Source organism: Lycium barbarum, chromosome 3 (genome assembly GCF_019175385.1).
Source record: "Lycium barbarum isolate Lr01 chromosome 3, ASM1917538v2, whole genome shotgun sequence".
In the NCBI taxonomy this organism is placed as follows: domain Eukaryota; kingdom Viridiplantae; phylum Streptophyta; class Magnoliopsida; order Solanales; family Solanaceae; genus Lycium; species Lycium barbarum.
Window position 1 is genome coordinate 111,855,560 of NC_083339.1, and position 72,089 is coordinate 111,927,648.

General features: G+C 38.5%; 2 protein-coding genes, 1 long non-coding RNA gene and 1 pseudogene across 3 annotated transcripts; 2 read left to right on the forward strand and 2 right to left on the reverse strand.

The window, feature by feature from the left end:
- Positions 1–2,329: 2,329 nt before the first annotated feature.
- LOC132634009 (dehydration-responsive element-binding protein 1A-like) lies at positions 2,330–3,397 on the reverse strand. The gene has a single exon (XM_060350340.1). The coding sequence runs from the start codon at positions 3,317–3,319 to the stop codon at positions 2,666–2,668; it is 654 nt and encodes a 217-aa protein (XP_060206323.1). The 5' UTR covers positions 3,320–3,397; the 3' UTR covers positions 2,330–2,665.
- A 19,838-nt stretch (positions 3,398–23,235) lies between these two features.
- On the forward strand, positions 23,236–28,274 carry LOC132631827 (uncharacterized). The gene is made up of 2 exons (XR_009579078.1): positions 23,236–24,022; positions 27,558–28,274. It is a non-coding gene; the product is annotated as an uncharacterized LOC132631827 (long non-coding RNA).
- Positions 28,275–36,381: 8,107 nt separating this feature from the next.
- On the reverse strand, positions 36,382–37,182 carry LOC132631138 (uncharacterized). Its single transcript, XM_060346738.1, has 2 exons — positions 37,036–37,182; positions 36,382–36,897 (listed from the first exon to the last, which is right to left on the reverse strand). Exons 1-2 carry the CDS (start codon positions 37,180–37,182, stop codon positions 36,382–36,384), a joined length of 663 nt encoding a protein of 220 aa, XP_060202721.1.
- A 1,119-nt stretch (positions 37,183–38,301) lies between these two features.
- LOC132634409 (small nucleolar RNA R71) lies at positions 38,302–38,395 on the forward strand (annotated as a pseudogene).
- Positions 38,396–72,089: the final 33,694 nt, after the last annotated feature.

Below are 72,089 nucleotides of genomic sequence, written 5' to 3' on the forward strand. Positions count from 1 at the left end.
AATCTAATATATACTATATACTGAAAATGTATCAAAGGTATATTTGTTGAGAAAACAAGATTGTCTAGCTTTAAAATACAATTTTAAAGAAAACTAAAGTGCTCCGTAAAAAGAGACTCCTAATTTATTGTGATACAATATTTTTAAAATACTTATTATTAGTAATAAATGTAGTACATATTTTTTTTTATTTGAAGTGGGCCAGGCCGGTGCCCCGATGGGTCATCACCCGAGCTACTGGTGAGCCGGGCTGATGGGCTGTCCACCTTGTCCTGCCCAACTCCCTAATAAAACCCACCTAACTCAGCTCTTTACACCTCTTAGTGGGTCTGAGCCAGGCCGGTGGTGAGCCGGGTTCGGACTGGCCCGGCCCACTTGACACCTGAAACTATTTTTTTTTGGCTATTTTAGGTGAGACACAATCAACGAAAGGTTTGTGGGGTTCATTCTTTATTAAACAACAAGTGGAATTTGTAGGTCCCAACCAGTAGGGCAATAGATGCTATTTGACGTTTAAAAGTGCTTGTTTTGCAGAACGGCGTTGAGTAAGTTAATGCAAGAAATTGCCAGCCATAACCATAAAGAGAAATGGCCCACCGAAAGAAGCTCGGACCCGAATGAAAGTCTTTTAAAAGAACTACACGTTGATGATGATTCGGTAAGTGGGTCCAAATAATAGCTTGGATAAATATCCATTCTTGGGCCCTGCTGGTAGAGAGAGTAAAAAGTATTCTAGGATATTTCTAAAGGTAGAGGATTTTTCGTTATGATGATTGTGAGAGGTGGGCTCTACATATAGTGGATGTGTAGCTGATAAGTGAAGCAGTGAAGCTAAAGCATTTGATGACGCAAAAAACCACACGGTGTTTGAGGCTGAAAATGGACACGCTGGATTTTTTAATGGTTCAAAATATCCCAGCTGTTTGGGATCGGACCAGTGGATTGTTTTGAGAAAAGTAATTCCAAGTCTTTAAAAAGTGTGCCTCAAACTCGCGTCGATCTCAAACTGCTGATGTGGCAAATTGTGAATCTTTCTTAGTTTCTGTGTCGATCTCTTTCTTTCCTCATCCCTTTTTGGAGCAAAGATTTTATGGGGTGCCAATCAAGCACTACAAAATGATCTAGAAAATCTTTTTCCAGCTAGCTGAATACTATTGTTCATGGAAAGCATTTCCATGAGAACTACTTTCCTCCATGCCAAACTCACCCTGTTGGAATTTAATGGCACAACTTTTTCTCAGTCCGAATTGTACTAGGCATTCTTATTCGTTAATATCTCATATTGTCTTTATAGAGGAAAGCAATTGATCAAGTGACACGGATTGAGCAGGAAATGGAGGAATTGTATTTCCTTATAGCTTACCACAATACATTGAATATTACTAGTTCAGTGAAATTCAAAAATAAAGCTTGAGGATTATTTACAAAAACTAAATCATTGCATCATGATTATCCCCATCAGAGCAATCAGCTACAAGCCTACAACCATATATAGCTCCTTGCCAACAACCAGTAGAAATAGTCAAGCGGCCGGCTGCTGTTTAGATCCTTGCCAAACCAACAATTGCCACTGCTCTGTGTGATACGATCCACAATGGTTATAATGCAATGCCCAAGCTTAGGTATGGAAGCCCCTCTTTCTTTAAAGATCCTTATAGAAAATTCTTTTTTTTCCCTTCTGTTTTCCAGCCACTCTTTTCATCGGAAAATATACACCTTTTCATGACTTTGATTGAGGGTAAGAACCTTTCCATCTAGTAAAAATCCTCTTTGGACACTAGAAGGGAAAAGACTGGGACCTTATCGTGTATACGAGTACTTGCCTAAAGGAGATCTTGTTGGCTGTTCCAGAAAACAAATACATGAAGCTCAAAGAAGGTTTGAGAGATGTGAGGAGACATTTTGAACTAAACTGGAATGCTATGAAGTTTGATGTGATTGATATGATACTACACTCTGCAAACAGTAAGACAAATTTGTGTTGAACTTTTTTATTTTGGGTGAAAAGACACAACCCAAAAGAAGAAGAAGTTGTGGGGTTCACTCTTTGTTAGACAAGTAGAATGGGTAGGTTCCACCGAGTATATACTACGACTTGATATTAAGAAGTTATGTGAGTGAGGCTTACTCTGTGTTAGACAAGGAATTTGGAGGTCCCAGTAAATACTACTTGACGAGTAAAAGTGCTTGTCGTTTTGCAAATGGTGCTGGAATAAGTTATTATAAGATAAATTGTCAGCCACATCTTAAGAAGAAATGGCCCACACAGAAAGAATGCATGCTTTTAGGAATACACGTATATAAGCTAAGACTGAAGGAGCTGGGGCCACAAATGGAATTCTTTCAAAAGAACTAGTCCGTTGGTACCAATGATGAGAATGCATGCATGGCTCCGGTGGTGCACTCCGCAATACTTTTAGAGCTTGCATAATCTTCGCTAACATCGGCTCAAAACATTAAAATTTAGATACTCCAAAAGCTAAAAAAGTTAGAAATTTAAGTTCTTTTAATATATATCAAAATGACAACTTGTTTACATCCGTACCATCCAAATATTGAGTACGCTACTAGGAATAACTCTTAAATATTCCTTATTTAAGGAGCTTCACAACGAGCATTTCCAGTGCATATAAACTGTCAAAGAAGTATTAAAAGCCATAGTTATTTATAGAGAATAGCTCCATAAAGACATGTCAATCATTTCAGTATCAGCTTCCGCATGATCTTCGAATTCTAAACATTGAGGTGGAGGTAGCATTAGTCCTTCCGCCATATCCGCAAGTAATTCCGGCATGTTGAAGAACGCTTCCTCATCCAAGAAGAACTTACTCTCCAGCGTTTCAGGAGTGCCTGATTCTCCTGAAACTCTTTCTGACTCTAATGGCCGAAAAGCTTCGGCAGCATCAGCGGCCGCCTTCTGGATATCCTTAGTGTCAGAGGAAGCAGGGATAGGCAACCTCCAAGCAGAGTCGGCAAAGTTCAAGCAAGCAGAACGACCCCGTAATGCTAAAGCCGCCACGTCATGAGCTCTAGCCGCCATTTCTACTGTTGGATGAGTGCCAAGCCAAATTCTTGATTTTGAATTGGGTTCTCTGACTTCACAAACCCACTTGCCAGAGTCCCTCTTTCTGACTCCTCGGTATATTGAATGTCGGGTTTCGTGAAACTTCTTTCTCCCCGATGGCTTCTTGGGATTGTTTGAAGCTAACATAACTGACGAGTATTCAGTAAGGTTAGCTCTACTAGGGGACCTGCTGTTACCAGATGTTGATGATGAGTCAGTAAGTGGGTCCGAATAATAGCTTCGAAAAATATCCATTCTTGGTCAGTCACTGCTGGGTGAGAGAGTAAAAAGTAGTGTTTGATGTTTGTTCAAGTAGTTTTTTTTTTTTTTTTCTTTACGGTTTCTTTATGGTCAGTGTGAGAGGTGGGCTCTATTTATAGTGGAAGGGAAGCAGTAAAGTTAAAAAAAAAAAAAATCTATGACGCTAAAAAACACGTTTGTTTGAGGTGTGAAAAGGGGACAGGCTGGATTTTTGAGTTCCAAATATCTCAGCTGTTTTACGGGGCACAAGTGGATATGGTTAAGAAAAGTATATTCCAAATCTGAAGTTTATCCATAACTCGTGCGGGTTTTCTTTCTACTGATGTGGCAGTTTGTGAATCATCTTAGTGAGTAGTTCTGCCTCTCCTTACCTTCTCTTTTGGAGAGTGTGTTTTCTAGAGTACTTGACTTCTTAGGCTTACTGACCATCTTTGACCCAATTTAAATGCCTTAATTTAATTAGATACGAAATTTAAAAAATAAGAATAAAAATTTACATTTTATAGTTTTAAATTAAAAATGTGTATAATGTACAAAAAAATGTGTATAGTGTACAAAAATATTCTTTGAATCTTGTGCTTATATATTTGTCATGTATAGCGTTTGACTTGTTAACTTACTAAATATAGAAATAAACACTCTTTTTGAAACATACCAAAAAGGAAAATAAGATACTTAAATTGGAAATTTGTTTGTTTAAATTAATTAGATCTAATTTATATATATTGATAATATAAATTCTTTCTCAGTAAATTATTACATGTGATAGCCTGTTAGTTATTATATTTATATCTACATTAATGCTTATCATTACATTTGATCTATAATTACTTAATAAGTGAAATAATTATACATGTATTTTTACATTTTAGTGCATGGAATACACCAGTCTATATATAACATAAAGTTAGGCATAGATAAGGTGATGTGACACCTCTCTATGACTAGCATTTCTGTTTATCTTTTTTCTACTTTTTCTGAAGTTTTTCCTTCATTTCTTGACATAATAATCTACTAAATACCTCTTCTACATCTATTAACCTGCAATTAAAGAGGATAATGAAAAGTTGAAACATAAAGGATATCCTTATTGTTGTAACAGAGAATGAAAAGTTTGTAACAGTTGTCAAGAACTTATTGTAATCAGTCAACAAAAAAATATAAAAACTAAGCAGGAAAGCACATAATCTGTATGTCAATTTAACGAAATTGAAGAACATTGCCAGAGAAACATCATTGCCTCAGGTAAATTGAAAAATCGAAATCTTAATTTGTCTCTACAAATAAATCCAATAGAATATACCTGTGTAGATTTGACCATTTTATGTCAATAGGAATTGTTACAAGATCTAACAAAATAAGAACTAAATCTTATTTCTCCAAGGATCTCAATAAACCGAAGATCGAGAGTCATCAAGATCTCCTCTAAAACCCAATTGTGAATCATGAGGATGATTCCGGCGCCTAAAGGACATATTTTTTAAGCCAAAATTTCAAAAGGGGTTGTGAATTACACGATAAATCAAAAGGAGTTTATCGTGTACTAGTCCACAATTTGTGGCCTCCTTTAACGGCCTCCTCTGCCGTCCGTCTGTGAGTCCCCAATTTAAAATAAAAAAAATATTTTCTTGCAAAGCGTGTACCCTGCACGATTTGCAAAGCATTTTAATAATAATAATAATAATAATAATAGCAAAACGTGTAGGGGCACACGATTTGCCTCATGTTTTTTTGTTGGTTCAATAAACACATGATAAAAGAGAAAAATATGATAGTCCTTTTATTTGCAAACCATAATAAAAAGGAATTTTTTCATCAAAATTGAATATGGGTTAGATTTTTAATTGAATCATCAAATTTTAAGTTCTCAAATTGTTTGCTCAAACTGTTTAGACTTTAGATTATAATAATTTTGAGAAAAAGCTTAGATTACATTTTGAATTTGTTAGATGACTTCATTTTGGATAATAATAGATAAGAAAATTTCTTAGATTACATGTGATGTGGTAAGTAATTAACCCTAAGTGATAAATTTTATGCTTAATCTGATATTTGATTAAGTATATTTAATCCTTAATTAATTATAATGTGCATTTTTTGATACTTTTGTTAGTCATATTCACAAATTTACCATAATTATTGTTGTGTCATTACTTAATTACCCATATGTTATGATATACTTATAAGGTTACTTCATATTTGACGGTAATATCATTATAAAAATAGTCCATATATATATACACATCCTACATAAAAGGACTAATTAAATCACTTATTTCAAATGTAATAAATATGATAGTTATATATTACAAGGACAAAATTAATTCCTTTTTATTATGGTTTGCAAATAAAAGGACTAACTATCATATTTTTCTCTTTTATTAGTATGTGTTTTTTTGAAAAAAAAAAAAAACATAAGGCAAATCGCATACCCCTGCACGATTTGCAAGCAATTTTTTTTTTTTAAATTGGCGACTAACAGACGGACGGTAGAGGAGGCTGTTAAAGGAGGCTACAAATCATGGACTAGTACACGATAAATCCTTTTTGGTTTATCGTGTAGTCCACAACCCCTTTTGGAATTTTGACTTAAAAAATATTCCCTTTAAGCGCGGGACTCTCATGAGGATGGTGCCCACCATGAAGTATCAAATGTTCTTTCTTGGCTTAATGCATATGCAGCCTCTTAAACTTGTCCCTTTTTTCTATTTTGGCACCTCAACTAAGTGTTCTTCCTATTGAACCCCTGAACTTGGCCTCAAGTGTGTCAATCTGTAACACCTCGTACTCTCATACTAAACCATATCGGTAACATCCCGTAAGTTCGAGTTAGATCCTAATGAGTAATATTGGTATCATGATAGATAGTCGTTTTGAATTCAAACCAAAAAGTGAAGTCCTTAAGGCCTTCTAAATCCGTCTAAATCTGAGACAGTCTTCATTCATGGCCAGTTTTCGAGCATTTACGTTAGTAATTTGAGAAAAATTCTATCATGGAATTGTAGATAATTGAAATACATTTCCAACGATATATTATGAAGGTCAAACGGACATCTATACAAAGAGTTATGGCCATTTTACTGAAGGGTGGCAGAGCTGAATCTTCATTGGAAATTTCACCCAATGTACGCCCAAGGAGTGTTGGATGTCCTTCCAAGTACGGGTTGTACATCCTAGGACGCACATTGCCCGTGTTTGGCAGAAAACTCATTTAAAATGGGTATGGTCTTATTTTGTTCCCATTTTTCATTCTCCCAAACCCTAAGGACGAAATTATTCTCTCCCAAACTCAAGATACTCTAAGGTAAGCCATTCTAAGCCATTCCAAGTTAATTCTAACATGTACCTATGATTACTAATCAAGAATCATCATTCCTAACCTAGGGTTTTCAAGAAAACCCACATAAAGATCAAGATTCTAGCTTTTGGAGTTCTTCTTCAAAGTTCAAGTCTTTAATTCAAGTTTTTGAGTGATTAAGCTATGTGGGGTTACTATCTACGTGTGTGAACGTTCTTGTTCTTCCCCACGCCACTTCTTCCATAAAGTTAGAGGTTATACAAAAACTAGGGTTTTTAACCATGCTCATGATAACCCTAGGTCCATGTTCCATGTTATATTATGTATTGTAGTATTCAATAATCCATCATTGAATTCTTGATATTTCATTATGATTATTGAAAATCTGTCTGTAATCCATGAAAACCCATACTTTGCAATACATGACACATGTCTCCATGTTTTCTATGCAAGATATATTGTATAATGATACTCATGCTATTTTATACTTATACGCCATGTTTACAGGTCATGTTTATGAAAACCATGGGCAGCAAGTGCCACTATTTTCCATGTTATGTTTTGGGAGTTGCACAGATTACCGAGAAGGCTCAGACAGCCTAAAACTTCGTTTGCCACCATAGGATAAGGATCGCTCCACCCAGTTAGGAGGATTCCTTCATATTTTCTCCATTAAGGGATTTGGATTCATTCATGTCATGTTCATGTCTTGTACCCTGGCAAGCTACAAGGTGGCTTAGCTGATCGGGCAGAGATCAGACTCCACGTGAAAACGTGGTGGTTACAAATCGGTTATGTTAATGCTCTCCTATAGATATTTTATCATGTTATATTTATGTATATGTATCCATGTCCATGATCATGTTTCAGTTTCAGTTCCTATTATGTTATTTCCATGTCCCCCGTCATTTTATTCAGTTGCTTGACATACCAGTACATTCAATGTGCTGACGTCCCCTTTTATTGTCCGGGGGCCTGCATTTCACGATGCACGAACAGATTCACAGGACGACGCATCTGCTTTGTAGGACATCATTCGTATCAGCTTATTGGTGAGCGCTATCTTATTCGAGGTTTAGTCAACTCTTTATTTTATGATTAGCTATACATTTAAGGTATGCTGAGGACTTTTTCCCAGCAAGTATGTTTTTCAGTCAGACTCATGATAGAGGTTTCATAAACTAGATAAGTCAGTTATGTTATGTCAGACTTTCAGAGTCATATAGCCATTTTTGGCTCATTCATGTTATTTCCGCACTCATGTTTAAACAAGTATGTTTATTAAGTATTATGACTTATTACGTTTTATAAAGGCTCATCATGCATTCACATTATATTTTCGCTCATGTTATGCCTCATGATGATTTAGCAAGCCATGTGGTTCGCTCGGTCACATGCAGTAAGGCACCGAGTGTCGTGTTTCGCTCAGGCCATGGTTCGAGGTGTGACAAAGCTTGGTATCAGAGCCTAGGTTCAAGTGTGTTCGGAAGTCTATGAAACCGTGTCCAGTGGGGTCACTTTTATATGTGTGTACACGCCACACATATAAATAGTTGACCACCAAGACATCTAGGATTGTCTCCCTTCTTTCAACTTTAGATCGTGCAATAGAGTTATGTTCTAAGAAATCGCTCAAACTCTTGTGTTGTTTCCCATTCTACCGAATACGCCTCGTCTCAATGGATGATGAAGATTTAAAGATAATCATTATTGACTGTGTAAGCGGCGAGAAGAAAAATTCAAGACCTAAGACTTGCCAAATGGTGCATAGTGTGTTTATCAAGTGATAGTACCATTTTTAAATATAAATTCCGGTATGATAGTACACGTAGGTTATATACCTTACAGAATAAGTTTATTTGGATTCTTTAACCATGGATCTATAGTATAAGGTGTTCATATTTAAGACCCTACAAGGTAACATGTTATGAAGTTAACCACAACAGGCATAAATTGTCCACGGTAGTTTTGAGCAGGAAATAGCCTAAGAGTCAACCACTTGTAATATTAGAATGTCTTTTTTTTCTCAAGGATATATATATATATTGCCATATGACCCATGCACGTGACTAAGAAGGGACTGGGTACGATAAGAAAACCACGAGCAGACGATATTGAATTTCTGGGATAGTTTAAATTATTTAAGCTTATTCAGATCAGACCATAGAGAGTATGACATTAGTAAGTTACTACAAGGAGTAGATACTATTATAAGATGATAAGATGTGACAGTTCCTTCTAAGTTTAGGTGATTAAGTGTTTACCCCAGATATGTCTGGTATGATATGATTTTAAAGTGTATAGAAAGTTTGGGATTAAGTATTCCAATCTATCATTTAAGACTGACGAAAGTTTCCTAAGTGTGATCCATGTCTATAGGACAGAAAAGATAGTATATGACCACAGAATAGGGCCAGATGATGAGGGGAGTTACAAATAATCTATGTTTCACTTTATTATTCAGGAAAGAATCAGAAAACATGATGCTAAGTGGAGAATAGTAAGTAAGTTCAGGGTAGGATATTCATTTAAGACTGACAAAAGTTTCCTAAGTGTGATTCATGTCTATAGGACAGAAGAGATAGTATATGACCACATAATAGGGTCAGATGATGAGGGGAGTTACAAATAATCTATGTTGATAAGGGGAGTTACAAATAATCTATGTTTCACTTTATTATTCAGGAGAGAATCACAGAACATGATGCTAACAGGTGTTTAATGGAGAATAGTAAGTAAGTTCAGGGTAAGATATTTTAAATTTTTCCTTCGAGGATGTAGACCTACTTTAGTATGACTGTGTACTTAGCTAAAAGAGGGTAGCTTTCGACCGAAAGATATGATCAAATGATGTCGAGTCTCGTGGAATAGTTCTAACTTGTTTACATGGCTTAGGTCAAATTAGAGGGCATGGTATTAGTAAATTGCCAAGGGAATATTATTTTGATGGGTAATAGAGGAGGTAGGTAAAGAGATAAAAAGACAAGTTTATGGGATAGTCTTAGAGATAGAATAAAATTTAGAGAAAATCAGCGGGACGATTAGATGACCACTTATCACTAACTTAAGAGATCTGCAGGCTTCAAACGTCATCTTTTGAACTAAGGGGGAGATGTCACAATAAGGTACCAAGGTATATCATGTGTTCCTTATATCTATAAGTGTCGAGAAAGAAAAGTTTGGAGTAACATTACGTTTCCAATTCTGAAGTAATTCTTGTACCATGTGGTACTTATGCCCAGGCGTACTCTACTCATGCCTCTGTACTATTTCATGCCCAAGTTAGTGTTTTACACTCCATGCTTATGATTCAAGAACTAAGACTCCATAATGATAGTAATCCATGCAAAATAAATGTTCTTTCATGTTTTGCACATCAAGTTGTGCTTGTGTCTAAGAGTTAAAACTGTATCCATGTCTCACGTATCTATCATGCTTTTATACTTATTTCCATGTTCTAGCATCTAAGTGCTTTTCGAATCTGATGATGATCTTGACCCCTATGATTATGTTATCCATGTTACCACGTACTGGTGCCCCAGTCCCTTTCTTTATGCATCCCACTTATAGGGGTATCGTAACAATGATGTTGTTAGATAACAATGAAGGTGAATCAATATGGATGTCCTACCCATGATTCTATGTAATTCATGCTTATGTTTCTCTGGCTAATGTTTTAAACCATCTCATAGCTTGGCACAAAGGACACTCTTATCTTTTCCGAAGTACCTATGTCATTTTTATATTCAAAGTGACTTTCTACTCATGTCTTAGGTGTTTGATGAGTGAAGTATTCATGCTTATGATCTCTTCCTTCATGATCCTCATTTTAACGAGGGTGTCTACCCACATTGATAAGAGTAAACTATGTTGAACCATGTCCCATCATTTCAATATCTAAAGGTAATACTTTATCCATGCCTTACGTCTCTAAGTACCCAAGATTGAGCCTACAATTGTACTCCACGCATGTTATACTTATGCCTTATTATTAGCTCAATACTCATGAAATCAGGTCCAGACGCCATGATATGCATCCATGGTGTACTCATGTATATTTCAGGTTGCTCATGGTCCCATGCCCTATGGCATGCTGTTCACTTATTCACGTTTCATGCCATATGGATCACGTTCCCATGTATGCATGTTCCATGTCACGTACTCCATGTCTAATGCACCATGTCATGTCTATGCTCTAAAGCGAAGTATCTCATGTGATTAGTACCTATAATTCCTTTTCTCTCAATCCTCTATAATTCGCTAATGAGAATGAGCAAGATGATCCAAGGTATTCGTAATTATGATTAATAGCTAACAAATCATCCGAAGTAAGGTACGTTCCTATATTGAAATAGATATCTTTTCATTTACCCTGTGGTACTTATTTCAGAAGTATTCTACTCATATTCGATGTATTCATGTCATGCCTATACTAGAGCATTTTATTAGGATCATATTCATGTTCTTTGACTCATGTTTGTCTCATTCGCACCGAGTTGCACTTGTGTTCAAAGCCTAAGACGTACTCCTAAGTCCTACCTTTATCTTATATGTATAACAAGGTGACATGTGAACATCTATGATCGAATCTCTAAGTGTTCAGACCCCATCTGGGCTCAGCATACAAATCTGCTATTGCAGAATTCGTGTTTGCAGCACTTAGATTTCATGTTATGAAACCCATATTTTCACTCATTCAGATCTCATGACAGTTCGACACTCATGTATTCATGTCAATAAATATCCATGTATTTATGTCAATACAGTAATCATGTTCCATATCATACTACTCATGTTCCGATAATCATGCCAAGTCCATGCTCATGTTCCAGTACTAATGTCATTCGTGCTTACAAATTCCTCTCCAAATTCCATGTATATTATTCATGTATTCATTCGGTTCAATGTCCATATGTCTATATCAGACAAGTATTGATGACAGCTAGTATTCACATATTTATGCCAATTAGGTGTTCATGTCAGTCAAGATCATGTTTCAGTTACCCTACTATATCATGTTATATGTATTATGATGCCCTATGAGGCTTGTGTTGTGTGTTGGTTAGTTGAAAGGTGTTGGAGAAATGTTGGGATAGTCCTAATTACAAAAGAAACTCTATCAAAACTTCTGTGGAGTTCCAGGGTTAGTCCCCCATGATCACTATTCGAGAACAAATGATCCATGTCTCATAATTCATGCTCATGTATTCGGTACTTATGTCTTATGTCCCAGCGTTCATGTTTCCACAAAACCATGTCATGGTATTCCAGCCCCTATATTTCATGTCATGTCCCCTTACGTTCAGGTATTTAAGCCTAGTCTAACCACATTTTTAACCACGACCCGTTATTCGAGGACGAATGATCCCAAGGGGCAGATATTGCAACACCTCGTACTCTCATACTAAACCATATCGGTAACATCCCGTAAGTTTAAGTTAGGTCCTAATGGGTAATATTGGTACTATAATGACATGTTAGTTATATGAATCCCTTTGGGATGATTTCGGGATGATTTCGAGGGATAAATAGTTGTTTTGAAGTCAAACCAAAAAATGAAGTCCTTAAGGCCTTCTAAACCTATTTGCGTTAGTAATTTGAAAAAACTTCCATCTTGGAACTGTAGATAATTGAAATACCTTTCCAACGGTATATTATGGAAGTCAAACGGACATCCGTACAAAGAGTTATCGTCATTTTACTGAAGGGTGGCAGAGCTGAATCTTCACTGAAAATTTCACCCAATGTACGCCCAAGGAGTATTGGAAATACTTCCAAGTACGGGTCGTACATCCTAGGATGAACACTGCCCATTTTTGGCAGAAAAATGGGTATGGTCTTATTTTGTTCCCATTTTTCATTCTCCCAAACCCTAAGGATGAAATTATTCTCTCCCAAACTCAAGATACTCTAACATAAGCCATTCTAAGCCATTCCAAGTTAATTCTAACATGTACCCATGATTACTAATCAAGAATTCATCATTCCTAACTTAGGGTTTTCAAGAAAACCCACATAAAGATCAAGATTCTAGCTTTTGGAGATCTTCTTCAAAGTTCAAGTCTTTAATTCAAGTTTTAGAGCGATTAAGGTAGGTAGGTTACTTTCTACACGTGGGGAATATTCTTGTTCTTCCCCACGCCACTTCTTCCATAAAGTAAGAGGTTATACGAAAACTAGGGTTTTTAACCTAACTTATGATAACCCTAGGTCCATGTTCCATGTTATATTATGTATTGTAGTATTCAATAATCCATCATTGAATTCCTTATATTTTATTATGATTATTAAGAATCTGTTTGTAATCCATGAGAACCCATACTTTGCAATCCATGGGTTCTTACATGCAAATTATGAACTATTATGCTTATTTTCATGAAACTTCACATGTCTCCATGTTTTCTGTGCAAGATGTATTGTATAATGATACTCGTGCTATTTTGTAGTTGTACGCCATGTTTACAAGTCATGCTTATGAAAACCATGGGCAGCAAGTGCCACTATTTTCCATGTTATGTTTTGGGAGTTGCACAGATTACCGAGAAGACTCAGATAGCCTGAAACTACGTTTGTCACTGCAGTATAAGAATCGCTTCGCCCAGTTAGGATGATTCCTTCATGTTTTCCCCATTGAGGGATTTGGATCCATTCATGTCATGTTCATTCTTGTACCCCGGCAATCTATAAGATGGCTTAGCTGATGGGGCAGATATCAGACTCCATGTGAAAATGTGGTGGTTACAAGTCGGTTATGTTAATGCTCTCCCACAAATATTTTATCATGTTATATTTTTGTATATGTATCCATGTCCATGATCATGTTCCAGTTCCTATTATGTTATTTACATGTCCCAAGTCATTTCATTCAGTGGCTTTACATACTAGTACATTCAATGTGCTGACATCCCCTTTTATTGGCTGGGGGCCTGCATTTCACGATGCAGGTACAGATTCACAGGATGACGCATCTGCTTAGTAGAACAGCATTCGTATCAGCCTCTTGTGGAAATTGTTTGCACCTCTTGAAACCTACAATATTTTTTTCAATCATTCTCAGCATGATTATTATTCATGCCTATATTATTGGCCTGACGTTTGCCATCATAGTCATTGTCCAGACAGGCGACATCAAAGAGTTATATCCGCTCGCCGACAGCGGAAACTCTTTGATTCTCTACCAGAATCGTAGAAACTTTGATACCAATTTAAAAGGAAAATATTTTATTGATAAACTTTATGAATGCTTTCTACTACTTCCACAATCACTCTTGTTTTCTCTGGTTCTCTCTTGTTTTCTCTTATTATGAAAATAGCTATTAGCACCCCTATTTCTAATAGTAAGAAACTCACTTTAACTCAAAACATGAAAATCTATTCCTATACTAATTTGACTATAAATCATAACTGGACATGGATTACAATATCAAATTCTAACCTATTTTGATTTCTTACAATTTTGAATTATTATTTCCAACACGGATTATGGAGTACTCTTTTGATTTATACAAAGAATGAATTATGGAGTATTAAAATGATATGGAAAGTTATTAAAAAAGAAAAATTTATGAGTTTTTCCTTTTTGAAGTAGAGAATAAATTTAGTGTGATAATTGGAGAAGATTGAGGAGGCAAAGGCGGCAAATTGCAATACAAAAGGAAGAAGATACTGAATTGAGTGGAAAGAAATAAAGAGGAAAAGGAAAAAAGGATAAATCCAATACAACATAAATAATAGTAGTAAAACATGGAAAAGGAAATAAAATAAAACAAAAAAAATTATATCTCATAGTTTTAAGTTGTGTTACTTTTTGTTTAACCACTTCTCTCTCTTTTTAACATTTTTTTTTTTTACATTTAAAATAGTAAAAGGTCATAGAAGTACATAATTTTAACTTTCAACGAAAATGTACACATTCTTCAAACACTGTTAGAAGTTGGATAGATGATTCTAACCTAATTTTGTTTTATTACACCCTTACTCATAAGGTTTGCATCGTATTGGTTATGTGCTTTTTCAATATTTTTGTTTTTCAAATTCCCTACTTTGTATGATTTCATGTCTTCTAACTACCTACCATGTAGAGTTTTTAACATCTTTTAGGATGAAATTTTTCATGTAATTGTTTTTCATCAAGTTATTATAAATAGTTTCTCTCTCTTTTTCATTCCGTTATGAGAAACGTAACACCTCCTACAATATATTTAAATCTATGTTGTACATTGATCTTTTGCCTTTTCAAATTCGTTAACATCAATAAAACTTTGTTCATTCACCCTAACGATTGTTATTCAACTAAGAAATTATCTTGTTGTTTTAAATTATAGTTGTAATTAGTAACAACAAATTCACTCCTACAATGAATTATTTCACCTGTTATTAATTAAGTTTGCATTGCTTAAAATGTGACTTAAAAGTTTAAACTAGCTACTACAATATAAATAAATTATACTTAACCATATAGCTTATGTTGTTGTACTACATCTATAAATGTCATGACCCAAATTACATATCGCGCGGGCACCTACCGTACTATTACCTAGTAGGCGAGACCTTACCAACCAACCCATTATTGAAAACTCGTCTTTACAACTAAGTAACTGCTAACATAAGTAATAGGTAGAAAACATCATAATCCTTTTCATAAAATCAAGAGAAAACTTCCCATTTTCCGGGATCTAGTCTAGACATGTACAAGTGTCACAACCCATTTTAGCCTAGGTCATGCGGGCACCTACCATTCCTACCTCGATAGGCGAACCCTTAACTCAACGTCTACAATCAATAAACATAATAAAATAGCGGAAGAAGTAAATGACGTAAGTCTCACAATATGATATAATATAGATAAATGCGGAAGTAAATGAATCCACCACAGTATCTGGTCTTTTTATACAAAAGTATCTAAATCCGAATACTAAGGTCTGAATAATAATATATAAATGTCTCAAATCATGTCTTGAGTGAAAAGTAAGACATAAGCAAAGGATGAGTCTTCGAGGTCAGCGGACGCCATGCTCACCCTGGAAAACTCAAGTAGAAGCTGAGGAATCGATCAGCCATGAGTTAGAGAAGTAGATCCGGCCTGATACTCTGCATTCATAAAAGAAGGCAGCAAGTGCAGGTCAGTACAAACAACAGTACTGGTAGTCATCATAGGCCGACTAAGCATAGTTAACACAATTAAGAAAATAACGCAGATCAACCAGTAAAGCAATCACGCATGGAACAGTACAATCATAATCGAGTATCCATCAACACCTCTATACGTATCTAACCCCAATAAGATAAGTTTGAATATATCCAATCCTGGGACAATCAACACAATAGAATCAACACCACAATCGTCACAATACAATCATCACGACATCTCACTCAAGTCATAATGCAATGCAATGCAATAATGGTATGAATACGATGTCATGCCATGCTATGCGAATGAGATGTACACATATACTCCAGACGGAAATATCGACGTCTCGGCAGCACAACCCAGTGTGACTCGTGAAGTCTGAGTGCCACCTATCCCGGATCTTTGCCAAACAGACAGACGGGGCCCTGACTAATTGCTCACAGGGGGGGTCCCACCGGCACCACTCTGGGGGACCCGCGGAGCCCATGTACTATAATCGAATTCGGGATAACATCGGAAACGGTCATGCAATAACGATGCCCGAACATACCATCGGATATCGGCCTCCTCACAATCACTCGAAAGAGTTGTCAAATATTAGTTTCATAAATCAACGATTCCGGAATTGAACCTTGGATATCGGCCTCTTCACAATCACTCAAGTAAAAGGGTTTATTAAGTGTCAGTTTCATATAAACAACGATTCCGGAATGGATCTTCGGACATCGGCCTTTTCCATAATCACTCAAGTAAAAGAGTTTATTAAATATCAGTTTCACTCAATCAACGATACCATATCATCACCGAGTATTGGCCATGCATGATAATTATGAGAAGATGTGTGCAATGCATATATCAATCATCAACAAACAAGCTCAATATCATAAGTACCTCAACGGGCACGCCAATAATGCATCACATCACAATACCAACAGTGGGTATGCCAACATATATAATCAAGTACCAACAGCGGATACGCCAATAATATATCAATAATCTCAAGTACCAACAGCGGGTACACCAATAATATATGAAGTACAAATACCACCAACGGGTATGTCAACCCTATCCAAATCAGGACGATAAGCGACTTTCGTTATCTACCAACTAAACATGGCATCAAGCCAACACAATTTAACAATCAAATACACATAACGGGGTGGCTAGTCCCAACACACATCAGGGCCCAACCTAAATCAATGTCCATCCCAACTTCACACCCGACGGTTCACATGCTGTCTCCGACATCATAATCTAAATATGTGATTCACTATACTAAGTCTCACCAAAGGTAAACCATAACCTACCTGGACTGCCAACACCAACAAGTCACTCTATCGCCTTGCCCTTTTTCTGAAGTTCAGAACCAAAGTAGTCTAAGCATAATCTAATTCTAAGTTAGAAATCATGAATAATGATATTAATATTACTATGATATCAATTAGGTCCATTTTAACCCTAGAAATTGGAGAAACGGGCCCACAAGGGCGAAACGGGAAATTCACGGGTGAAATACCAAATTGAATCCTAGTTAATCATAACCCCATCATTAATTGTTGATTTAGCTCAAGAATTATCCCCAAATATGATTTTAGTAAAAAACCCCAAATTGGGTATGAACCCTAATTCTCCAAATCCGAAATTCAACCTTAAAAGTGAAAGATATATGATCACTAAGCTTAGATTCGTCATATTTTAGTATTACCATCATCAATTTTATCAATTATAATCCTAGGGATAAACCTTCCAAAACCCTTCTTCAAATTCTACTTCTAAGGGATTAAAAAAGGAAGGGATGATTCTAAGATGTTAATGATTAAAGAGAAGTAAGTGATTAGACCAAGCTTTATCTCCAAGAAATTCCTCAATTTATCCCCAAGAGCAGCCTTCCCAAGCTCCAATATCGAGTTATGACATAATGAGGGTCTAAGTCTTATTTTAAGACACATTTAATGAAATTCCCCAACCCCGTGACCGCCACGGTGAAGGAATTGCCGCTACAGCGGGGCCACTGCGGCGGCTGGGACACCGCTACAGCGGTGAGGCCCAATTACTCATGACAGTCCCAGCGGTCACTACACCGCGATAGCGGTACCGCTGGGGCGGCTCTGTTGCTGCCGTTGCGGGCACCAGACACCAGAAATCCCCATGTTTTTCTAAGTCTTCCATCGAATTTTCGGGTTATTCCCGAGGCCATCTGCTCATACCCCAACCACCTAAACTTATACATATGCTACGAACGCACTCGTGGTCTCGAAATTTCCAACGGAGGTCTCGTTGATCGAGTCAACCGTCGGAGCCTACTTGTTATTTCCCATCCAAAGTCCCGAGATGCACCAAAAATGCATTGGGAAACGAACCAATCATACATACCAGTTCTAAATAATCATCCGGACCTCTCGGAGTCGACGAACTCCGAAAGAGGTCTGTTTGCCCAAAAGTCAACCTCGGGTCAAAAATGAGTCAATCACTGCTCGGAAGTGGTGAAAGTGCGAAAAGAGCCCTAACGACCAAACAGGTCATTACAACAAGAGCTTCTATGATACAAGGAATAGACCGAAAATAAAATGATAACACAACTTCTGTCTGGAATGAGATACACAAAAGCTGCCGGAGGATATCTACCGCTGCAACATAAAGAGCCCTCCAACCAATTACCTGAAAACACACCTACACTCCGGAGGGAATGTTGCTGCAACATAAAGAGCCCTCCAAGAAATTATCTGAAAACATACCTACACTCCGAAGGGAATGTAGCAAGAGTAGTATCAGTACACCACACGTACTGAAAAGCATCATAAGCCGATCAAGATTAGTTCACGCAACATAATATGAAATTATGCAGAAGAAACATGTGTTAATTAACGATTACAATTATTTGCTATTCCCATTAAATAACAACGCATCATGAAATCACTCAGAGCCCCTCTATTAATATCACTTACTTAATCACATAATAAGGAATAACATAACCCAATGAGTCACCTATTTCGTAGACTCTCAGACATTCATAACTTGAAAATAAGAAATTGGGACAACTCGTCATACCGCTTTGTCCTATCGTAACTGATTACATTCCCCAATTATTCCCACAACACAACGAACTTATTAATTAACCTACAGAGGCAATAGTAATACGATTCTAGACAGCCCTCAGCTCTATCTACTTATAGATTATTCCTTCTAACAATTATCAACAACCCATGAACAACGGAACACCCAATTTAATGTATTCCATTTTTTTGGTCCTTCCTAACGTAAACATTAAATGCAAGAGAAGCCACAATTACTTTACTACGAAGGTATCCAACTCTTAAAATCTCAAAAGTGAGTCATACCTTAATATGATTTCATAAGACTCACGCACACTATCAAACATGATATATATATATATATGCAAAAAGGAAATAATCACGAAAGTGCAATGAAATAAATGTAGTCTCTCACCAACCATGTACACACATGCTAAATGGTAATTTTTTTCCCAAATAGCCATGACCTGCTGGGGACCCATGGTGTCCACGTACTACTCGTTCCGGAACGAACCTCTGACCACGAGTTCACAACAAGGCTACATCGTCACCTCCTGCCAAATGTGCCTTACGTAGATGCATATGGTCCATCTTCAATTATTATCAGTATTATCCATCACAACATATTATTAACAATTTCCATTACGAGCTAATATCCACAATGTCTTAGTCAAACATAATCAACACATAAAACACGAAGTGATTCCAGAATCAATGATGTACCAATCGAATTACCACAAGTCATACTAGAACTCAATATTAAGCATGCATACCCACAACAGAAATTACTATAGTAAAGTACGTGTCACCTAACATATCGTAATCCAACTTATACTAAGACCAATTTACAACCGCATCACACCCCACCCTTAGACCTTCCATGATTACACATGAACACTAATATCCCTCTTAGAACAATTAGCTAAGTTTCTAACTACTGCAGTCCTTTTTAATGCTAACAATGTCAACCTATCGTATGTCCAACCGAACCTCTTGTCCGATGATCTAATCATGCTTTATCCCGTCAATCCTACACCATATATACATTTCACTAATCAAAGTCTAACTCAAGTAAACCATAACCTACCTCGACGCCGAGAAGCTACCATGAAGGGTGTGATGACATGTTGGGCACAACCTTCATTTGAGGTGGGTTCGTTTAGTGGTGCAGCTGGCGCCGATGGGTTTGGCCCGGATGAAATTAAGAAGTACATGGCCACCTAGACCAAGATGCAGGATTTGGTGGATGTTCTCCAGAGTGTGTATAGTTCCTTGGCTGAGGCCTATGGGGAGCTCCGCATGGATCTTGATGCGGAGAAGAAGAAAAATAGGGCTCGGGATAAGCTATTTGCTCGGATATGGAAGGGCACCAAGAGGATATTGAAGACAGTGAAACCGCGGTCTAGGCTCCTTAAGGTGACCAAGGACGATGCCAAACAGTTCTCCTTCTTGAGCAAGTCTGGCCTAAACACTGACGTCTCTAGCAGCTCGAGTACCAGTAGCGGTGAGGTGTCCAGCAAACCGAGGAACCTATGATCCCCCATTTTAGCATGCTATCTCAGCCCGCGTAGGGCTTCCTTTCAGATATTATTTCCTTTCGTTTTGTGTTTGTGTTTTGGATGTTTGGACAACTTTCATTTCTATTATTTCTCATGATCTGTTGAATATTTGTGTTTGGATGGTTTTGTAAGACAATTTCCCTCGTAGGGATAGATGTTTTATGTAAGTTTATGTTTAGGATATTGATGTTTTGCTTGGTTTTTGGTCGAATTGCACAGGTTTGAAAAATGTGGGAGTAGGTCTTTTTGCTACTGGTTGGCCTTCACTGCAGCGGACGTTTTGTCGCTGCAGCGGTCTCGTCATAGCGAGACATGGTTCGTGCCAGTGAGGCAAAGAGAAACTATAGGTCTGCCACAGTAGATACTCATGTCGTGGAGATGAACTCGCTACAGCGGGACTTATACTGCTGCAGCGAAGAGACTGACACAGTGGGCCAGGGAATGCCCATTTAAAAATTTCGTAAAGTACGGGGAAAACTAGATATTTTACACACATTCTTCTACTCACGCACATACACGTTTGTAATCGGACACTATGGCTACTTACATTATATATCGGCAAATACCAATTTGACTCACCAAGATACCAATTGGAATCATCTAGATACCAATTTTACTCAACTTGAATTTCAAGAGACCGAGACAACACGATAGGAATGAAAGAAGAGAGAGTTCCTAGATGCCCTAATAGCCTCGCGTGGATGGGTATGGTCGTCGACATACCATTTCACGAGACTCTACTAGACACAACTCTTGTACATTGTGAGATCGGTAACCTAGGCTTTGATACCAACTGTCACGACCCAAATTACGGATTGCGTGGGTACCTACCACGAAAGTGCGTGCAACCTTCTCCAACCGCGTTGCTGGGCCGAAGTTTGGACCGAGAACTTTAAGAATTTTACGGACACAAAGACAAGGCTTACACCACAATCATACATGCTAGCTTTGAGTAACACGTTCATATACGGGAAGAATTTCTTTTTACGTATTGTAAACAAGAACGATATGTGGAGGCTTACCTTGGCGAAGTTTTTTGGGCGCCCTATCCAAGAACCCTCGCAGAAGTCGTCTTAGAATAAGATTTTGGAGAAAAGTGGGACAAAATCCCAAAAATAAGGCATTTATAGCAGTCTGGCCCATGCTCCTCCGCTACAGCGGTGTTTCTCTAAAACCTTATTCTAAGCCGACTTCTACGAGGGTTCTTGGATAGGGCGTCAAAAAAACTTCGCCAAGGTAAGCCTCCAAACATCGTTCTTGTTTACAATTCGTAAAATAAATTCTTCCTGTAGATGAACTTGTTCCTCAAAGCTAGAGTGTATGATTGTGGTGTAACCCTTGTCCTTGTGTCTGTAAAATTCCTAGAGTTCTCGGTCAAAGCTTTGGTCCAGCAACACGGTTGGAGAAGGTTGCATGCACTTTCGTGGTAGGTGCCTGCGCGATCCGTAATTTGAGTTGTGACAATAACCTACAAGTAAAACACTATAAAGGTCCACAATACTTTGAGTTATACATAAATCATCAAGAATTTAAGAGTTCAAATATAAATGAGAGACAGACAGAGAAATGTTCAAATTTAGAAGGAAAATTCATTAAGGTGTAGGTGATATAGTCATGGTTATAAAATATAAGAGATAAAAAAATAACAATTATACTCGCAAGAGAAGATCTAAGATCATTTGGATGTAAAAAACACTACTAGAAATTAAATTTAAAAGACAGTAGGTTCATTGCTCCCAGAGTCCTGGATAATGCATATCTATTAAAAAATTATTTATCAACCATATCTAAGATTGGTATGAACTCACGTTTTTAACTCTAAATTAAGATGAAATCATTTATATATGTAATTTAATCAATATATACAACAATTGTTTGTATATAATTTTTTTATCTCTTCTATCTCGAATAAAATTTCAAAAAGGTCATTGTTGACACCTAATTTTTGACCTCCCATAATTTATTTTAATTATTCAGGGTCCTTGAATGATAAATAAAATGAGCTATGACTCTTAAAGGGTTTTAATAATTTTTATATAAGTTTTCAGGTCAATATTTTACTCCTTTAAATTGATAAAGAGATTTTTATGACATCATAAATTATTTAGAAATTAATTGGTATCTTTGTGACATTTATGGAACATTTTATTAGAATTAATCAAGTGCAAAATAATTTTGAATAATTGTTTATTTAATTGTTAAATTGTCAAACGTCAAAATTAAATAATAATTTATTCCCTTAAACCCAAGGAACTTGAGTAATTGAAAGAATTGATGATTTTACCCTCTCAATCTTTAATCCTGTGTGTTCGCATAATTGTTTTGAAATTAATAAATTGTTTTTAGTATTAAATTAGGTTAATTAAATCAATTAGAGGGTCATCATTGCAAATTGGTTTTAATTACTAATTGTTTACATTATGGCCACAATTGAATCAACCAATTCATGGTTTAAAACAATTGAGGTCATTTTTGCAATTTTAGCCCCCTAGTGACTTTAATTAAAATGTCCAAATCCATTGGCTCAAATTAATTGAGGCTGTTAATGTAATTTGATATTAATTGGTTAATTAGGTTAAGTAGAGTTATAATCAATTAGAATTAAGTCAATTAAGCCTATTTGAAAAGTAAGCCCGTTTATATGATTAGCCGTATTTTTAAAATTAATTAGTAGGTTAATTACGTCTTAAATTGGTTATAATTAGAATATTATGGTCAGCTATCAATATTTTAATTTTCACCCATCTTTTATTTTACCCATTTTCCCCTTTATGTACGTTTATATGCTTAATGTACGTGTATATACGTATATAATATATAGGACCCCTTTCTTTTTCTTTAAATTACGGACCGAGCCCAGTCCATTAAATTGGACTAACCCAGCCCAACGCTCACATTAGGCTAAGAGGGGGTAACACCCCTCACCATTCTCATTTTTCCTCACACCAAACGACCCCTACGCTCTCCTCTCTTTCCTTTTCTGTGTAAAACCCTAGCGCCGTCTTGACTCTCTCTCTCTCTCATGCCAAGAATGGCAATGGTACAGAAAGTTCTTGCAGCTTTGGTACAACCAAAAGCATGAAAAAATTAATGTTTCAACATTTTTTCACTCGGATCCGTCCAAACACGTATAAATCTTCTCCTGTTTCACTTTTTCTTTTAGTTTTCTTGAATCATAACACGAATTTTGCATCTTTGTTGTTATAATGGGACTGTACGAACTCGATTACTATTGGTTCACTAGGGTTTGGTTTGGACCGACCTAGAATGGGTCAGATCCAACTGCACATGTTTATCTTTGTAAATCTTAGCCGTTAATTTCATAGTATTATGTTTTGCATCTAAAAAATCTCTTGGTACCGAATCGTTTGTTTGGATCTTTGAATGAACTTTGGCCCAACCCTCTCACAAGAGGGACAGAGACAGACGGGAAAAAAAGAGAGAGAAAGGAGGATAAAAATGAAAAAAAAAAGGTGGAAAAATCACGGAAAATGCTTGAGTTTTAAGTTAAACTTGAAATTTAAGCTTGTTAGTATAATTTTAGACTTAAACCCATAAAAGTTTGAGTCTCCCAGTTCTAAATTTTTTTGTTTTTACTTTTGTTTTTGTGGCTGAGTTCTGGGATTGGAAGCATTAAGGCTCCAAATTCAACTCTAGATCCGGCTGCACACAAAAAAGGTAACATTTTATCTTGTTATTCCTCTTCTTGTATTTTCTTTTGTTTAGCTTTAACTGATAGTGATCTGTCTAAGTTAGGAGACTTTGCTGATATGAGTTATGTTAATTAAAGGTTATCATGTTGTCATTTTCTTTCCTTGCTTAGTTTAACTATTAGTAATGGTTTGCTTAGTTTGGGAATGCTGTTAATAGGAATAGTGCTTAGTTGAATACATTTTGTGATCACTTTCCTGGAATCCTCTTTGTTTAGTTGAAAAAATGATTTGTTGGTGTTGCTAATGTGAATATGCTTAGCTTACTTAAGTTGATATCCTGGTATTGTTATGTTAGTCTGTTGTTATCTGTGATAAATATGTGACCATGATCAATCAGTAACATTTTACCAATTGAGTTTTAAATGTAATTCTGCTTGGTTTAACTCTATCAATGCAATAATTCATCCTTTGTCTTGATCACTTATTGGAGTAGATTAAATTTAGAGAATAGAGGGAAAAATTGCTAAATGAGCTTGAGTCTAGAAAGGGTCTGAACCAATTATGGGACTATAGGGTGGAAGGTGTGGACTAAATATAGGTCATTGATTATTAATGATGGCAATTCTTTTGAGTCATGATCGAGCCCAGTGAAGAAATGGAAGCTAATATATATTAAATGCATAGAAGGCCTAGCCACGGGTGAAAATGGCCAACTAGGGGTTTGGTACGCCCCCTAGCCTGTCCTCGTCTCTTTTATTTTTATTTCATGCTCTCTTTTATTTGTGAGTTTGTTGTATTTGTACTTGTAACAACTTGTAAAAATCTCATAATTTATTGGAATTCTTATTGTTTGAACTAGTGTCTTAGGACAACGGTTCCTGTGTCGTTTAGATTGACTTTAGGTCCCCATAAGGATTTTCAAAAAAAGAAAAAAAAAACGAACTTGGCAGAACTATTTTTCTCAAATAAAAACGAAAGGCACGAAGCTCATTTTTGGTACAAGTAAAAGGAAGCTCTAAGCGTTAAATATATTTTTTCAAACCGGCTTTAAGCCTTAAAACCAAAGGATGAAAGTAAATGTTTCGGATTAGATCCAAGTAACAAAGAGTTTTCTGTAAGTTTTGGACTAAATACCCACTCCTTTCTTTCAAAAAACGATTTAGGATGAGATGGTCTAAATCCAGTCTTCAAAAAATGATGACCAGCGGGTCTGGGTCAAGCCCAGAAAACATATTTATTTTACAAATTCTGATCTAATCTTTAAAAAACTTAGCATTAATATCTTGTATCCGGAATTTGATAATAAAACCGTTCTTTAAGCAGAGTGTTTATGAAACAATAAAAGCGTTCGTAATTATGGAGCTTTAGAATGAGGCATTCTACATGTGCTAAACGATTGACCTGAAGCCAAGTATGGATCGAGCATGAACTAAACTACACCCAACTTATAAAATCAAAACGATGCTTTGATATTTTTATAAACAAAAAATATGCTACCCTTATATGTAAAAGGAAACTATTTATATCTGGATATTATAAATCCCCACCTCAGTGCCCTACATATAGAGGGGATATACCAATTCTTTTCAAAAAAATCAAATGATATGTAATAAATGACAGATATTATAAATGCGGGAATAAGCACTAAATAAATGGTTCATGCAAATGCTCACATGTTGAAATACGAAGGTCAACCGTATAGTACGGATTCTTAATATTAGGGTGTCTAACACCTTCCCTAGGGGATCACTGGAATTCTTATCTAGAACTTTGAATTATGAAAGATTTTTTGCGATGTCTGAATAAATCCTTCAAAATTAGTTTTTCTAATTTCTTAAAAATTAGGTCGCGGTTCTTTTAAAACAAAGTCCAAAAGAGCACCAACGAGTTCGAAGTAGCTTTTCGAGCGCTAATTCTGCCGTTCGAAGTAGCTTTTCGAGCGCTAATTCTGCCTGCGAAATGCGAACCGTTACAGTCATCCCTATACCATTAATAATAATTAAAACTTGAAATTTAATATATTTGAATTTGAAAACTAAAAAGGATCTTTATTTTTATTTTATTTTTATATTAAGGTGTTAGAGAAGGTTTGTTTCAGATAATTATTACACTTTTAGCACCGCAAGAAACGAGGACAAATTCACTAATTTTTTTTATATCACCAAGGCTCCAACAATTAATTAACTGGTGTATACTTGGGAATTTAGTGAACCGGGTAACCGTCACGTCGAAGGTCAACATGAATACCGAATACAACTAATCTTCTTGCTTATTAGAGTGCTTAAGATTTTACAATTGATGTCTTAAGTGAATCTACTTGATCTTTTAGAGCATATTAATGGATACTCCTTTCGTTTCATTTTACTAGATTTAGTTTAGCTGGACTCATACTTTAAGAAAATTAGCTTGAATCTTGTGATCCTTATAACTTGGGCAAATAATGATTTTAGACCCTGTGTTATAGGTTTATTCAGTTTTGATCCTTATATAATTTGACTTAGCATAATTAACTTTTAATTTATATAAACATGCGATTTTGATCTTTAAAACTAATGGAAGTTAAATATTTAATGGAATCATCAATTTTAAAACTATAGAAAATTTAGAAAAAATTAGAAGTGAAGGTCAGTTTGTTCATAAGGTTAACTTGCATTGTCAAGCACGATAATGAGATTGTTTACCAACCCAAGTTTCTAGTTTCTTCACCATAACCGACCTCATCTTCATCATTTTGGTCTCCACCTCCAACACCTCTCCCTCAGTCGTCACCACTCGTCTTCACTCAGCGTAGTTTTCTTCCATTGATTCTTCCAATACCCATTTCGTACCAAAGTTTGATATTACTACCTACATAGAAGGGACAATTGAACTCCCAATTTAACTTTGATTAGGGGCATTTTAATTAGGATTTTCACTTTAGTGATTGCATCATCAGCTTGTACAGCTAGATTTAGGTGCTGCAATTTTCTTTGATAGTCAGAAAAACAATTTTTTTTTTCATAATTACTACACCGGTCCTTACAGTTAACCAGCTGTTATGAGGGCATTTCAGATATTTAACTTTTTTTTTTTTTGCATGCTGCAGATTGTACATCATGAATGAAATATAGAACACGTTGATTTAATTATATAAAGTGGGTCTGTTTTTGCAACTATTTCTCTTGGCCATTGGGTTGAGCAGTTAAAGTTCTCTGGGGCCACAACTCCCATGCCAGTTGTATTTGGAATTTTTACTCATTGTAGCTTCTTTTAAGACCTAATTATTAATATTAACTACCTTTTTATTTAATTATATTTAGTAGCTAATCAACTTTTCTAAATTACAATTGGTAGCTATATCAAAAATACATACCCAAATATATATATATATATATTTCTTTTTTTTCCAATCACTACCCATTTCATATTTTTCATTTTTCAAAACCCTAAAAAATCTCTCCCCTTCTCTCAACCACCACCACCACCACCACGGCCGCGCCGCCCCTCTCTCTCTCTTCTCCCTCTCCCTCTGTGCTCACCCCTTTTTTTTTTTTTTCACTCTATCCGGTGATCGGCGGCAGACGGCGATGGCACAGATCTGGCCGTGTGTATTTTTGGTGGCGGCAACGATTTTGAGATGGCGGTGGAGAAGATGACGTGGAGGTGGAGAGATTAGGGTTTTTTATGGCGGTGGAGATTTTTTAGGGGTTTTCCTCTTTCAAATTTGAGTTTCGTGGACGGGGTGAGGTGGTACTCGAGTTCTTGATTTTATCAATGCTGGGTTGTAAGGCATTGCTTAAGAAGTAGGTACTAGTGGCATTCTATCCTTCTGGTTCAGATGAAGCTTTTCCTTGATTTCTAGGCTTAGTTGCTTTTGCCTTGTGCTATTGTGGAATTGTTGAGTGATGACTTGAATATGCAGTACATTGTAACTGGAAAGAATTTTCATTTTGTAGGAGGTTTGTGAAATTGTTAGTGCAGATGAGAATTGCATTTCACTAAAGTGAATTCTGTACTTTTGCGTCATTGACCAAGTGCTGATTTAGCTGTTTGAAGTCACCCTTTAGTTTTGTCGGACGCTATAATCAGATACAAATACATTCAAAAAATTTACATCTCACAAATATACTGTTTTTGAATGTATTTATCTTTGTATTTTTTGAGAGTATTTTTGAGTGTATTTTGTTAATAGCCAAACACACTATTTTTGAATATATTTGTCATGTATTTGAATTTTTTTGTCTTGTATCTGAATGTATTTGTTGAAATCCATTCAAATACATGAAAATTTGAATGTATTTGGCTTCATATGTAGTTGGAATGTACACAATGTATTTGAAATACATCAAAGAAATACATATAAAAAGCCACTGAAAAACATCAAAAATAAAAAATAAAATCACTAAAATACATCCAAAAAAAAAAAAAAATCACTGAAATGCATAAAAAAAAAAGACACAGAAATACATTATAGCAAAAAAAAAAAAAAAACTGAAATATATCAAATAAAAAAAATCACTAAAATACATCAAAAAATAATATTAATATCTAATTTAATAGCTCCACCATTAAAGACTAAAATTGAGGATCCTATTTTTTTTTTTTTTTACCGTATTCTCATGTATTTGTTGGCAACAAATACACGAGAAAACATACACTATTTTGCCAAAATGTAGCTACAGGTGGTAATATTTAAAATAGTAGCTACAAATGGTAGGAAGCTACAATAAGATAGTAAAAAATGATACAAACATGGGTCCCACACAAAGTTGCTTTTTCTTGTTTTCTTTTTGCTGAAGGCAACACTCTCAATTGCCTTTTTTTTTTTCCAATTCATTTGGCTGCCTACTTTGATGAGTAAAGAAGATAAAGTAGTAGTATACTATTGGAACGTGTATACACTTTCTTTTTATTTTTATCTAAGCATTAATAATTAACTTAAATAAAAAACAAACAATTATTAAATGATGTTAATAATAATTACTAAATGAAAGTGTATATTGGTAAGGGCAAATTAGTCAAAATGTGATTTTTCTTACATTTAATGATAAATATTTTCAATAAGTTGTTACAAAGAAATCAGAATAAGGAAATTGGGTATAATATTATAAACCACAAGGGAGATTAGCGTTACAAAGTGCCGGTCCTTGAGATTATCCCTTATTTTCTTTTATTATCAATTTCTTGTAATATTTCTTTTTTCGATTGACAATACAACTAATTTACTTATTCTTTCGAGATACGATTCTTTCATCTTACTTAAAATTTTACTAATCTTAATTCTGAAATTCTTTGTTTAGTTGGCCTTAAACTTATCAGTATATTCATTGCCCTTTAAAGTAACGATCATGAGAAAAGTTGAATTTATAAGGACGCTAACACACATCAAGCTTATACACATAAAGCATTGCATGACAATAAAGTAAAATGATTATTTTGAATGTGTATTGGGTAGAAAATCGGCTCGGGTTCGTATATGAGATTGGGTGCTCGGGGTGGTCAGAGGATCCTCACAGCTGTAACCCACTCCTACCAACTCTAGTCACATCCATTGTTCTAGATCAGAGAGCCACTAACTATGCTAACGTTGGGGGAAACCTCATGTCACATCATATATATGTTAGGGTGGAAAAGCCTTGTTTTGGTTTTTCATATAGATAGATCATCATGTAGGCTAAGGCATCTTCACTTCCTCTTCTGTAACTGTAATGACTCGTTTAGTCGTTATTGAAATCCTCCTCAAACCCCGTACAAAAGTCAAGCTTCGTATTATAAAAGGCTAGGTTAATTAAAATGTCTCGCGTAAAATTAAAATGGGAGTCAAATTTGTAGAAGTCAAAACTGTGGGCCCAGGGTCAAGACCCTTCACCGCGGTAGCCCAGTTACTGCAGCAGCAGGTCCGTTGCAGCGGGAAGCCCACCGCTGTAGTGAAGGAGTGTGGGCCAGATCCCTATAAATGTCTTATTTCAGGATTTTGTCCCACTTTTCTCGAAAACCTTAATCTAAGACGATTTCTGTGAGGGTTCTTGGATAGGGCACCCCAAAAACATCACCAAGGTAAGCCTCCAAACATCATTCCTGATTACAATTCATAAAAGAAATACTTCTCATAGATAAAACTTTTCCCTCAAAGTTAGTAAAAGAGAAATACGTGATGCATGTATGATTGTTGTGTAACTCTTGTACTCATATTCGTAAATTCCTAGGGTTCTGGATCAAGCTTCAGTTCAGCAACCCGGTAGGAGAAGGTTGCACGCACGTTCGTGGTAGCTGCTCGGCATCGAGGTAGGTTACAGTTTACTTGAGTTAGACTTTGATTAGTGAAACCTATATATGACGTAAAATTGACGGGAGAAAGCATGATTAGGTTTTCGGAGAAGGAGTTTGGTTGGACATACGATAGGTTGATATTGTTGCATTAAAAAGGGTTGTAGCAGTGAGAAACTTAGCTAATTCTTCTAAGAGAGATATTAGTGTTGCATGTATTATCATGGAAGGTCTAGAAGAGTTGGGCTTGATGCAATGATAAATTGGTCTTTGTATAGGATGGAAAAACTATAAAAAATGTTGTTACAAGGGACGTATTTTCTACCCCACACTTAAATCATGCTTTGCCCTCGAAGCATATAGATGAAAAAAATTTAAAAACCAAAGGCAAGAAATACTCCCTGTGGCCCTTTAGGGCCTAGTCGTCATCCTCATCAGACTTAGCCTCGCCATCAGAAGGCTCGACATCTTCTTCTTCCTCATCGTTAGCATCCTGTGCTTGAGATTCGTCTTTACTACCGTCCTCCATCTCGGCTGTTATGAGGTCAGCGGAGTAAAAATCCTCATCAGCTGGCAGCCTGCCCTTTTCCCCAACGAGAACTCGTGAGTAAGTAGTGTGAGGGCACTCCGCAAACACACTAAAGAGGTTTAATTCAAATTGCTCACTAGCAATCATCACAATCTTGTAGATTTGTGCCAACACAGTAGACTGAGCCGATCTTTCTTGGGTTGGAGTCAAATTGAGCATAGTGCACTGTTCGGGGGACTTGACATTAGAGATGTCGATCATATTATCCGGGCACTCAAGCACTCTGTTATGCGGACTCTCCAAGTGAGGTGCCAACTTCCTTAAGTAGGCAGTGAGGGTATTCCCAAACTCAGCCTGAGGGACTTGCCTTCTCTAATGTGCTGCATTTCCCTTAGCATCCAATAGCCAATGTTGACAGGTTGCCCCATCAAGAAGAAGTATACAATGGCTACTCTCTCCTTTAGCACAGTCGTGAAATGGTCAAGTGGCATGATACGGTAGTTGAGTAACCTGAGCCACACTCGGGCCTCCTTCAGAAAATCACCCATCAGCATTGTCTTGTGCAACCTGGGGTTCTCTCTATATCTGGCCCACTTGGCCTTGGAATCTTTCCCACATAAAGTCTCCCGAATGGCCTTGTAGTCAAGCCTTTTAATGAATTCCAGCAATGGTCCAATGGGGAATTCAGGGACCCCTAAATGTGCACACAAGGTGGAGGCTGTTAGCGGCACATACTCACCCCTTACTTTGACCGATGGCTGCATCTCACTGTTCTCTGTTCTGGCCAACTCTAGATTTGCATACATCTCCAACACCATGTCAATGTTCACGGGCCCCGAATTCTCAAAGACACCCTGCCAGCCCATTATCATTATTTGATTGTAGATCCCTCGAAATTTTTTCTTCAAGGCCACTTTGTTAACGGGCCTTTCATGAATGTACCCATCCTTCAAAGGGAACTCTTTGTACCATTTTTCCGCATCCCCAAACATTATAAGATAGGGACGAGGCCTCAGAGGAGACGCCCGAGGAACGGGGACTACCGGTTGCTTGCTATTGCGGGTTGTTGCCCCTTTCTTGGTGGCAATGGCCTTGCCCCCTCTGGGTCTCTTTGATCCTTGTGAGGAGCCCACCTCATCAACCTTGCCTTTTCCTTTGGTCACCATTTTACCTGTAGATATTCAAAATACAACCATCCAATGTCGTTAGCAAATTTAGCCCTTCACGACCCCACACATATTGTACACTAACACTTCACCTTATCGTCCGCAAGTTAAGCCCAAGTGTGGGATCACCCCACACTTACTATAAACTATGGTGCAAAAAATATGAAACAAAGAAGTTAATTAATCTTGAGACTAAAGCGAGCAAAATTAATGAAACCAAAGAAAAAAAACAAAAAAACACTATCTTACAAAACAAGAAAAATCATGTTTGAGGACCTAGGGTGGTGGTTCACCCTTCGCTTTTAGTGCCTTTTCGACCTGTGGGTGTTCACGGAAATTCCCTATGATTTTTGATGTTGTTTCAAGTTTATTTGCTACTCAAGACTTCACAAAAATCACAAGAAACTTGATTGAGGAGTTTTATCAAACAACTTGTGGGCATCGAACTATCCCTTGAAGTTTTGCAACAATGTAGGGTTAAAAACCATCCCTTATGTTTGGGAATCATTGTTCTAGCATCCAACACCCATTGCAAACACAACAATATCAAACCTCCACCCAAATTCACCCAACCCTATAAACCTTAGTTTAACAATCTCCCACATCAACACAAAGGGGAAAAAGGGAATGGGATTTCATTAGTGAAGGCACACGAAATCTTACCTTGTGTTGTGATGTGAGATGATTTACACCACCTTCCTTAGAGTTGAAAGGGATTGGGAGAGGGGTTTTAGAATTTGGGTTCGAGTGAGAGTGTTTTGTAGAGAGAGGGTGAAAGTTTGTGAGAAGTGGGGGTTATTGGGGGGTCATCCGTGTTTTATTCTTTTAAAAGAATTTGAATCGGGTCGACCTATGCGTTGGCCATGCGTCGCATGACTAGCGCACAACACCTCCCCTCCCTTTTGAACTTTATGCTTAGAAAATTTTTGCTCTGAGTACCAATCATGCGCTGGCCATGCGACGCATGACCAGCGCACAAAACACCCATTTCTGAATCTTTTACTTAGCCAATTTTTTGGCTCTGAGTGCAGACCATGAAACGCATGACTAGCGCACATAACACCCCTTTCTGAATTTTTTACTTTGCCAAATTTTTGGCTTGCTTACCTGTTGTGCGATGCCCATGCGACGCATAGGGGGAACACACACAAACCTGGATCTCGATTCTTACTGTTTTGCATTCGTTTTGAGTTCCCGTGCCTTCGTTCGCCCTGCAACATGAACAAACATGACATATATGCTACAAAAGTTGGGTTTCTCCCAACCAGCGCCTTAGTTAAGGTCGTGGCACGACACTTTTTGTACTATTCTTTTATTTTGAATTGTTACATTACAAACTCGGGTTGCCTCCTGAGAAGCGCTTGAGTTAACATCGCGACACGATGCAGATCCTTTTCTACTCATCATTAAGGAGCACTTCCTTCTTCTCCTTGTTAAAGTTACCACCCAAATATCGCTTGAGACTCTGCCCATTCACCAAGAACTTGCGCACCCCATCCATGGTTTGTATCTCAACTGCACCATGGGGTGTGATTCTAGTCACTACAAATGGTCCAGACCAACGGGACTTAAGCTTTTCCGGAAACAACCTCAGCCTCGAGTTAAAGTGTAGTACCTGCTGCTCTGGCACGAACTCACGATGTTGGATATGCTTGTCTTTCCATCTCTTAGTCTTCTCTTTGTATAACTTTGCATTCTCATACGCCCCCAGTCTGAATTCATCAAGCTCGTGTAATTGGAGCAACCTCTTCTCTCCCGCCAGATTCATATCAAGATTGAGCTTTTTGATTGCCCAATATGCTTTATGTTCTAATTCAACCGGCAGATGGCACGCTTTCCCATAAACTAACCTGTAAGAGACGCTCCGATGGGAGTTTTATATGCTGTGCGATACGCCCACAAGGTGTCATCCAACTTCATTGATCAGTCCTTCCTCTGAGCATTCACAGTTTTCTCTAAGATTTGCTTCACTTCTCTATTCGAGACCTCTACTTGTCCGCTTGTCTTTGGGTAGTAAGTTGTAGAGACTTTATGCTTCACCCTATACTTTGCTAGAAGGTTCTTCAACAAACTGTTTTAGAAGTGAGCACCACCGTCACTAATCATCGCTCGTGGGTTCCAAACCTTGCGATATGTTCTTTCGCACAAAATTCACCACCACCTTCGTATCATTGGTTGGAAGAGGGACTGCCTCTACCCATTTTGAAACATAGTCGACAACAAGTAGAATGTACTTGTTACCGAAGGATGGTCGGAAGGGACCCATGAAATTGATGCCCCAGACGTCAAATATCTCTACTTCCAATATGTTTGTCAAAGGCATCTCGTGCCTTTTCGAGATGTTTCCCGTTCGTTGACATCTGTCGCAACTTCTAGCAAATGCATGAGCATCTTTGAAAAGAGGGGGCCAATAGAAGCCAGATTGTAATACCTTAGCCGCCGTACGATCACCCTGAAAGTGCCCCCCGTATGAGGAAGAATGACAACTCTCCAACACTTGACTCACCTCGGTCTATGGAATGCATCTCCGCATAACTGATCGGTCCCTTGCTTGAATAAATACGGCTCATCCCATATGTAAAACCGGGAGTCATGATACAACTTCTTTCTCTGCTGTGAGGTGGCTTCTAGGGGGTACACCCCACTTACTATCAAGTTCACAATATCAGCATACCATGGGACTTTGGCAGCAGGAATGACAAATAGCTGCTCATTAGGGAACGACTCTCGAATTTGGACATCCTCCATAAAATGATTATGGTTGTCCAATCTAGACAAGTGGTCTGCGACTTGGTTCTCAGCTCCCTTACGATCCTTAATCTCAATATCAAATTCCTACAAAAAGAGAATCCACTGAATCATCCTGGGTTTAACGTCCTTCTTGCTGAACAAGTAGCGAATGGCTGCGTGGTCTATATAGACAATAACATGCGTCTCAACAAGATAGGACCGAAACTTATAAAACGCATAAACCAAAGCTAGCAGCTCCTTCTCTGTTACAGTGTAATTCATTTGGGCAGCATCTAACATCTTGCTAGCATAGTAGATAGAATGAAAAACTTTCTGTCGTCGCTGTCCCAACACAACCCCCACAACATTGTCATTTGCATCACACATCAACTCGAATGGAAAGTTCCAGTCAGGTGCAATGATTATTGGTGCAGTTACTCTTTAGACCTTCAAAGGCCTTAATACAAGCATCATCAAATAGGAATTTCACCTCTTTTTCAAGTAACCTGCACATCGGACTCGAGATCTTCGAGAAATCCTTTATGAAGCGTCTGTAAATCCTGCATGCCCGAGGAAACTGAGCACACCCTTGACTGATACGGGGGGTGGCAACTTCTCAATGACTTCCACTTTAGCACGATCAACCTCCTGCCCTCTCTTTGAAATTTTGTGCCCAAGGACGATGCCTTCTCGGACCATAAAGTGACATTTTTCCCAATTTAAGACCAGGTTAGTCTCTTCACATCTTGCAAGTACTCGGTCTAGATTCTTCAAGCAAACCTCAAAAGAGTTCCCGAATACCAAAAAATCATCCATGAACACTTTTACGAAGTCCTTAACCATCTCTGAAAAGATAGCCATCATACACCTTTAGAAAGTTGCGGGTGCGTTACACAACCCAAATGACATGCGTTTGAAAGCATATGTACCATATGGGCATGTAATGTGGTCTTCTCCTGATCCTCCGGAGCAATAGCTATCTGATTGTAGCCAGAAAAGCCATCTAGAAAACAATAAAACTCTTGCTCGGCTAACCTATCTAGCATTTGATCAATGAAGAGGATGGGATAGTGATTCTTTCTGGTTGCCTCGTTCAATTTGCGATAATCCATGCAAATTCTCCATCCAGTGATTGTTCTAGTAGGAATGAGCTCATTTTTGTCATTTGTCACAACTGTCATCCCTCCTTTCTTCGGGACACATTGCACCGGGCTCACCCACCTGCTATCCGAAATGGGAAAAATAATGCCAGAATCTAACCACTTGATTACCTCTTTATTGAAAACCTCCTTCATCGCAGGATTCAGACTCCGTTGATGTTGTGCGCTAGGCTTATGATCATCCTCCATGAGTATCTTATGCATACATAGCGCGGGGGCTAATCCCCTGAATATCAAATATCTGCCACCCTAATGCCCTTTTGTGAGACTTCAATACTTCCAGACAAATATTAACCTCTTCGGTGGTTAACTCTGCTGCCAATATCACTGGCAAGGTATCACCCTCGCCTAAGAATGCATATTTTAGATGGGCGGGCAAGGGCTTCAATTCTAACTTCGAAGGCTCTTTAATTGATAACTTTGGAGTTACTCCCATTTTTCTGTCTAAAGGCTCAAACTCGCCTGCACGAATATAAATACTCGCCATATCCAGAATCTGCACCATCTCAAACGCCGCCAAGTCACCAAAAGTATAATCACCCACCAAGGCTCTTTATAATGGATCATGAGAAGTGATGAGTGGCCTTCGTGTATCATCATTTAGAACAGTAATGGCGGACAACTCCTCATAGATTGCATGCATTTTCAGAGCTTGGTATACATTGAAGACTTCAACTTTATCATGCACTCTCATGGTGAGCTGCCCAACAGCTACATCAATAAGTGCTCTCCCTGTGGTCAAGAATGGACGCCCCAAAATAAACGGGATGTCCTGGTCTGGCTCGAAGTCCAAAATCACGAAGTCTGTAGGAATTATCAACGACCCCACTTGCACTAATACATCTTCAATAATGCCTTCGGGTCTTGCTAACGATCTGTCAGCCAGCTGAAGAATTATAGTGGTTGGTCTTGGTACTCCCAAACCTAGCTTCCTGAAGATAGATGAAGGCATCAAATTTATACTTGCACCAAGATCACATAGTGCTCGAGCAACAACCTGCTTCCCAATAGAAATCTCAATCGTGAAACTTCTGGGATCTTTCAATTTAGTTGGTAACCTGTTTTGAATCTGCGAAGTGCACTCCTCAGTAAGTGCAACAGTGGCATACTATGTGAATCGGCTCTTGTTTGCAACAATATCTTTGATGTACTTTGCGTACTTTGGAATACCCTGCAGCATATCAACCAATAGGACATTCACGTATACCTGCTTAAGCAAATCAAGAAACTTCTTGTAAGTAGCCTCTTCTTTCTGTCTTGACAGACTTTGAGGGAATAGAGGTGGTGGCTTTGCAACCACGGGTTGTGGCTGCTTTGCCACTGGTGTCTTGACTACCCTCTCTTCTTCAATCATCTCCTCGGTAATCTTCTCTTTTTCAGCTTCTACTCGATTGGTTTTTTTCGGAGCCACTTCCTCTAATTCTCTCCCATTTCGAAGAGTCACATCATTACAAGGCTTGTTATTCACATCCGTATCACTTGGCAGTCCTCCATGTGGTCTAGTATTTTATGCACCAGCTATCTGTCCCATCTGCCTCTCTAAATTTCGCACAGCCAAATTGCGATTCTGATTATCTGCTATCAACTTCTGCTGGTCTATCATCATGTTCTGCATATCACCCATCATCTTTTTCATCATCTCTTCCATACTGTTCGTGGATGCTTGAGGAGCAGGTGCTGGTTGATAGTTCTGTTTTTGATTTCTTGGGTTGTCACTCCACCTGAAATTCGGGTGATTCCTCCAATTTGGGTTGTAGGAATTTCCGTATTGATTGTTGTGTCCTTTCCCCTTGCTTGCATTACCCACAAAGTATAAGGATGCAAGATTTGCAGGGCATTCATCACCAAAGAGGAGAGAGAAAGGACCAATTGAAGTCTCCGGTGACCAACCATAGTCCCTAGATGCGTTTAGACACTTTCTTTACCTGCTCCCAAAGACATCTCCTCTCAAATATCAGGTTTGAGGCCTTGGACGAGATAAAAGGCCTCAAACATTTCTTTATTACTAAAAGGGATCTGAAGAATTGGTTATTTCCAATTACGTAAATCAATAGTTCAAACCGCACTCAAAGGTAGGGCATTTCCCATTTTTATAGGAACTTTTGTATTAGAAACACTGTCGTGACCTTCTCCACAGACTTCACAAAAAACGATGGCTTGTTGCACTGCATGCACCTGTGGTTGAGCCTGCGCGGCGGTTAACTTCTTGATTTCAGTGGGCATGAAATCAAGTTGTGCTGATGGTGTTGTAAAATTATCTACTTTAAAAATACTCGGTGCCTTCCTAACTGAACTGCTAGCTGCATCATCCTGCCAGTCTGGAGTGCTTTGAGTAAATCTGTTCAATAGTGTGAATAGTTCTTCATAACTTAGATCAAGAGTCTGCCCTCTTCCAGTAGTGTCTAGTGATGACTTATGTTGGGCATCCAGACTCTCAATAAATGTATGTGCCAGAACTTCATTCGTCTGATGGTGGTGAGGACAATCTCTGAGAAGACCCTTAAACCTCTCCCACGCTTGACATAGATTTTCTCCATTTTTCTGCCTGAATGACGTGATCTCCCTTCGGAGGCGAGCTGTCTTTACTGGTGGAAAGAACCTTGTCAAGAATTTCGTCGCCAAGTCATCCCACATAGTGATAGAATTGGCGGGCTCTGCTAATAACCAGTTACTTGCATTCCCCAATAGGGAGAAGGGGAACAGTGTCAGCCGCACATATTCTTTAGTGACCCTTCCAGTAGCAAAGGTATCGACAATCTGCAGAAAAGTATGGATGTGACGCTGAGGATCCTCGCGTGACATTCCTGTGAATTGCCCACTAGAGTGAAGTAGTTGAATCATAGGATGCTTCAGCTCAAAGTGCCCTTCGATGGTGGGCTTGACAATGCTTGAAGTGACATCCGCCACACGAGGCACTGCAACCTCTCTCACTTTCGCTGGTTGATCATCAGCCATGACCACAGGTAACTCTGCTACAGCCTGCGGGTTCTGCAATAAATTCAAATTTCTCCTGTGCCGATTGAAAGTACGTTCAGTCTCAGGATCGAATTCCTCAAGATTGTTTTGACTCGCAGTCCTTCGCATTCGAGTAAAGTACCTGCAATCAAGTAGCAACTAAGATCAAGATGTTAATACTTGGATAAATAAAGCAATACAATTTATTATGGCAAAAATAATTGATTTCTAGGTCCCCGACAACGACGCCAAAAACTTGTTGCGTCCAAATGCATACGCAAGTGTACGTGATCGTACAAGTAATCTAGTGATTATATAAAATCGGATGTCGAACTACAGAGACTTATGACCAATACTTTCAACATTAGCGTAACATTAGCGTAACAAAAATCCTACAATCAACATTAGCGTAACAAAAATCCAACCAAACCATGCCCATAATAACATCAAAATCTAGCATTTCCAACTCGATTAAATCAACTACGGTATGTCGACCACACACCACAATCATACAATTTTTATACACTTGTCTAGCTATAATGGGGTCACCAACTGGAGTAGACACTTTAAAAGATTTGATTTGTTCGGGTTTCACCCCAATACGACCAGCAACATAAGGAGTGATATATGACAAGGTAGAGCCCGAATCAACTAGTGCATAAACATCATAAGAAGATACTGTCAATATACCTGTAACAACGTCAAGAGAGGACTCAACATCCTGTCGTCCGGCCAATGCATAAATACGGGGTTGAGGGCCACTCAAACTAGATACTCCCCCTCTACCCCTACCACGATCTGCTGAAGTCTGGGGAGTCTGCCCTACAGGGCGCACGGACGAAGAAGACCTGGCTACTGATCCTGTGGGCTGAACCCCCCTCCATCGTGCATCGAGGGACAATCATGCATCATATGCCTAGTCTGTCCGCAAGCATAACAAACATCTGAGCCTTGGCGACACGGACCCGAAAGTTAACTTCTGCACTGGCTACACCGTGGGACCGGTAGTCTCCGATAACTAGGATCTCCTCCAAACTGGGAACTCAAAACGCTCGAGTTCTGACCCTGTCCTGAATAAATTGGGCGTTCAAATATCCTACCCGCAAACTGAGGGGGTGCACTAATAGCCGACTGGCCTGAATATCTAGAATATGACTGCCTCTGACCCCCTCTATACTCGCTACTAGCACTAACAGATCTAACCCTCTTACTCTGCCCTCTGTCAACATTACGCTCATCTTGGTGCAGTCGCTGCTGCTCTTCTAAATTCTGGGCATGGGCCTGTATGCGGGAAATGTCCGCCCCTTCCTGAAGTGAGGCTGTCAAACAATCTTTGAACAAATGTGGCCCTAAGCCACTTACAAATTGATGCACTCTGTCTCCCATATCGGCTACCATAGTCGGAGTATATCTAGCCAATGAATTAAAGTGAAAGTTGTACTCTCAAGCACTCATATTCCCTTGTTTTAGATTCAAGAATTGATCAGCTCTGGCCCGACGAACCTCGGGTGGCAAATAATGACGAAAGAAAGCATTCACAACTCTTGCCAAACCGGAAGAGATGCATTTTCCCCTCTTCAAGAAATCCAATTATTGTACCAAAGAACCGCCCCATCACGGAGCCTATAGGATGCCAACTCTACGGACTCAGTATCTGAAGCATGGATGATCCTCACCATTCTCAACATCTTATCTATAAAGCATTGCGAGTTTTCATCCGGCTTTGACCCGAAAAATGCCGGAGGATTCAAGCTCATCAAATCTCGGGCTCTTATACTAACCGCTCTATCACTTGGGCCCGTACTCTGTCGATGAGCCTGAGCGGCAACCAACTGAGTCAATAACTGAATGGCCTCGGTCATCTGTTGACCCAAAGCACCCGGTGGAGGGACTGGAGATATAGGAGCTGCAGCAGAGACCCCTTCTCCCTCTTCTAGAATAAGCGGAGTGTGAGAAGTATGTGATAGAGCCTCATTATGGGATTCACATTCTTCTATATTCATTGATGGCTCCATTTCAATCTGCCTTTCTGTCATAGCCTTTCCCTTTTGCGTAGCGGTTGCCTTCCTCTTTACCAGCATCGCTGAAATCATAACGCACAATTAGAAAGGGGAGAGATCTTATATTATAGCTCTGTCGCACGATCTATTAAAGAAGAAACATGGTCATTATTCCTAAATGCCCCGCAACCTCTTGTTTATAAGTGGCGCGTTTCACACCCGTAAACAAAACTATACTGGACACGGCTCGTAGACATACCCTAGGACGGAACTGCTCTGATACCACTTTTGTCACGACCCGACTACGGGGCCAGGACGGGTGCCCCGAGCTAACCACCGAGCACCGCTTATCATGCTAGCCATCATACTCAATTTAACCAAACACAGCTCTCAAAGTAAACTTACTATTAAATGATCATTACTCATCTTCCGAAATATGCGTATATACGTAAGCCCTTGAGGCTACAAAATGATATACAAAATATACACTGAGAGGGCAAATAACATCAATTACCCACACATATGTATCTACGAGCCTCTACTAGAGAGCTGAACCATAAAGACGGGACAGGACCCCGCCATGCCCAAATTTGTACACAAACGATTATACCGATAGCGGCAACTCCGGAGTAGTGGATTGCTCCTGTGTATGCTGATATGACTCCTAAGGATCCGCACCGTCTCCCTGTTTACCTGTGGGCATGAACATAGCGTCCATGAAAAAAAGAACGTCAATTCGAACAATGTACTGAGTATGTAAATCATATATGATAACATGATAAGTAAATATAGAAAACATAAGAAAAAAAGTATAACTACAACTGCCAGCCTCTTGAGGCGGAATCACGAATGCTCACTTTTACCTTTAAAACACATCACACATACGTACATAAATTGTTTGAATCAAATAGTTTCATTAGCTCGCGTCCGGGTTAATCATCTCACGCCGCCCACTGGTGGTGTCTGCCCATTCCATATAGACATGGTGTAATAAGCCGCCCGCCTTAGCGGTGCTCACCGGCCATCTAGGCACTGTGTAATAATCATAATCTATAAGCCGCCCGCCTTAGCGGTGCTGCTCAGCCATCTAGGCACGGTGTAATCATCATCATTTACTTAACCTGAAGCATGTATAAGAGCTCAAGTAATGGCTGTAACTCTATCAGAGTGACGTAAGGCCGATAACCTCCGATTATATTATGGAATAATCATAATCGTCATGTCTCACCTAGAAGGAACTAGCTTATAAGGAGAGACTACCAACAATGAATAACATCAAGGAATCATGTAAAAATCATGAACATCATAATACCATCATATCATGAGCTTTAAAATCTCTGGACATAGATTCATCATTATCATTATCATATTCATAACACATCTCTTAGCCCTATCTCATGAGAAGCTCTTAGTAATCATAGGCTTGAAATTTCAAAATGTAAGAGAGTCATGGAACGATAGAGGAGATCATGTGTCACTCCCCAAAACCCACCCTAGACATGAACGGTATCCGACCTCATGAACAACAGCGGAAGAACCTAAAAGCTGCACAATAATACTTGAACCCGCCAGGTTCGATAATCACCTCCAACAGTTTATAAAATAATTTTAAATAAGTCACGATGTAAGAATAAATCCAACGGAATTCTTTATTATCATAAAACTTAGTTGAAACGTATCACATGCCAAGAGTTAAACAACTCGACAACTACCACAAAATGTGCACTATAGAGCTTGTAAGATAAAGAATGAATGTCTAACACATCAGGACACAACCCAGAAAAAAGCTAAAATAATAAACAAATGAAATGAGGGTGTCCCACTAATGATCATGTGGGCTCACCAACTCAGCAGCAACCGCAAGTCCTTCCTAAACGCCTGAAGTGTCAAGAACCTGCTCTTCTCCGTTACCTAACATATCATCAAAGACAACAATGACATGCATGAGTACTTCGTACTCAGTGAGTGCCTCGGGGACAATAAGTAATACGAAAATAAGATATAATAAATACATAAAGAAATCAGTTCTGAAAAGATAGTATAAAACAGTTTTTCCCACTTTGTGATTCTTAATATCATTTGTTAAACAGTTTACAAAGCCATATCAAAATCCAAGTTTCAATTATGCTTTAAATCAGTCAGACATAAATATCAGTTCCATAACAAAGATGGATATCACAATCGCCCACATAGGCCCAACTCAATATCAACAACACTGCGTAGTATACCGAAATATGGATTCACGGTAGCTACTCTTCCTCCCGAATAGCAAGGCAATTAATACACTCCAGGTAGCGAACCTAGAAGTGACCACTTTTCCCCCCCGAATGGCAACACAATTAATACACTAGGATCCATAGTGGCTACTCTTCCTCCTGAATAGCAAGGCAAAACACAAAACCAGTTTTCAATGAAACCAAGTCAACAATGGTTTTTCAAGTTCATTATGCCCGTCTGAAAGAATGTGTATTTCAAAGAATGCCTTGCAAACAATTATCATATCAAATGTGTATTTCAAAGAATGCCTTGCAAACAATTATCATATCATGCAACTTATAAGGTTTATACATTCTATGTTTAATGTGGGCTTGTCCCCTCACGCACATTAATCATTAATCAAAACATGTGATAGATTTCAAGAGTGTAAAACCAATTCATCATATCATTCAAAACATGCTTTTATAAAGAATCAATCTTTCAAGAGAGTTTGCAAAAGAGACATATAAATTACCTTTATATTCAAAAAGGATTTTATTTTTAAGAGACATACAAACCACAACCAAAGAGTTCATAAAAACTGATCGAAAGAGTATGTTCAAAAGTGACATGCCTTAAATCTGTTAAAAAGCTACCAAATGGATTTTCAAGGTTCGACAATCACACTACAATGGTTTTAGATGAGAAAGATTAGAACATGAATAGTTTCTTGAAGTTTTCTTGGAATTTCGAAAACTAGGGTTTTCATTAACATAGCTAAAACCCTAGTTTTCGCATAATCTCATGCTTTCACGGAAGAACATGGCGTGTGGAGGAATGGAGACATTCCCACACGTAGATAGAAGTCCTACATTCCTTAATTACTCCAAAACTTGAATTAAAGACTTGAACTTTGTTGAAAATGAACTCCAAAAGCCAAAATCTTTGATCAGAAAACCCTAGGTTAGGAATAATGAATTCTTGATTACTAATCATCGGTACATATGAAAATTAACTTGGAATGGCTTAGAAAAGCCTTAGAGTATCTTGAGTTTGGGAGAGAAGTATTGCGTCCTTAGGGTTTAGGAGAATGATAAAAAAAAAATGGGAACAAAATAAGACCATATCCATTTTAAACCAAATTTTCTGCCAAAAACGGTGAAAGTATGGCCACAAAGTACGTCCCGTACTTTGGCTGCCAAAAACAGTGAGAAATGGAAGAAGGACGCCCTAAAAGGATGTCCCGTACTTTGAAGGACGTCACGTACTTTCTGGGCGTACATTGGGCGAAATTTCCAGCTTTTGCGCCCTTCAGTAAAATGGACATAACTCCTAGAACAGAGCTCTGTTGGAGCTGGGTAACCTACCATTAGAAAGATATTTCGAAGAAATACAACTTTTATTGAGGAAGTTTTCCCAAATGCCCAACATATTTTCACAAAACTGGTTTAGAAGTCAGACCTACTAAAATTCAGACGAGTGTGAGAACTCTCACGAACTTCACTATTTGGGTTGACTTCAGAACGACTGCTTATCACCCAAATTCATCCCGAATGGATTATTAGAGCTAAAACATCATCTTATTACTAGTTTTACACTTTCACACCTAACCCGAATTTACGGGGTGTTATATTATCCCCCCCCCCTTAGGATCATTCGTCCCTGAATGAAAGTCATAGCCTAAGATTTTCACTAAACGTCAAGTCTTCAAAATTCTAGCTAGTGTTCCTTTGTATTGCAAGCTATCTCAAACAAAACTCATATAATACTATAACAATAACCATATATCCCTCACCGAGACTCCCACAACTACGCCAGACAAGCCTAAGCATGGAATAAGGGATTTACACTTGTAGTCTACCTCGAGGCTTAACGGTATTACTTTTCCATTCATAAAGGGTTCATCTAGAAATACAAGCCTAACTATTTTTAATCGGCAACCTAGGGTTGCATGACACAGTGAAAGCCAGTCTATCCGCATAATCATTTCGAAGTTTACCATTCCTATTTCCAACAATTCAGAAGTAGTCTCAGGGCCCTTAACTACGGCTACACAATCTGTATAGATTCTAGAAGCAATAACGATAATACTAGTAGGGGTATTCATAGTATAAGGTTCTAACAATCGCTTGAATTCCACACCAAAATCGAGGGCAAGATACTGAGTTATATAAGAAAGAGTAGAACTCGAATTGATCAGCGAATACGCTTCAAAAGAACATATAATTAGAATACCTGTGACCACGGCATCAGGATTTTCTGCCACCTCCCTACGAGTCAAACCATAAAGTCGAGCTTGTTCCCCGTTAGCGGTGTTAGCAACCATTTTACCAGCCCCAGTCCCATGATCACTAGGGGTGTTTTTAGCATTACCATCATAAGGATTATTCCTCTGGCTAGAAGTGTTAGCCATTTCACGAAGCCACTTCCCACAATCTTTCTTAATATGACCCTTAATCCCACAATAGTGACAAATACGATCCTCCCACCTAGAGGCTTGTCGGTTACGACCTTGCGAATATCCGTTTTGATCATTTTTCCTCTGACCTTGTCCACCAGATAGAATGCCCACATTAGGCTGAGAAATAAACTGTTGAGGTGCAGAATTTCCTTTTCGTTGCCCTCCATCATAATTATTACCACTGAAACCACCCGCTAATCGAGCCTCTTTGTTCTGGTCTCACTCCACCCTCTCCTTATTTTTCCAACTCTCTTGTTGTTCAGCAAACCCAACCAGAGATGAGAAAGTGCAAGTAGGAGACATAGCTGCAGCAACACATGCAGACTTAATATGTGGTACCAAGCCTTTCACAAAACGAGTCAATCTATGCTTTTCGGTCGGAATCATATATAAAGCATACTTTGACAAACGGGTGAACTCCAAACTATACTCACGAACCGACTTGTTACCCTATTCCATCTTTTCGAATTTCGTAGCCATAGCAAATCTCTCCTCATAAGAAAAAAAAAAACCTTTCCATGAACGCCTCTTCAAATTCATCCCACGTAGGAGCTAAAGCAGCATCACCCCTCTCAGACTCCCACGTCTCAAACCATGCGTGAGCAACATCCTTCAACTGATAAGAAGCAAACCTTACAGCTTCGGAACCATGGGCATTCATTGCCCTCAATGCCTTGAAAGTCTCATCTAAAAAGTGTTAGGGGTCATCCACCTCTCGTGACCCGAAGAATACTGGTGACTTTAAGTCTAGGAATTTCTTAAGTCTGCCTCCGCCATAAGGTTCCACACCTCCACGCTGTTGCTGAGCCGCAACTAATGTAGTCAACATTTGAATAGCAGTTTGCATCGTACCAATATCAGGCACACCCGCAACAGGAACATCAGGAGTAGGCGGTGCTTGATTTCCAACATTATTTCTGTTACCAACATTCGCGCCCCCAAGATTTTGATTAGCTCCCACGGGACATCCTCGGTTACCATTTTCGGATTGTGTTAGAGCCATTTCTGTAATAGGCACGAATTAGCGAGCGCATTAGAACGATCCTAAAAGGGTTTCAAGCTCTACAGCACAATCTAGAATCAAGAAGAATAGGAAACACCTATAAATGTCCTGGAAGTTTCTCGGTCATGCAAGTGATCAGGCTGCACAAGGAAAACTCCACTAGACACAGCTTCACAGACACCGACAATAATCCTAGGATGTATTTAAACCTAGGCTCTGATACCAAGTTTGTCACTCCCTAAAACCCACCCTACACGTGACAGGCATCCGACGTCATAAACAACATCGGAAGAATATAAAAGATGCACAATAATACTTGAACCCGCCAGGTTCAATAATCACCTCCAACAGTTTATAAAATAATTTTAAGTAAGTCATGATGTAAGAATAAAACCAGCAGAAGTCTTTAATATCATAAAACTTAGTCAAAATGTATCACATGCCAAGAGTTAAACAACTCGACAACTAACGACAAAATGTGCACTATGGAGCTTGTAAGATAAAGAATAAATGTCTAACACATCGGGACGCAGCCCGTAAAAAAGCTAAAATAATAAACAAATGAAGTGAGGGTGTCCCACGAATGATCATGTGGGCTCACCAACTCAGCAGCAACCGCAAGTCCTTCCTAAACGCCTGAAGTGTCAAGAACCTGCTCTTCTCCGTTACCTAACATACCATCAAAGACAACAATGACATGCCTGAGTACTTCGTACTCAGTGAGTGTCTCGGGGACAATAAGTAATACGAAAATAAGATATAATAAATACATAAAGAAATCAGTTCTGAAAAGATAGTATAAAATAGTTTTTCCCACTTTGTGATTCTTAATATCATTTGTTAAACAGTTTACAAAGCCATATCAAAATCCAAGTTTCAATTATGCTTTACAATCGCCCACATAGGCCCAACTCAATATCAACAACACTGCATAATACACCGAAATATGGATTCACGGTAGCTACTCTTCCTCCCGAATAGCAAGGCAATTAATGCACTCCAGGTAACGAACCTAGAAGTGACCACTCTTCCCCCCGAATGGCAACGCAATTAATACAATAGGATCCATAGTGGCTACTCTTCCTCCTGAATAGCAAGGCAAAAAACAAAACCAGTTTTCAATGAAACCAAGTCAACAATGGTTTTTCAAGTTCATTATGCCCGTCTGAAAGAATGTGTATTTCAAAGAATGCCTTGCAAACAATTATCATATCATGCAGCTTATAAGGTTTATACATTCTATGTTTAATGTGGGCTTGTCCCCTCACGCACATTAATCATTAATCAAAACATGTAATAGATTTCAAGAGTGTAAAATCAATTCATCATATCATTCAAAACATGCTTTTATAAAGAATCAATCTTTCAAGAGAGTTTGCAAAAGAGACATATAAAATACTTTTATATTAAAAAAGGATTTAATTTTTAAGAGACATACAAACCACAACCAAAGAGTTCATAAAAACCGATCGAATGAGTATGTTCAAAAGTGACATACCTTAAATCCGTTAAAAAGCTACCAAACGGATTTCCAAGGTTCGACAATCACACTACAATGGTTTTAGATGAGAAATATTAGAACATGAATAGTTTCTTGAAGTTTTCTTGGAATTTCAAAAACTAGGGTTTTCATGAACATAGCTAGAACCCTAGTTTTCGCACAATTTCATGCTTTCATGGAAGAACGTGGTGTGTGGAGGAATAAAGACATTCCCACATGTGGATAGAAGCCCTATATATCTTAATTTCTCCAAAACTTGAATTAAGGACTTAAACTTTGAAGAAGAAGAACTCCAAAAGCTAGAATCTTGATCACAAAACCCTAGGTTAGGAATAATAAATTCTTGATTACTAATCATGTGTACATGTTAAAATTAACATGGAATGGCTTAGAATGTCTTGACTTAGAGTATCTTGAGTTAGGGAGAGAAGAATTCCATCCTTAGGGTTTGGGAGAATGAAAAAAAAAATGGGAACAAAAATAGTGAGGAACGGAAGAAGGACGACCTAAAAGGACGTCTCGTACTTTCTGGGCGTACATTGGGCCAAATTTCTAGCTTTTGCGCCCTTCAGTAAAACAGACATAACTCCTAGCACCGAGCTCCGTTGGAGCTGGGAAACCTACCTTTGGAAAGGTATTTCGAAAACCTACAACTTTTATTGAGGAAGTTTTCCCAAAGTCCCAAAATATTTTGTCGAAACTGGCTTAGAAGTCAGACCTACTGAAATTTAGACGAATTCAATAAGTGGCAAATGATCATCCCAATTACCTCCGAAGTCTAATATGCATGCCCGCAACATATCTTCCAAAGTTTGAATAATGCGTTCCGCTTGTCAATCAGTTTGTGGGTGAAATGTTGTGCTAAACTTCACTTGAGTACCCAAACCTTCCTGAAATTTAGCCGTAATTGTGCTCCTCTATTAGTAATAATAGACATAGGGACACCACGGAGTCGTACTATTTCTTTAAGGTACAGCTTTGCAAAATCTTTCGCTGCATACATGGTTCTGACTGGTAGAAAATGAGCTGATTTTATAAGCCTGTCGACAATTACCCATATGGAGTCACATTTACGCCGAGAACGAGGTAAGCCTACAACGAAATCCATGTTGATTACTTCCCATTTCCAGGTTGGAATTTCCATGGCTTGCAATAATCCTCCTGGCTTTTGATGCTCGATTTTCACTTGTTGACAATTTAGACATTGAGCTACGAACTCGGCTGTGTCTTTCTTCATTCCATCCCACTAATATATTGACTTGAGATCATGGTACATCTTTGTCGCTCCTGGATGAACAGAATAACAGGAATAAAGAGTTTATTCTAAAATTTGATGGCGTAATCCCACAACATCTGGGACACATAATCTACCTCGATACCTGAGAACCCCATCGACCGAAATTCCAAATGGTGACTTCTCCTTCTGGGGGAGTGTATCTCCGTAATGGCTCAACTTGGGATCTTCAAATTTGCGCTTTTTCACATCCATATCTAGAGATGAGATAGCTAGGTCATAGACAGTAACTCCTGTATTGCCCGAGTCCATTAAGCGAACTCCTAGGCTAGCTAGCTGGTGGAGCTCATAGACTAACTCTTTCTTCTCCGGCTGGACAACACATAGACTACCCATTGATTTGCGGCTGAGAGCGTCGGCCGCCACATTTGCCTTTCCGGGGTGATATAAGATACCCACATCATAATCTTTCAATAGCTCTAACCACCGCCGCTGCCACAGATTCAACTCCTTCTGCTTGAAAATATACTGGAGACTCTTGTGATCCATATAGATATCAACATGAACACCATACAAGTAATGTCTCCACATCTTCAGCGCATGAATAACCGTAGCTAATTCAAGATCATGAGTCGGATAATTTTGTTTATGTTTCCGCAACTGCCTGGAGTCATAGGCAATAACCTTATCGTGTTGCATCAACACACAGCCTAACCCAACACCGAAGGCATCGCAATAAACAACATAACCTTCTGATCCTTCTGGGAGTGTCAGGACTGGAGCTGAAGTCAATCTATCTTTTAATTCTTGGAAACTGCATTCACAAGCATCGGTCCACTGAAATTTTGCTGACTTCTGAGTTAGCTTTTCAATGGTGCAGAAATAGAAGAGAATCCCTTTGCAAATTTTCTATAATAACCTGCTAAACCCAGAAAACTACAGACCACTGTAGGCGTTGTAGGCCTCGGCCAAGTCTTCGCAGCCTCAATTTTCTGAGTATCTACCTGAATACCGTCCGCTGAGATGATATGGCCCACAAAAGTTACCGAATTTAACCAGAACTCATATTTTTAAAATTTAGCATATAATTCACGAGCCTAAAGAATCCCAAGGATAGTACGCAAGTGTTCTGCATGCTCTGCTTCTGACCGAGAATACACCAAAATGTCATTGATGAACATGATCACAAATATATCTAAGAAGGGTCTGAACACATTATTCATCAAATTTATGAACACAGCCGGAGCATTAGTCAACCCGAATGACATTACTCGAAATTCATAATAACTATATCTGGTTCTGAAAGCCTTCTTCAGAATGTCTTTTTCTCTAACTCTCACTTGGTGATACCCTGATCTCAGATCTATTTTACAAAACCACCTGGCACCCTGCAATTGGTCAAACAAATCATCGATTCTCCGAAAAGGATATTTGTTCTTTATCGTCACCTAGTTCAATTGTCTATAGTCGATGCACATTCGCAAAGAGCCATCTTTCTTTCTTACAAACAGGACAGGTGCTCCCTATGGCGACGAACTGGGCCTAATAAATCTCTTCTCGAGAAAATCCTTCAGCTGTGCCTTTAGCTCTTTCAATTCTGCAGGAGCCATTCTGTAAGGAGGAATAGATATAGGTTTAGTGTCCAACAATATATCAATAGTAAAGTCAATCTCCCGTTCCGGTGGAAGACCTGGAAGCTCATCTAGAAATACATTCGGAAATTCATTTACTACCGGGACCGATTGAAGGATCGACGACTTTGCTTCGGTGTCATGAACTCGAACTAAATGATAAATATAGCCTTTGGCGATCATCTTCCTTGCCTTGAGATAGGAAATAAGCTTACCTCTTGGAGATGCTGTATTACCCTTCCATTCTAGGACCGGCTCTCCCGGGAATTTGAATCGAACTATTTTTTATCCTACAATCAACATTAGCGTAACTAGAAGCCAACCAATCCATGCCCATAATAACATCAAAATCTAGCATTTCCAGCTCGATTAAATCAACTACGGTGTGTCGACCACACACCACAATCACACAATTTTTATACACTTGTCTAGCTATCACGGGATCACCAACCGGAGTAGACACTTCCAAAGATTTGATTGGTTCGAGTTTCACCCCAATACGACCAACAACATAAGGAGAGATATATGACAAGGTAGAACTCGGATCAATCAATGCATAAACATCATAAGAAGATACTGTCAACATACCTGTAACAACGTCAGGGGAGGACTCAAGATCTTGTCGTCCGGCCAATGCATAAATACGGGGTTGAGGGCCACTCAAACTGGATACTCCGCCTCTACCCCTACCATGACCTGCTGAAGTCTGGAGAGTCTGCCCTACAGGGCGCACGGATGAAGAAGGACTTACTACTAATACTGTGGGCTGAACCCCACCTCCACCGCGCATCGAGGGACAATCATGCATCATAGACAAAGATTACCAAAGTTGCACAAAAATCAGTTGAATGGGCAAAATTATCCATCCGGGTCATCTCCAAAAGTCTCTATGTGAGACGAAGTTTGGACAATATGTTTCAAGTAAAACAGATGTTACATGTCTTATTATGATTAAAGAACTAAGACGTTTACCTCTTGAGTTTTTTTTCTCATTTGATTGACTCGTGGGGACCACCGAGAGATTTCGGTAACGAAACTTAAGTCATGATCCATTTTATCCATCTATGTGCTACACTATCGTGATCTCACAAAATTCAAATCACAACTTTTTTTAGCTCACCCATGCGCTACACTACCATGATATTACAAAATCTAAATGACAACTCCTTAAAAAAATTCAAGATTACAACCTTTTTCATACCACCCATGCGCTACGCTAAAATGTCTGACGTCCAAAAATGACAAGCCTGTGCTTATTCAGATAGACAAGCCAAATACTTCAGTTTCGAATTCTGAACTAGGTCAGACCTGATTCTTGTTCCAACAAGATACATAGGCAATCCTATATAAGGGCACAGTCATCCCATTGTTTCAAACCACAAACCCCGATAAGGAATTAGGGTACGTTTTTTATCCAGTCTTCAAAAATTTCATTCTTCCACTATTTCAAAATATGGGCTCTCCGAGCAAATCTGGGGTATGTCTTTGAATCAGTCAAGCTATTCAAATTTTCAAGCGTAAACATCTTGAACTAAGTGCCCTAGGACTGGAAGCTGGGATGACTAGTTTAAAACAGTTCGACAATTCTGATATCTTCATTCATTAGAGTTGCCAAATCAAACGAACAGCTCCCTCCCTTATGAGAATCCAAAATAAGAACGTAAGTGGCTTCTTTCGAACAAAGGATTCAGCCATTTATAGAAATAAATAAAAAATGGAACGTGCCTCAAGTGACGTCCTATATCGGTTATTTAGCCTTCAACTCACTCAATACTTATCCCGGGGATCACATTCTCGTTTCCTTCAGTCTATCATGACACGCTCGGTGAGGTCAATACGAGTCAATCACTTTAAAGAAATTTTCTTTGAGCACAGGGACAAGAAAGCTACAAAACAACGAGCCTCAAGTCGACGTCAAGTCCAACCAAAGGCGTTATTGAGCCTACCATCGCCTCAACCCTATAAGCCGAAAACGGCTTCATTTCTAACTCAGCCTTCAAATTGGATTCCTTTCACTTCGTTATGTCCACTGACACTTGCTCTTAGAATATTGCAGGTTACGACATTATGCAAAGTTGAACTCGGGAATCAAGATTATGAGGCCCTGGCTGGATCCTCACCAATCCACATAAGCCAAGACGGCTTCGTCACTAACCTTTTGTGTTATCCTTATCAAAACAACACTATGATTCTACTAACAATAAAGTCGAATCTCACAGGGATCATGCATCAACACTGCCAAAGACTGGCACATCAAGACTAAAAGATCAACAACGTCACTTGCCTGAGCGTACTCATCACAAACGAAGCAAAACAAACATCAAGCCTTCAAAGACAGCCGAAAATAAAAAGCCTATTTAATGGCCCAGGCCGAACGGCGGCATCTCTAACTTTTCTCCGAATTTTTAAAGGCTACTTTTAACGACTTTACTTTAAAATTTTGTAGAGTCAACTTCAAGTCATCAATGACTCATATCAACCCAAAATGGGACAACTTGCTTAGGAGGAATGCCGAATATTCCCAAAAAATAGGAGCTCCACATCAGGCTACAAAGTACGGTCGAAGATCGAAAAAACCGACAGAGAGCAAGGCCTACCCCTACAAAAGCAAGCAATTGCTCAACGGTTTCGTATATCTTTCTAAAGTCCTTTTTAGATTATCTTGACTAAATTCACTGGTAAAGCCACCACGTAGCTACTAATCATCTTCTTTAAATACAAGTGATTACTATAAGATTAAGAGCCATCAGAGTAGTGATCGTCCTCAATGTCAAAGGAAATGAGTCAATTGAGCCAAAAGGGCTATAAAAGGACAAAACGCAGCAAGGGGGACACAATTGAGTCGAAAGGGCTATAAATAAAATCAAGCAAAAGAAGCTACAAATGGATGAAGCGCCACAAGGGCGATTCCATCAAGAAGGACTATCAGATAGACATAGTGTCGTAAAGACGACATAAAAGAGCCAAAAAGGGAAAAACAACCATCTAACCTGGAGAACCACAATCCTCGGGGGTCGAGATGACGATAAAGAAATCAAAAAGGCTACAAAGAATGCCAAGAAAGCCGTTCTCAAGCGAAACCTAGAAGGCTATAACTACGCGAGAATGGTAGAACAGAAACAAACTTATCTTCGTGACAAAGCAGGGTTGTCCGCCCTAAAAATGTGATAAGTAGGGTCGTCCGCCCTAAAAATGAGACAAGTAGGGTCGTCCGCCCTAAAAATGAGACAAGTAGGGTCGTCCGCCCTAAAAATGTGACACTTGCTTCATAAGTAAACATTGCCCATCTCTAAAGTGGATTGTCATAAGACGATACGCTGGTCTCAAAAATTCGAGATGACGTCATACAAACATTACCACCAATTATGTTTATGATATAATTCCCAAAGTGGGATTACATAGGCATTTTTCGAGTTTGGTCGTACCAAACGAAAATCGTAGATATCCCTAGATAGAAACTAGGGCAGAAATTTTGAGATCTATTTGGGAGATCTCAAAACTCGACATGATAGCTCACCGACGCAGCTTTAACTGGGGCAGAATTTTTTAGAGGATCTCAACAAAAAAAACAATGGGTATGGCTAGTTTAAGAATTAGCGAATACACTTCTACACTAGGGCAGAAATTTTGAGGAAACCTCAAAATTTTCATTTTTCAGACTTAGAATAACGTTGTTACCAAGCGACATGATACTATTAAAGGCATCAACCAGACAAGAGTCGCCACGTCAAACGGTTTCATATCCAACTTTATCTGTCATACCATACTAACTTTAGTATAAGTGTTTTGCAGGTAATGCCGTCAAACATCAAGGACATGCCTAAAAATGACGGACGAAAGTGGACATCAAATCTGCAACAACGACAAGAAAAATCAAATAAAGCCTCTTGAATGGCGAAAGCCGAACAGCTACACTTTGAACTCTCTTCTTCTCCTTTATGAATACTTTATCGTTTCTGTTGACTAGTTTAACTCCTTTTTTGTTTCAAGTTTTGCAAAAAGTCACCATCAAGTCATTAACGACTTCCCTTAACCGCAAATAGGAGCAATTTGTTGAAAAGGAATACCAAACTCTTCGGGGAAAGCAGATATCCTACAAAGTTTGTCAAGGACCACCACGAAGAAAAAACATGGAAAGCGTGGCCTGCCTCTACAATGAGCAAAAGATGCTCGGTGGTTAGCATGTATTATTAGCCTTTTCCGCAAGTTTTTCTTAAGAATTGTTTTAACTACGGTCGCTAGCAAAGCGACAACATATCTACTAATCATTTGCTTTGAGTACAGGTGGCAGGACAATCAAAACGGACTTTGGCAGCACATTTCAAAATTCAGAAAGGCATCAAGATGATCGCCATACAACAAAGGCTTCAAAGAAATCAAAGGAGAGCATTTTGGCCACCCACTTTGACAATGAGACATAAACCATGTCAAACACATGGTTCTCATTTAAACATGCTAAGGAGATGACACATACAACCAAGAGAGCCATTCATTCAAATTGCTAAGAGGGCCATTCGTTCAAACAAAATGCCGAGAGGACCATGCACTTAAGACAAAATTTAGAGGAAGAACAACAGAAGCTGCAATTCAACCGGAAAAGGTAACAAAGCTATTTAAATAGAGTTTTTCCGCTAACTTGTTTGTTCAGTGATTAAGATAGGAAATGGCGCTAGCGGAACAAAACAAAGCAAAAAATCAAAGGCGAAACAACAAAAGCAAAAGCAAAGACAAAAAATTCAAAGACAAAGCAAGAAAAGCGAGAAGCATCCGAAAGGGGAATAATGATGACGAAGCAAAATGAAGATAAAAACTTGAAGAGATGTGATAAAGCAAAAGCATCCGAGAAAAGATAACGAAATCCTCCCTAAGTAAAGTTTGTTTTACACTAACAAGTTTGTTCATTTTGCAGAGCACGAAGATATTTACAAAAAAAAAAAATTCTTAGATTACAAAAAGATATAATCACGATTTACTGAAGTCCGGTCTCCACTAAACAGTATTGTATCAAAGTATTGAAACCCCGGCCTAGACGTCGTATGGCTTGCCTTGATATATTGACTGATTAGACGTCATAAAAATCTAAAAATTTAAAACGACGTGTTGCTATTGGTATCGAAATATCGTATTCACAATTGAGTCAAGTCCTTTTGGAAGACATGAACCCTGTCGACGGGCGGGTATTCTTCCCCACAGTCAAAAAAGAAAGATGTCAGACTTTCCACCGAGGTAAGCTTCATTCCTCAAAATGACGATATGGATTAAACGACTACGTGCCGAAGAGGTTGAGTCGTCATCCATATATATAGCCAAAAATAGGTAGCATAATTCCGAGGTTGATGTCCGCAATCGTTGAAATACGAATGTGATTCCTACATTAAGATTTGCGGTCGCTATTGCAGTCTATTTCAAGTTAACGTAATCATGGTTCAGAGATAGTGGTAGTCATGAGAAAAGGCTCTGCACTTGAATATGCAGTAGTTAACTTGAATATTCTGACTAAATGTTATAATTCTGGACATAAGGGTTAGTAGTAATCATGAAAGGAATATGATACTGCACTCTGATGTGCAGTCTACATTTGGATATTTTTTACTATAAGTGATGTGGTCCCGAACTGGTATACCATGAGCTTTATATAAGGATAACGATGCAGTCGACACCAGATTTGCGACAGTCACAGTAATATGTGAAAATGATATGAGTCCAAATTTTCAGGGGTGGCGGATGTCATAAGAAACAAAAATGACCCCGCACTTGAAAACATGATTTTCATTAGTAGCATCTTGCTGACAAAAACGACAACCGGACTAGGGGGTGTAGGTTTGCAAAAATGCGGTATAGCCCGATCCAGATCCCAGCAGAAGTTATCAATGAATGATGAAAACATCTAAAAATGACGGGAAAAAATCCGGTCAAAGTATCGTGATTATTATCGAGAGTAGATCATTTTTTCAAAAAATATACGAAAAACATACACTTACAGGAGAAAGGAAAGAAGACGGACAAGCATTTGCGAACAGGCGGACATAATATTGGAGGATTACTTCTATGTCAACAAAATAGCAAAATGTCATTCAGGTATGACTACATTAAAATCAAAATTTTCAAAAAACTAACACGCAGGACTCAACATTTGGAGATGGCTAAAAGCTACCGAGATAGAAAGCAAAAGCCGGATTCAAAACATGCGGAGCCTACGTGGAACTTTTCTTGGGCAGCCAGTCAAAAACCGTGTACGAGAGTCAAGCTTTCTACACCGGGGATTAAAGATCACTTCAAGCATCAACACTAATATATCCTTTCCAAAAACCGCCTCCGGTTCAGATTTTCAACCAGAAATAGCCCAAAGGGATTCCCATATAAAGGGATATTCATTTTCGGGCCATCGAGTCGAACTACAATGGGCCTGATTCCCAAAGCCAGAGATATGTAGGCTACTCAAGTTTCGAGGATCAGCCATATTCCTAAAATTATCTCGAGACACCTCGAGGTAGTTTAAAGAAACTCTTATTTTTCATAGTCCTCATAGAGCCAGAACTATAAACGGCCTAAATTCTCATGTAACCTGAGATATATAGGAACCCAGAAATCGGGGTCCGGCCATACTTTCAAAATTTTGCGCAAAAGAAGGCTATAATTTTTTTTATTCGGTGAAAATTAGGTTTGTCAAATTCACAGCTCAAGGATGGCCTTACCATCCTCGAACTCTGAAGGGGCAGCTGTTGACACCTAATTTTCACCTCATAAAACTCGTATTTTAATTTTCAAATTTCCCGAGTCCAAGGCAGAGTAAGGATGCCCTTAAAAAATGAAAAATCCCGATAAAATTGCAAAAATTGATGTTTAATTATTACTTTCATAAAAATTAACAATTACAAGAAATTACAAGTTATTTAATTTCACAAACGTGATTTGAAAAGAAGGTACATATCCCGCTCTGTTTAACTCGAAAAAATTATTAATTAAAAATGATGTATGAATTACGATTCATTTTGACTGCATTTTTTCACATTTTTTAATATTGCTCGGAAGTATATCAATATTGAGCTCGTTTTGAAACTCGTATTTTAAAACAATGTATTATAATTTTTATATCATCAAAATATTATTTTACGAGGGGCATATTAGACTAATTAACCTAAAACTATATAAAAACTATGCTACATTTTTATAAAAAATAAGAAGGGGATTTTATCTATTTGTACCTTTGTTGGGACTATTTGGATAAGGTCTTTTTTGGGGGAATAGTATGACCAAGTGATCTATTTTTGTCCATAGAATTCTAAATATTTAGTTGGATGATTCTTGAAAATTTGAATAAAGATATTTGGGGAGAAAAGTACAGCCAAGTGGCTTATTTTTGTCCATGGATTTCTAAATGCTTAGTTGGATAATTTTGAAAATTTGAATAAGGATTTTCTGGGGAAAGGTACAACCAAGTGGCCAATTTTTGTCCATAGCACTCTAATTGCTTAGTTGGATGATTTTTGAAAATTTGAATAAAGATTTTGAAGGGAAAAGCTAGGCCACATGGCCTATTTTTGTCCATGCAATTCTAAATTGGCTTGCCTACAAATAGAAGGGATGAACATTAAGAAAAGGGAAGATTTTTTTAGGGGAGATTTTTTTTTGGGAGGTCACGTTTTTTAGAGAAAAAAAAGGTGGGGAATCTTCTTTTTCTATTTTTGGGAAAAAGAGAAAAACAAAATGCAAAAAAAAACAAAGAAGAGAAAAACGTAAAAAAAAAAAAAAAAAAGAGTTCAAATTTGGCATCTTAAAAGCTAAAGTTTGATTTATATATTCAAGGCTTAGCAACAAAAGATACAAATATAAGATATACATATAGAAAAAGAGGAAAAATAATTTAAAAGAAAAAGGGGTTTAAAGATTTGTGAAGTGTTTGGTGTTTGAAGAAGATTGAACCAATCCTCATTTTGATCTTTATGTTGCCCCATAAAAAGGTAACCTCTCATTCTATCCTTTATTTCATTTCTAGTTATAATTATATATTTATTATGATACTTGTGTTGGTTAAAAATAATTATTTGCTAGCTTAGTCTTGTTTGATGATTAAGTGGATATTATGTGAATTTGATACCATTTGAAAAAATGAAAATAAATTAGAAGTTTGATTTAGACAATGTTAAGTGATTTTAGGTTAGTTAAATTGATATCCTTTATTTCATTTCTTGTTATGATTATATATTTATTATGATACTTGTGTTAGTTAAAAATAATTCTTTGCTAGCTTAGTCTTGCTTGATGATTAAGTGGATATTATGTGAATTTGATACCATTTGCAAAATAAAAATAAATTAGAAGTTTGATTTAGTCAATGTTAAGTGATTTTAGGTTAGTTAAATTGATAAAAATAAGAAAAACATTCCATCCTTTATTTCATTTTAGATTATGATTATATATTGTTTATGATGCTTGTGTAGTTGAAAAATATTAGGTGCTAGCCTAACTTTGTTTACATGATTAAGTGAGTATCCTATGGATTTATTACTATTTGAAAAAATGAAAATAAATTAGAAGTTTGATTTAGACAATGTTAAGTAATTTTAGGTTAGTTAAATTGATAAAAATAAGAAAAAGAGATTCCATCTCTTATTTCATTTTAAGTTATGATTATATCTTCTTTATGATGCTTGTGCAGTTGAAAAGGATTATGTGCTAGCCTAACTTTGTTTATATGATTAAGTGAGTATCCTATGGATTTATTACTATTTTTGTCAATGTTAAGTGATTTTAGGTTAATTAAAATTGATAAAAATAAGAAAAATAGTAGCTTAAGTTAGAATTTTGACATTGTGTTGATAGGTTTAGTGTGATTTATTCATTCTTGTTAGCTTTTGATATATATATTTAAAAAAAAAAAAAAAAAAACCTTAGTTCTTGTGAGTTTATTACTAATTCATAGCAACTATTGGGCCTTTTGCATAAATTGTCCTTTTATTTATAAGTATAATAATTATGGGCTTGGTTTAAAAGTATTGTAATTCATTTTTTTTGGCTTTGTAAATTAAATAATTGACCTCGGCCTATTACTAATGTTTTATACACCTATCTTTTGTGACCTCCCTAATTTGTTGGTGGATCTTTTGAGGCCTACTAACATTTCTAAATCGATTCAACCCCTATCATGGAAGGACTAAGGTATTGGAGCATAATTTGGAGCGGAAATATTTATTTATGCATTTTTCTATTGGGCTTTGTCAGCCCAATTTCCTACTCTTTATATTATTTACTTGATTATATATATGTATGCTTGTATATAAATTGGAACCCTGCATGAGATTATCACGCCTAAGAGTTGCTAAAATTGATTTTCAAATTTTAAAAAAAAAACGTTTAGGCAAATTTAGGAGTGCGGATGATTTTGAGGATTTTGGATACCTTTGTTATGATTTTGAACTTATAGACAATCTTTAGGACTACTATTATTGATTTAAAACTTGAGTTGGAAAAGATGTTTTGTAAACTTGAATTATCATTTTGGGTGAACTATTTTGACTATTAAAAAGGCTAATGAATTAACTTTGAGACTTTTTGTAAAGATTAAAATCAAGAATTGAATAAAAGCTCTAAAAATATGGCTAACCTATGAAGTATATTAGTATGCCTATAAAAACTATTTTCTATACTTAAAAACATTTTTTCTAAAAAATCCTTTTTCTAAACACGGGTGGGCTTCCGTCGTATTCTATTTGGGTTAATGCCTTCGGGTTTTAACCTAGGTGTTCTAGTCCGAAATCTAAAAAACGCCCAATTTTGGGCAAAGCTCTACCATTTTTCGTTTCTTGAAAAGGAATGTTTTTGGCATGAATGACTAATTTCTATTTGTGGAAATATGAAAAAAAAACTGTTTTTATCACAAGTAATTTATATCTACAAAGGTATACTATTAGAACCCGTAGGTCAATCATATTTTACGGATCCTTAATACCGGGGTACCTAACACCTTCCCCGAGGGATCACCAGAACCCTTACCCATACCTTCATTAGATTAGGATTCTTTTAAAATTTAACCATTTTGAATGAACCCGTTTCGAACTGGTTTTCCTAATTTCCCAAAAATTAGGTGGCGACTTTAAAATAAAGTCCATTTAGAGCAGCATCCACGTAAAAGTATATTTTTTCCTTTTTCTCGATACGATTGACAACTGTACTTTCCCGAAACTCTTTCCTTTTTAAATGGAGCAAGTGCAAATACGAATCAGATATAATAGAACCACTATAGGGCGCAGGAGCTAGAAAGTACGGTATAATGTCGTACCCAGAAAGCGCATCCCCAGCACCCATACCCAGGAAATTCAAAATGCCGGACATGCCCAAATACGATGGTACCACCGATCTCGAGGAACATATAACGATGTTTGAAGCAGCCGTCACCGGCCACGACCTCAAGCAGCATGAGATCGAATCGGTCATGCTAAAGAAATTTAATCAAACGCTCATCAAGGGAGCGCTCTCCTGGTATACTCATTTACTCGAAAATTCTATTGACTCTTTTGTTGCCCTTGTAGATGCTTTTGTCAAAGTCCACGTGGGGGGCGCAAATAGTCGAAACACACAAGTAGGACCTGTTCACCATCAAGCAGCGGAGGGATAAGTTTCTCTGAAAGTTCGTGGATATGTTTCAAAGCGAGAGAATGTTGTTGCCGGCTATCCTGGAAGATTGGGCCGCGACCGCATTCGCAGATGGTTTGAATTAAAGAAGCTCAGACACTTCCAGGAACTTAACAGAAAATTTGAAGGAATTCCCGGCTAAAACATGGAGCTAGATAAACCTCAAATATATAGCTAAAATGTGCATTGAGGAGGATCAGATGGCGATGGCTCCGACAAAAGTAGGCAATCGCTTGGGAAAAAGACCATATTCGGGTTTCGAAGCAAACGTCACAAGTCACAGGGGACGATTTGAGCCGTATGAGGCCTGCAGGCCGGAAGTCGAACAAGGGAAACAACAGGAGTATCCGAGGCCTCTTCAATAACAGTGGCCCGCATCTTTCGAAATCGGCATCAAAAGGGGCCGGACCCTCGAGGTTCTCGAATCATAATTTCAACATAAATGCCGCAAAACTTTTCACGGTAATGAGGATGATGAAGTAGGCCAGATTCCCGGAGGTGATCCAGACCAACCCGGACAGGAGGAACACCGGTTTGTGGTGTCACTTCCGTAGCACTCACGGGTATGCTACAGGGGATTGCGCGAACCTGAGGGTTGAGGTGGCCCAGCTCCTGTGAGGCGGACATATCAAGGAAAATATCTGTTCCCGGGCCAATCTCAACCTAAGCAAGAATCATGGGCGAAAGCCTGGCGAGACACCTCAGCCTATCCACACACTCAACATGATCTTGGGTGGAAACGGTAACGATGAGCTTACACTACTCTCCGAAAATTTGAAGTGTCATTTATAACAACGAGTCACAGCTGGGACCTCATTGAGAGAAGGAGCATATCTTTTAACGATCGCGACAGCGCGTGACTTGTCTTTTTTCACAATAATTCCCTAATAATATCTATTCAAGTTAAGAGTTCTTTCATTAAACGTGTGTTGATTGATCCAGAAAGTTCAGCAGACATTATCCAGCAACGCGTCCTGAAGGAAATGGGGGTAGATGATGCAATCATCCTCGTAACTAAAATGCTGGCAGGGTTTAATATGGAAAGTGAGCTGACCCAAGAGGAGATTAAGTTGCCGATTCACGCCGATGGCATGAAGCAAGACACGACCTTCGACATCATACGAGGTGGCGTGTCTTATAATGTCATATTAAGAAGACCATGGATTCATTCCATGCAGGCAGTCCCTTCCACTTTTCATCAAAAGGTCAAGTTCCCTACTCTCTGGGGGATAGGTGAAATCAAAGGAGACCAGGACACAACTCGCGAAATAGAAACCTTGGTGAAGACAACAGCTAAGAAGGAATTAATTCCTAAATAGCAATAAGAGACGCCGGGATCGAACGATAAAGCCAGGGAAAGAAAGGGGCAAGGCACGGGAGGATACCGAGATCAGCCCACCCCTGAAGGATTCATCATCTCGGAGGATGAAAATCCCGCAGATTCGATGGTGGAAGAACTACAACACACATTACTTTTCGAAGATGATCCAAAAAAACAGGTACACCTGGGTTCCGAGCTTCTGCTCAAATGCAGGAATAATTTGTAACTTATTTAAAGGCTAATTCCAATTGCTTTTCGTGGTTGCACATGGATATAACAGGGATCCACCCAGAGTTGGCAACGCATTGATTGAGTTCTGATCCTCGCCACCCTTAGGTAAGATAGAGGAAGCGACCGATATCAGCTGTGAGGGACCAATTCGTCGGAGAAGAAGTCACGTGATTACTCAACATAGGGTCAGTCCGAAGGGTAGAGAACCCGGATTGGCTAGCAAACATTAGTCCCAAAGATACTCAACAAATTTAGGATGTGTATGGATTTCAAGGATCTGAATAAGGCCTGCCTAAATGACTCCTTCCCACTACCGTACATTGATCAGACTATTAATGACACGGCGGGGCACGAATTACTCAGTTTCTTGGACGCATATTCGGGTTACAATCAGATCAGCTTGCTTCCAGAGAATCAGGAGAAAACATCTTTCAAGACCAATCACGTTAATTTTTGTTATAATGTCATGCCTTTTGGTCTTAAGAATGCAGGGGAAACATATCAAAGGCTGGTGAACAAAATGTTCGAGGAACAGATCGGCAAGATTATGAAAGTTTACATCGACGACATGTTGGTCAAGTCTGAAACAGCGGACGCTCATCTATCGGCCTTACAAGAGACCTTTGATATAATCCGTAGATGCGGCATGAAGCTAAACCCAAAGAAGTGCGCCTTCGGGGTTCGATCGGGGAAATTCCTGGGCTGTTTAGTTTTGGGTCGGGGTATCAAGATGAACCCAGACAAGATTACGGCCATTCTGGAAATGCCGGAGGAACTGGGCAACATCGAACCTATATAGGGACCGACTGGGAGAGTCGCAGCACTAAGGAGGTTCATCTCCTGATCTTCAATGTCATGAGGTTTTCAACCTACTAAAGAAGGGAAATGAATTCAAATGGACTTAGGGGTACAGCCAAAGCCTGAAAAATCTTAAAGAATATTTGTTTGGCTCTCACATAATGGCTAAGCCACAAAAAGGGGAGCGCTTGTTCGTGTATTTGACGATTTCATCAGTCTCAGTTAGCGTAGCTATGGTATGGAAAGACGGGGAAAACCAACTCCCACTCTACTACGCTAGCAAAAATTTAGTGGGGGAGGGGGGGGGGGGAGGGCGAGAGTCTCGGTATCCAGCCTTGGATAAATTGATTTTGGCTCTTGTTACAGCTACCTGGAAGTTGTGGGCATACCTTCAATGTCACCTGGTGACAGTGATTACCATTGCCCCGCTGTAGTCAACCTTGAAAATTGTAAACCTCACAAATAGGTTATCAAAGTGGTCAGTGGAAATAAGCGAATATGATTTAGCATATAAATCCTACTCGACCATGAGCGCTCAAAGCTTATCTGAGTTTGAAAGCGACTTCGTCATAGACGTGCTCCAGTTACGCCTTATTCCAGGCCCTCTGAGCCATTAACTTCCCCTCCAGCCTTGGATAAATTGATTTTGGCTCTTGTTACAGCTACCTGGAAGTTGTGGGCATACCTTCAATGTCACCTGGTGACAGTGATTACCATTGCCCCGCTGTAGTCAACCTTGAAAATTGTAAACCTCACAAATAGGTTATCAAAGTGGTCAGTGGAAATAAGCGAATATGATTTAGCATATAAATCCTACTCGACCATGAGCGCTCAAAGCTTATCTGAGTTTGAAAGCGACTTCGTCATAGACGTGCTCCAGTTACGCCTTATTCCAGGCCCTCTGAGCCATTAACTTCCCCTCCAGATCGGCTATGGTCCTTTCAGCTGCGGCCTTCTCTAGGTCCCTCTTCTTCAACTCAGCTTCCAAGGTCCGGACTTTCTTCTCAGCTCGATTTCCCTTTGAACAAGGCTCGTGAAGTGATCCTTGTGGTCAGCCCATTTCTTCTGCAGGTCGGCCAGATCAGCGTGAAACTTGGTGGTTTCCTCACTATGAATTTTTTTCTCCTGCTATGACTCAGAAGACACTAACTTGACCTCCAGGTTGGGAATACGCTCCTTCAGCCTCTGGATCTCTTCTAACCTTATCCTCTCTTCGATCAGTTTGTGCTGAAGGCCTTCTATAGTCAGAAGGCTGGCTTGAAAAGAAAAATAATATATTTAAAGTCATGAGGTGGCGTCAAAAGCTGAATAAAGCCTAAAGAAAGAAAGAGAGAAGTCAGTACACACTTGGGCGGCCGCATGGGAACCAGCGTTCAAAAGGCGATCAGCTGACACAGCGTTCATGTTCTTCTTATCCTTCTTCGTTGCCAAAGGCCTCATATAATTTGCAACTCCCACCGGTAGGGAAAGCAAGTCACACTCTTGGTGAACGGACACGGTGATTGGGCGAAAGGCTGAGGGATTACGCATCGGCGTTGGAAAGGTATTCAACAAACCTCCTCTTGGGATTCCTCGAGCATCACCGAAGCTCTTCTTACTGGATGAGCCTTAGTGTTGAAGATTCGGCCTATAGGGGGCCGATGGAGAAGACCTCCAGGAAGATGAAAGAAGAGACGGGACATGTGTCAAGCCTAAAGCTCCACTTCTGGCATTAGAGGGAACAAAGGGGGGGTGACAGATAAAGTCTACCATCGGAGCTAATGTCGTCTCCTCGACAAGATCCTTAGTGGTGACCTCTTGAGAGGCCTTTTGTCACGCCCCAAATTTGAAGAGGTGTGGTCGACACTCGGCACCGCACTCGGCCCGAGCGAACCACTCTGAATCTGTAACACATATATAGAGACTAGCTATCTTATCTGAACGGGGCTCACACACTCAAAATATATCTATAACTGAGCAAGCCGACGAGGCCACTGTATATCAAACTCAACCAACAATATTAAAATAGATATACACAAGGCTAGCAAGGCTACAACACTGAGACACTTTATATAGGACTCGTCTGCAGGCCTCTAAGGAAAACATAACTGTATCATGGTCGGGACAGAGCTCCGGCCTACCCATCAAGTCCGTAAACACAAAGAAAGACTTCAAAGACCTGGCAACTCAGCAAAGAGGAGCTCACCAATCAGCTGGTACTAGATCCTATCTACTGTGGAAGTTTGTCCGTCTGTTTATATGTACCTGCAGGCACGAATACAGCGTCCCCAGCTAGACAGGCGTCAGTACAAAATAATGTATTGAGTATATAAGGCGATAGATAACTGAAACTGAAACTGTATGGAAATCATAACAATCTGGAGGCCAAAGAATGTCGTGAACATCTCACCTAATCTGACTCGTATGAAATGCAATATAATAATATCATATATCACACTGACTAGGTGGCCAAGAAACTGTAAAATCTCACTGACCATAAGGCCAGGCAATCTATCTCACTGATCCATCAGCCAGACAATCTATCTCACTGACCCGTAGGCATCAACATGTTTCTTTCTAACTCTTCTACTAACAATGGACTAAGGAGTGGATAGAAATCCCTTGGAAGGTACAGTACCACATCTAAAAGCCTCTCTATGATATCTCTAAACAATATTTCTCTTTCTTTAAGATTCGATAAACACTTATTATCTACGAATCATGCCAAGAAAAGAAAGGATAGCCATTATATACTTGTGTCATTTGCCTTAACAACTCAGTGTATATCTTCCGTAAGACTTCAATCTACATCAAGATGATAAAACCTATTGTTAATGTCATAGAAAAACGTAAAACACATTCCTAAGCTAGTAGCTCTCTTATAGAAATTGGGGCAGCACCTCCCCTACATTTCCCTACTTCCCCGAATTCAAAACAGCACCAAACAACAATATTAACAATATCAACAACCAATCCCATCCATTCAGCCCCTTAACAATGTAAGAACAATTCCAACAATTCAAACAATAGTACAAAGAGCGGCAAGCTCGGTTTGTGATACAACAACTATAGTTTTAAACCCCATCTTCTCTCCAGAATTTATGAACAACATTAACCAAAAAAATTCAATTATTCCTACTGATTTTCATTCATAATACAACTTTGAAACGACCCATAACAGTCCCACAAATTCAGCAAATCAAAACTGATTTTCAGATTACTAAAACATACTTCCGACTTGTCTTTTCTTTCAAATAAAGAAACACAACAAACAATAGATAATTAAGCCTCTCCTGAACCATAAATTCAATTTAAAAACAAGTTCACAACCAACCAACAGTGGCGCAACGACAAACAACATACTACTCTTTCAAAACTCGCAAAGTTCTAGCCTTTACGATCGAGCTACAACTTGTAGAAGCTTAGATAAGGGAAAGAGAAGAATAAACTTACCTTGGGCTGATTAGAACCCACGAAATATAGGTCCTCTTTACCTGAAACAACCCTCAACCTAGCTACAAGAAAGAGAAAGAGAAATTAGTAAGCAGTCCAAGTTTCTTCGGCACTAGAATCACCTGTAACCTTCGAAATCACTTAATGTTTGATGGAACATTTGAGAAAGGAGTTGCAAGGGCTTTTCACTTGTGTTTTTCTCTGGAATTATGATGAATATGTGAACGAATCAACCCATACAAAGGGCTCCTCTGGCTGAGTCAACAAACCCCTTTTTGGGTGTTTTAATCTTGGCCTTTCCTTTTTAAGCAAGTAGGTGATCCACCTACTTGTCACCTTCTTGCTTAATTAAATAGGTTTCACTTGTTGGTCTGTTGAATTTAATATGTGTCTCATCCTTACTTCGTAGCTAAGATATGTATCAAGTAGCTCAAACAAGAAGGACGGGAAGTAATTTGGTGAAGCAGGCATGTCAGATAAGTAAATAACTCATTTTTATTTGCCCAAAATCTCATTTCTCACATTTAAGTACATTCGTCAACCTCAACTTAGTCGTGTATTTGTTGAACGAAAATACGAGATGTAACCCTTTTTTTCTACGGACAAGTTTTGTGGTCAGATCCTCCTCGCTGGAGTCAGCTTCCAAGTCTATTTCCACTGAAGGGATGGCTAGGGTCCTTAAAGTTGAACTCTGACCGTCCTGACTGGTATTTGCATACTTACTTCTCTTTGAGGAAGAAGCTGGACCCAAAGACGCCCTCTTTGCTCAGGCCACGAGGGTATTCCCTCACCCTTGGAAGGATACTGAGGCAGCCTGTAGCACCTATTGGATGGCTACGGCTGGGTCCTCGGACACATCAGTCAGAGGACACACGGCAGCCCTCTTGAGCAGCCCGTGGTTCTTTCCCCTCGAATTGTTCCTACTAGAAATTTCTTTCCATAACCTGATATGGCTAGAGGAGAAGTCAAGGATTTCTTGGACCCATCTCGAAAGATCTGATATTAGGTTCGGTGTCCAGAGAGCGGCAGCAAGTATGGAGAAGAATAAAATCAAATATCGAACATTAAAACGTAGCTTAAAAAAGATAAAGGGATTGAAAGTATTTACGTTTATGGTTCCATTGTTCTGGTATATGAGTACTTCAAGGGCTTGACTAAATTCGTGGTGGCAATGATGACATATCTCTCTATCCATCCCTGATCAAAATCATCATCAATGCTTGTAATTATCGCAGTCTGACCAAGCCAGGATAATAGGAGGACCCCGACCCCGAATATCTTCGGAGAGTAGAGATGGATCAGGTGGGATAGAGTAAAATCCTCTTGGACTTGATTAGAGAGGTACCCGAGAAACGCTGCTCTAAGATCACGGGATCGATGTGATCACTGATACTCAAAGAGAATGGATAGGTATTTACAAAAGAGAAGCCCGATCGATGAGAAGTATTGTTCTCCTCCATGGCCGGGAGGAGCACCTCGATATCTTTCCAGCCACAGTCCAAAGATCACGAAATCGATGTGGTCACTGATCCTTAATGAGAATAGACAGGTATATACGGAAGAGAAGCCGGGTTAATGGGAAGTAATGTTCTCCTCCTTGGTCGGGAGGAGCACCTTGATATCCTTCCAGCCACAGTCCTTGTTGACCTGGAAAAGGTTATCTTTGCTAATTGATGTGTTGTACACGTATGCCGGCAAGTCTCTTTTCACGATCTGGGGTAGTAGAAGTCTTGCGCACGGCCAGGTCTTTAGCAGTTGACCATTTTCCGGTAATAAACATGTTTGTCTGTTAAAAGGAGATGTTTGAGGCTGAAGCCTTTCTCTTCGACCACCTGGGTATCGGAGGATGGTCGATCGGTACTTAGTAAATGGAGACCTCGAAATCGCTGTTTTCAACCGACCGGGATTGGGTGGTGGCACCACCACCAGTAGACGAATCCGAAGACATAATAGAATTTGGGGAAAGACGACAATTAAGATTTGCAGAAAAGAAGTGATACCCTGAAGAGCGATTGTAAGAAGCCTCTCAGAAAAAGATAATTTTCGAGAGGGAAATGATTCTTGAGAGGAGAGGCGGAGGTATTTATGAGGATAAAGGAGAAAGCGGCGTAACCCTATGTGGGAGAATGCTCTTTTGGGCGCGTCGAGTCACGCCTCGAAGGATGGGCACCGTTATCATTATGAAGGCACAGTCTCTAATGAAAATACTAGGCTAAGAATGGTACACGCAGCCAATAACGTCTGATGGGGAAAAGAACGCGTTCAAGGGGAAACGACTCCATTGAATGAATAAAGAGGTGTATTAAATTTGAAGTCCTGACAAGATAAGTCTCGACGATTCTAAGACTCCACCACGCAAAGGTTAAAAGTGATAGGCTCTTCCACTTGTAAGGCTTACGATTAAGGTCTTCCACTTGTAAGGCTTACGATTAAGGTAACCCCGAAAAGTGGGGGACTATCTATATTGGGTAGAAAAATGGCCCGAGGTTGTATGTGAGACCGGGTGCTCGGGGTGGTCAGAGGAGTCCTCATTGCTGTAACCCACTCCCACCAACTCCAGTCACATACGCTTTTCTAGATCAGAGAGCCACTGACTATGCTAACGTTGACCTCACGTCACATCATCCATATATTAGGGTGGCAAAGTCTTGTTTTGGTTTTTCATATAGATAGCTTATCATGTACGCTAAGGCATCTTCACTTCCTCTCCTGTAACCTATCTCTTATTTTCTTTCAAAGGCAATATACATCCGGGCGCAACATTTACCTTTGAACATATATTTATCTTGCTTGATTTTCTTTAGCTCCGTTTGTTTAATCTAACGCTTGCAATCACGAGCACTGACCCTGAAGGAGAGTTTCCGGGACCGGATATGACCTACTTGTCTTTAAACCCATAAAATGCAAATCTTTAACTGATTATCCGTTTTCACCGAAAAATGGAATATTTTGCTTGGCATTGTATTATTGCTTATTGGGCCCGTGCACCCCATGGGTTCCCCTAACTAGTACTCACAAAACTAGCAGTACAGATTTCAGCACCCACAAACTTGTGATATTTTTTATGGTGAATTGGTGGAGGACAATGTGATCTTCAACCGCTTTATAATGTGAGTTCTTATCCACTTATTAATGATTCTTTCAACTGTTTCAAAAATGGATGTCATGATACAAATTATGTCAGGCTTAGATGGAAACCACATGATTGTGAGATCCCTAGGTTCAATCCTCAATTCAAATCCCCTGTTTTTGTTGGAGTAATTGAAGACAAGGCCCAATCTTCATTTGATGCAATTACATAAAGGCCCAGTCTGGCCGACCCGGCCCAAGTAGTTTTATTTCTAAGTTGTTTATTTGAATTGTATTTTAGATTTTTCTATTCATTGTAAATATATAACTCATGTAAAGTTCTAGAAGGACAAACAGTTGAAACAATTTTTCAATACAAAATATCTTTTCTTCTTCATCTACTCTCTCTCTCCAAACCTAAGGTTTCCTTGAGCTATTTCAATGGTGATCTATTGTATTAGATCATAACTTAACATGGTATTAGATCCTTTCTTCTTCATCTACTTTTTTTCCCCAAAGACAGCTTGTTTTAAAAAAACTGAAGTGTTTGACCAAACTTTCGGAAGAAAATAAGTGCTTCTAGGAAATAATATAAGTTGAAAAAAAAGTAGAAACAAAATGAGATTGGTCAGGAATAAAATGCAATTCTAGAAATTCTTTAATATTCAAGCAATTTATTACCTTCAGAATATCTGAAGAATCTCCAAACGAAGAGTTCATAACTGAGTTAGAAAATCCAAAAGAGAAATCAAACTCATCATCTGAGTTATCAGTGTTACATAGGAAGTGAAGAAACGGGGATTGGGGTCAAGAATATGCCATGAAAGTGAAGAAATACAGAGCTCCATTAATGGGTTAAGTAGCAAAGAAGAAGAAGAAAATGGAGGAGGATTCTATGTTCATCCTTTAGTGGGTCAAGTTTCACCGGGTGGGCGGGTTAAATTCTTTTGAACGAGTGACCAAATTTAATTGGAAAAAAAAATGAGATGTCGGTGCCACGTAGGAATGTTTAGGTGAGGGCATGGAATTTAACGGATGAGGGGCAAATATCGCCTTAAGGTTGGATGGCAGGAGTAAATCTATCTGAAAAGTATAACGAAGGGAATAGTAGCTTATTTGTGAGAGTGTAGGGGCAAATATGACCCTTTTCAGTTTATTTTTAGTATGTTATAAAAAGAATGTTTTCTTTAAATTTGAAGATAATTAACTTTACACTTACAATTTATCTTTGACAAAAAACTTTTACGAACACCCAAGTCTTATAACATGTTTAAAAATACAAGTTTCAAATTTTTCATAGCCACACAAATAATATGACATATTTTAGGTTACAAATTAAATGTTTTTTATTTAATTTGAACTCTGTATTAATTTAAATTATGTCACATAAATTAAAACGGGAGAGTATATAATTTCTAAAGAAGTTTTAACTATCTTAACGTAAGAAAGAATTTAAGTTTCTTTTATGTAAACTAGACGGTCTATGCCCGTGCTGCGCACGGGCCCAACACTTTAGATTATAGTGCATCTATGTGTATGTAGTTGTTCTTATGCATATATATATATATATACTATGTTCAAAACACGATTAATATAACATTGTAATTTGTGCTCCGTATGTAAAACTTTATTATATTAGTGTTTGCTACGAATACAAAATCGGCAAATTTATTAATATTTTTTAAAAGAGAAGACTTGTTTAAAAGGAAACTATTTTCCTCTCTTTGAGATAAAATAATAGTAATATTTAAGCATCAGTTGATACTTTCAATTTTAATTCGATTAATTTAAAGGTGT

Coding starts and splice junctions, on each gene's coding strand:
- LOC132634009 (XM_060350340.1), bottom strand. CDS start 3,319: ATGGATATTTTTCGAAGCTATTATTCGGACCCACTTACTGACTCATCA.
- LOC132631138 (XM_060346738.1), bottom strand. CDS start 37,182: ATGATTGAAGAAGAGAGGGTAGTCAAGACACCAGTGGCAAAGCAGCCA. Junction 36,898..37,035: donor TTCTTGATTTGCTTAAGCAG/GTATACGTGAAT, acceptor TGCACTTCGCAG/ATTCAAAACAGGTTACCAAC.